Below are 72,089 nucleotides of genomic sequence, written 5' to 3'. Positions count from 1 at the left end.
CGTTTATGCTTTCGACATATGGCATTATTTTCAAATTATAGGTGATTCTTTTTATTTTGTACGTGCGGAATAAACACGCGTGTATGCGGTATACCGAGCAACAGTGGCTGCATGATGGACTGTGCATGTTTATGCTTTCGACATATGGCATTATTTTCAAATTATAGATGATTCTTTTTATTTTGTACGTGCAGACTAAACACGCGTGTGTGCGGTATTCTCGGCAACAGTGGCTGCCTGATGAACTGCGCACGTTTATGCTTTCGACATATGGCATTATTTTCAAATTATAGATGATTCTTTTTATTTTGTACGTGAGGACTAAACACGCGTGTATGCGGCATTCCGGGCAACAGTGGCTGCCTGAAGAACTGCGCACGTTTATGCTTTCGACACATGGCATTATTTTCAAATTATAGGTGATTCTTTTTATTTTGTACGTGCGGACTAAACACGCGTGTATGCGGTATTCCGGGCAACAATGGTTTCCTGATGAACTGTGCACGTTTATGCTTTCGACATATGGCATTATTTCAAATTATAGGTGATTCGTTCAGTTTGTACGTGCAGACTAAACACGCGTGTACTGTATACCGGGCAAGGGTGGCTGCCTGATGAACTGTGCACGTTTATGCTTTCGACATATGGCATTATTTTCAAATTATAGGTGATTCTTTTTATTTTGTACGTGCGGAGTAAATACGCGTGTATGCGGTATTCCGGGCAACAGAGGTTGCCTGATGAACGGCGCACGTTTATGCTTTCGACATATGGCATTATTTTCAAATTATAGGTGATTCGATCAGTTTGTACGTGCAGACTAAACACGCGTGTACTGTATACCGGGCAAGGGTGGCTGCCTGATGAACTGTGCACGTTTATGCTTTCGACATATGGCATTATTTTCAAATTATAGGTGATTCTTTTTATTTTGTACGAGCGGACTAAACACGCGTGCATGCGGTATTCTGGGAAACAGTGGCTGCCTCAAGAACTGCGCACGTTTATGCTTTCGACATATGGCATTATTTTCAAATTATAGGTGATTCTTTTTATTTTGTACGTGCGGACTAAACACGCCTGTATGCGGTATTCCGGGCAACAATGGTTGCCTGATGAACTGCGCATGTTTATGCTTTCGGCATACGGCATTACTTTCAAATTATAGGTGATTCTTTTTATTTTGTACGTGCGGACTAAACATGCGTGTATGCGGTATTCCGGGCAACAATGGTTGCCTGTTGAACTGCGCACGTTTATGCTTTCGGCATTCGGCATTATTTTCAAATTATAGGGGACTCTTTTTATTTTGTACGTGCGGACTAAACACGCGTGTATGCTGTATACCGGGCAAGAGTGGCTGCCTGATGAACTGCGCACGTTTATGCTTTCGACATATGGCATAACTTTCAAATTATACGTGATTCTTTTCATCTTGTACGTGCAGACTAAACACGCGTGTATGCTGTATTCCGGGCAGAGTGGCTGCCTGATGAACTGCGCACGTTTATCCTTTCGGCATAAGGCAGTATTTTCAAATTATAGGTGATTCTTTTTATTTTGTACGTGCGGACTAAACACGCGTGTATGCGAGATTCCGGGCAACAGTGGCTACCTGATGAACTGTGCATGTTTATGCTTTCGACATATGGCATTATTTTCAAATTATAGGTGATTCTTTTTATTTTGTACGTGTGGAGTAAACACGCGTGTATGCGGTATTCCGGGCAACATTGGTTGCCTCATGAACGGCGCACGTTTTTGCTTTCGACATATGGCATTATTTTCAAATTATAGGTGATTCTTTTTATTTTGTACGTGCGGACTAAACACGCGTGTATGCGGTATTCCGGGCAACAGTGGCTGCCTGATGAACTGTGCAAGTTTATGCTTTCGACATATGGCATTATTTTCAAATTATAGGTGATTCTTTTTATTTTGTACGTGGTGGCTAAACACGCGTGTATGCGGTATTCCGGGCAACAGTGGCTGCAAGATGAACTGCGCACGTTTATGCTTTCGACTTATGGCATTATTTTCAAATTATAGGTGATTCTTTGTATTTTCTACGTGTGTACTAAACACGCGTGTATGCGGTATTCCGAGCAACAGTGGCTGCCTGATGAAGTGCGCACGTTTATGCTTTCGACATATGACATTATTTTCAAATTATAGGTGATTCTTTTTATCTTCATACGTGCGGACTAAACACGCATGTATGCGGTATTCCATGCAACAGTGGCCGCCTGATGAATGGTATTGCGCAGCGCCGCCGGCCCGACACGCTCGCTCCCGTAGAGAAACGCGCTAGGGACCCCTGCTTGCTTTCCTATGCCTATAACGTACGTGTTGGAAGTAGAGGTGTGCGCCCAAGCGCCGCCGCCGGATGTCTGGAGCCGCCGCCGCCGTCCCAAAACTGTCGGCGCGCCCGTGCCGCCGATGTTGAAAAATCGGCGCGGTTGTTGAATGTGTCCATTTTGATCCGTTTTCCATAAAAAAAAGCTCTTATACACCTAATCTCTTCCTTTGTTTTTCTTGCATCGTAGGTCCCAGGCTTCATTTGTGGTGTTTTTAGCAGTAAGAATTTCATCACTGATATGCCGTTTATGTTTCACAGTTTCGTTTCGCAGTCCACCCTGGAGGCACAACTCCATGGAAAGTTGTCATTCAATTCCTGCAGGTTGTTTGCCGGTCATCCACCAACACCATAGCACTGGTCATTATCCATATGCAGGGTATTTTTTTAATTCCTTACAGAATTTGGTTGAAAAAAAAGGAAGAAAAGAAAACTAGCTGAACAAGATGGATGCCGTTTTTGAGTTGGTCAGGCGAAGATTATCTCGAAGAAATTATGTAACTACAAGATCATCAATTACCTAAAATTCAGTAATTCTTTAATTAGGGGTTTCGCGCAAAAGCGAGATAGCAGAACGGGAGATATTCCTCGTTGAAAGAAAGTTTAAGAAATCCTTAAACGTGTGTTGAAATATCCAACGCTGAATGTCGCTATGCAAATGCGCCAGTGTTCCTCATATCATACCCCAAGTGGGCCCGTCTAACCCACTCTAATTTTCACTTATCACCAAAATGTAACCATATTGCCTTCATCAATTGAAATTTGTCCTCGGCGTGTTCCATGATATGAGGACTAGACTAGGAAAAACCATAAAAGCGTAATAACCCGTTGCTGCGGACGACATGCAGCGATATCGTGTAAACTATTGTTTATTCGTGTATAAAGAAAGAAAAACAGTCGCAGCAGGTAGAGGAACGACTAATTTATCGATATTAAGCAGTTATTTTCAATAAAAACGCTCAATTATTTCATATGAAGCAAGATAACTTACGGAATGTATTCAAAAAAGGCTGCTTCTATAGGTCCGTCGGACGGACACGATTCTTTACGGAGCGGGGTTCGTCGGATGGTCCGGCCGTGGTATGAGGAACTATACACTATACTACCATACTGTATTATATCTATACTGTACTCTGTTTCCTAACCTAACCAACCTAACCTAGAGCTGCACGAAGCTAACTTGCACTAACCTGACTAGAATAAACTATACCTAACCTAAGCTAACTTCATCTAACACGACATAATGTTGAAAGCGGAGCGTCCGGCGGATTCCGATGTATAACCAATCGGGTCCGTCGGACCGACGGACCCCATTCTTTACGCAGCGCATGAAGGTTTACGCAGCGGGGTCCGCCGTATCGTCTGTGGTATGAGGAACTAGACTGTTTCCTAAACTAACCTAACCTAACCTAGAGCTGCACGAAGCTAATTTGCACTAACTTGACTAGAATAAACTAAACTAACATTAACCTAACCTAAACTAACTTGACCTAACACGACATAATGTTGAGCCGACGGACCCAGTCTTTAACGACCGAGTGTTTAAACAGTCGTGTCAGTGCCTCCTCTATACTCTCAGTGCCTGGCAAAAGGAGAGGAGAACAATGACCGCCCGCCGTCGGCGCAAGTACAGCGCTTCGCCGCCAGGTGCCGCTATCCAAACAGGGTAGTAGCAGACTGCCTTGACTGCCTCCTGTGCTTGTGTACACGCTCGCAGCCAGTGTCTCCTGCATACACTGTATGGTGGCTTGTGCATCGCTGCATTTAACGGTCTTTGGTTGCTTTCTTGTCCCTTCCCTTTATATCCTCGCTGCTCATCGTTGAGATGTTAAGCAAATTACGCTCCGTGGTCCACCTGATCATGGGCGTAGCTGTCCTATTTTCTCGGGGGTGAGGCTAGGGAAACTGAGAACGCGGGGGCGGGGGGGGGGGGGCTTCGCGTGTGACAGTAGCGACAAGCACCTCGGAGACGTCAGAACCGATTTTCAACCGAATAATGTGCTTTTCGCAGTTTGCTACCCGCGTTTACCTTACTCTGCAGCCTCTAGCTTAACTTCCTTTCTCAAAATTGAACTTGAGACAGACTCCCCCCCCCCCCCCCCCATAGAGCGGCCCGGGGTGAGACGAGCCCCACAGCATCCCCGTTTTCTACGCATATGCACCTGATATTGCTACTCAAACAGTTATTCTCGTGCATTTCTTCCCTACTGCCCCAAAGGCGAGCATAAACCGAAGTAAGATGTACATATAAATTTCTCATTTATTACATTTTATACACAAAAATTAACGCTGGTTGCTGTGACACACATTCCTGCGAAACGACGTGAGCAAGCACATGGTTAAAGCCTCATGTATTTTCTAGACATGGGTTTCTTCGCAAAATATTTGAAAGAGTCGTGCCTGTCCGTAACACCAAATGCATGGTTTACAAGTAGTGGCCTCAGGAAACGAACTGATATAAGTTCCATGAGCTGCTTTCTGTGTTCACTGTCCTCGTTGGTCTGGCACTTGAGAAGCTTTGAACGGCAGAGGGCTGGAACTGCATGGCATAGTAAGGTAGCCAGCGGTTTTCGTAGACCTGGAGCTTCCTGCAGCGCACATTCAGCAAATGTCCTTAATGTATCCAGCACAAACAGCAGCTGGTCTGATGGATACAGCAGCCCACCTCTGTCCTGACTACAAGTGAACTGCAAGATTGGCTGGTTTGTCACTGGCTTCATCGTTGCACAGACACAGTACTCACACTCGATCTTTTCACTTATCACCCGTGCGATATAGCCACCAACATACGCAGTGGCAGATATTTGCAATGTTGGCAGCCATTGAGGCAAGACTACTGTGTTCAGTCTCTCCAGTACAACCAAGGCAGTCTTTGCGATTTGAGGTTCAGACTGCACCTCTGGCAGTGGGGTTTCAGTAGGGAGTGAACCTGATGTGGTGACAGGCTGGCTGTGTGCTACATTCGAACATTCGCTAGACGCAGCAATGCCTGTTTTCAGAATTTTCTCAAGTCCTGAGAGGGCTGCACGAACGTCCAAGACGTCGTTGCAACCTGACGACATTCTCAATGTCCCAAAAAGTGACTCTATAGGGTCGCTATTGAACTTGCGTGTAAGTACAAACTTGAACTTCTCCTCTGCTAGCAGATATTTGATGGAGGCTACAGTGGAATACGTAGTGAGCAGAAATGCTTCGTACGTTTCCTTTGTCATGAATTCCCGTGGATGCTGACATCTGCTTTTCAGGTCCTCCAGGTACATGGGCAAAGTGACCTCAAGCCACTCAAGTCTAGGATCTTCCGCGTCATCATAATGCCGAGCATCTGGAAACTTTTGGCGGATGTGCTGGGTAGTGTTGCTCGTATCGTGAAGAACGAACCACCGGTATATATACTTCATGAACTTGATGGTTGGTCCTGCAGTTGCGAATGAGATGCTGCAGGTGTGTCCAGCCTGGTCCTTCAGGTGCTCCAAAGCAGAGGTGACGTCAGGAGATAAAACTTGGACGGCCCTTGCGACATTCATTTTTTCGATATTATTTGGAAACACATGCTTCCGACTCAGATAGCGCACTGCCTTGATTGTCATATTCTTTTGCAATTCGTGCACTTTTTTTATGTGGGAAGATGAAATCTCCCCTTGTGGGCCTATGTCATGTGCTAAGAACTGTGATCGAATATTTTTCAACACATGGCATGGGTCAAAACTGAGGAAGAGCAGTCTGCTGTAGTCAATGGGATGCTCAATCCTGTAGGTTAGTAGGCCGTTTCCCAGGAGCTTCATCGCATTCACATTAACCTTGTGATTGTCAGTCACTAACCTCACAATCCTGAATCCACAAGACTCCACTTTTTCCATTACGAACAGTATGAGCTTATGGAGCTGAGGGCCAGTCAGTCCTTTTGTGAAGAAGTAGGCTGCTGGGATACGGTATGATGTCGACAGTCCACTGATGACAAAGCACAGAAGAGAATTCGCCAAAACAGGGCCGCTGTGCTGGTTCTCCATTTCAATGTCCACTTGCCCAACAAAGCAGTCCCGCTGTTTGTTGTACTGTAGCTTTTCTTTGACCCTCATCTCGTCAATGATGAGGGAGCACAATCTTGACTGTGGTGCTTGCAAACTTTCAGATTCAGTTCGAAGCCGAGTTTCAATGAGCTTGCTGAAGCCTGTCTCGCCGCTTGGAACTCCTATGTAGTTAGTGAGCGTATTACGGCTCGGCAACTTCAAGAGCACCTCTCTCCGCATGTGCTCATAAGCTCGTGTAGACAAATGTCGCACAACCACGGAGCGACGAATTGTCTCCTCAGACCAGGTGGGCCTTTTTCTTCGGAAGTTGGATATTTGGTCCATGAGGAACACTGCTGCAGGCTCTTTTTCTGCAGCTCTTTCTTTTATATAAGAGAGATCTGCCGTCAATGAGTCCTCTTTCAACTTTTGCAGATCGTTTTTGTACTTGTCGACTGTTTCCTTGAGTCGTAGAATTTGATTCTTGAGGTCTCGTTCTTTCCGCCTCCACTTAAGTCGTTCAGCTGCAAGCAAATTCGACCGGCTGTCGACTTGGACGCATTCGTCGCGAGTAGAAATGTGTGACACCTGTTTTGAGTCTTGTGCCTCGGAGTGGGTCGTGTCCGAGTTTTGGGCGAGCTCATCCATCTCCGAATGCGTTGGAGGAATGGTTGGAGAGAAGGCACTGGGTGGGTCCGGTGTGGTACAGTCCGCCGGGATGGCTGTTAAAACTTCATGGCGCGCCCGTTTAGCAATGCTGGCTATGCTTCTTTCTTTTCTTTTCTGCGGCTGCAAGTGGGCAGGGTAATCCACAAAGACGGTAGGCACGACACCTTTCTTCAATCGTCGCCTTTTTCCTTGGATGAAGTCATCTTCCGTGAAATGACGGCTACATAACTTTGTGTAGCACGACGTCGAATTTGGCGTCCAGCTGTCACGCCGGATAGCAGCAAGCCACTTCTCCCTCAAGTTGGCATCCGAAGGAATCTCGTGGAAGGATAGTCCTGCAACTTTCTTTTTCTCGTCAGACTTGCATCGAGGCGCACAACAGTATGCCATGTGACGCGTGGGCAAAAAGCACACAAAATGTTAGGCAACACTCCGATCAAACAAAGCTGGATGCATGCCTGGCGATCTGCGGAGAGAGGACGACGGACCCTGTTTACGCGGCGCCCCCACGCGATCGCCACGAGCGGTGGGTGAGGAGGATTGCGACGGCCTTGGGAGGAGTTTTTGCCAGGCACTGAGAGTATAGAGGAGGCACTGGTCGTGTCCGTCCGACGGACCTCCAGACACTTTCTTCAAAAAACGACTCGCCTTGCCATAGCGCCTTGCCTCACGTTAAGGTATGACGTCACTTTCTGTAATCTCGTTCCCAGTTGCTTTTCCTATGTTGAGCTTGTGTACGTAATTTCACGCGTATAAGCCGCACCGCAGATAAGCCGCAGGACGCGTTTTTTGGGACGGTTTGAAAATTTTCTGGCAGATAAGCCGCACCCGCAGATAAGCCGCGGGCAATACGAGACGACTGATTTGTGCGACAAAGGAGACCATAGAGAAGGCCATAAACCCTGTGGTCCATACTCCGGGATCGGCACAGTGTACAACAGATGAGGTCAGTTCTGGAGTTCTACCAAGATCGGATTGTGCCCTTGTCGGATGTTTTTCGTGGATTGATGGGTCAGTGATCTTCCAGAAGACGTGAATCACTGTCACCACTTTCCTTAAAGGTGCTTGGGGGAATGCACCAGGAAGATTAATCTACTCGAATGTGGACCCGTCCTGTTACGCACTGTTCGTGCATCGGCAGGGCAGTGCTGTTCCAGAGACACTGTCGGCCCTTTCGTTAAAATCGGCGTATGGGGAAAATACCAGGAAAAAATAGTCATCAGATAAGCCGCACCGGTGGATAAGCCGCAGGGCGCCCGTGAAAACAAAATCGCGCATAAGCCGCGGCTAATACGCGTGAAAATACGGTAATTTCGGAAGGCGTACGCAGCGGCTAAGCCTTTTAGTACACACACCTACGAACGCAATGCTAGGTGAAAGGCGTTTGTGTGAGAGATATATTGTGGATTTGGAGCTCATAAGTGAACTTTGAGATGAGTGTGGTGGTGGTCTGAGCCTTGTATTACCTGATTGACTCTTCGTTGATGTGTAGTCAGTTTCGTGACATTCAACGTAGGTTCGTCCTACTGCTGTGCAGAACAGTCCTTGCTGTGTTGTGTGGAGATTCTTCTACGGGATTTTGTATAAATATTGCCTCGTTACTATAGTATTCGATATTTTGATTTACGGTGACTGTCAAATGCGTACGTTGCTCTTAGTGAAATAAAATTGTCTAACGAAAACTACAGTCACTATATAAGCTTAGTGACTGTAACGAAAACAAAAGCCCCTTCCGCTAGTATTCACTGCTTTCTTTCTGTTCTCACAAGGAATGGGTTCATTATCTATCTCTATCGAACCTTTTTTTGTTGTCTGAACGTTGTCTATCTCCATCTAGCCCTATTGGGTCTTGGAATACCGACCACAAGAAATGTGGTCGGTATGGTTTTCACACGGCATGGACGTGAAAGTAATTTGCTTGTACGTTATCAGGTCACGGGTTTTGAAGTACTTTCCAGAAAACAAGCGAACATGTAGCTACAACTGGTACACAGCATATGTATCACGTAGGTTCGGTCGAACACTTTATTGAACTTTATGAACTGAATTATGTCCTGACAGCGCACTTCACGCAGTCCCGATGATTCAACACTCGCTCCAAGCTACTGGCAATCACAAGCGTATCCAGGTCTTCAGAAACAAATCACAGAACAACTAGACACAACCCTTCTGCCTTCACTCACCGCCCCGCTAACCCTAACCACCGTCGAACGAAAACAATAGCAACCAGCCTCCGATTGGCTTTCGAGACCTGCTGCTCAGGCTGCAGAGCTGCGCACAGCAACCAAAAATTCGGATACGAGAGAAGCAGGGTGGTGGTGGTGGTGGTGGTGGTGATATGGCTTGCCCTGCCGAGAAGCAGGGTATTTCTGCAGCTCGGCAGCGCTGCTGCTCTCGCCCAGTGCCATGGGACCACTCGTGTCGCTGCAGCTCTGCTGCTCGCACTGATCTCTATGTATATCGCGCATAGGAGAGGGGCTCGTGGGAGAGAGGTGCGGCAACCGGCCGCCATGTTGGAGGGCCCACTGGCGCCGGCTGCTCCCATAGGAAACAATGGGAAGCGATTTGATTTGGAGTATTTATTGCGCTTTAAACGCTCCTCATTGCTGATTAGCACACATCTTTCTTAGGAATCAGTGTGCTGATGTATTCCAAACGTGCAGTTTTTAATGGTAATTGCCTTCTTTTTCTTCTCCGCTGCCTGCATTCCGAATAGGGGGTCGTAACTGTCGTGCACAGGGCGCATATGCATGATGGTGAATTTGGTGAATGTCAACCTATAAAATTAATTATTTTTACTCAGAAAGGTTTCACGCTGTTTGTTATTGTAAGGTACTTCCGATTTTATATTTTTTATTTGTTTTCGTTTGTTGTTCGGTTTTCGTGTGGTGTGGCTCATTATTTTATTCACCGCATCACCACTAGCAATGAGGTGGAGTATAGATCCTGGCAATGAAACTCCCCATTCCTCATCTTAAAATAATGTTATTGCGAGTGCTTTGCAGAAGCTGTCAGCGTATTTCATTACAGAAATTCAAAGCGCTGTGCACGAAGAGCATGCACATGCTTGACTTATCACACGCGCTGTAGGAGCAACTGCACATACGAGGTTAACACAGCAGTTTATTGACTTCCACCGTACCTCACAGATTAAAAGAGCAGTGGAACAAATTGGCATATTGGCGTAGGTTCCGCATCCAGTTCTTCGGCACAGCTGAGCGACTGTGAGGGGAACCTGCAAGCACAGGCGCATTGTATAGAAAATACGTTTTCTATACAATGTTTCTGTGTACTTTCTCAGTACACACTTTCTTTCTCAGTACACATACTTCCTCAGTACGCAATGGTACCAGCGAAGTAGCAATGCAAACAAGTCCGAGTTGTCCGATGCACGCGATACGAATAAACAGATTTTTCTTCAAAATAAAGAGCTTACCTATGAAAAATTATCCCTCTTTCTCTGTCCGCGTGAAGTGTACTCAAAGCTGCAACAAACTGACATGACATGCCCTTTAATGTAAAAGAAATTTTTAAAAAATACGGGCAGCACCGCTTGAACTAAATTCAGACGACAGGATGTGATGGGCCCACCAATATGGCGGCCGGTGACCACACTGTGGAGCACCCTATGCGCGATCCAGCCTATACTATAGAGATCAGTGGCTGCTCCGCTGCTGTTGCCAGTGTTGCCAAATCTCATTCGCAGGAAGTCGCTAGTGGCACCCCGAAAAGTCGCTAAAATTGAAACTGAAAGTCGCTAAAAAAAAGTCGCTGCCGCTATTGTGCCCTTTTTGTTCGTTGCATGTTATGAAACAATATGGTGACAGCCCTACCAAGATGATCCAGCGAATGAGCGCAGTGGATTGCCAAGGGAGAAAAAATGGGCATGAGTAAACAAGAATGAGAGAAAGAAAACGAAATTCGTCATCTTGAACATCTTCTGCAGAACTTTTTCTCGTTTTGTCACCGGAGGCACTGAACATGGTTTGTTTATTGCTTACAAAAATTTCCGATGCCTTCTCGTGTTTTGGCGACCTACTTGTCTGACAACATCGCATAAATCTCACGTTTGCAATATAGGTGCACAGCACCCTTGTGTGAGTATTTGATTGGACGAAGCTATCCCTTGAATACTGGCAGCATCATCCAGCTCTTGCGGTATTTCTGATGTTACTTTAGAGGTATTTCGGAAAGCGCTTGCGTCTAGGCCATGTGGCGTGTCAGAAATGGGGCAAACTGGAAACAGCTCAAAGAAACTAGCGCTGCGAAGAACAACAACGAAACTGCGCGCTGCAGGGAGCCCGCTGAGAGATCTCCATTACAGGTGATTGGCCCTGAGGAGTTAGGGCCAGCGAAAAGTGGCGCGATTTCATATTATTCTTCGCTAGAGCTCGTCGGCCACTGAAATGTGACAGGAAAATCACGATTCTTCCTGACTTCATGAAGGAATATTTGTGTCGCTAAAAAGTCGCTGAACATGTCAGAAAGTCACCAAAACATCCGCTGATCCCAAATACAAAATTTTGTCGCTAAACAGACACCGAAATCCGCTAAATTTAGCGACTTTTCCCCAGATTTGGCAACACTGGACTGTTGCTCTGCTGCTGCTGCTCAAATCGAGGCTATGGGACCGCGCCTTTTTCAAAACCATGACATGCAATTAAGCGCGACACATTATACGCTATTATCTACGTTTAGCAGCTTTGCGTTGCTGAAACAATGCTCTGAGTAACATTACAAAGCTAGTGAGAAATTAAAAATGATAGATTAGCGCCATCTGGTTGCTAACGGACGCAATAATTCGTCCTCGGAGTTTGCGAGTGTTTGCGAGAGAGTAGAAGAAGGAAAGTGGGAGAGCGGGAGGGAAGTCCCCACTACGACCGCCGAAGTACGCATGATGGACTTCATGGTGGTTGCGCTCCGCGGCTATTCCTAGGACGTCTTAGGGATTGCCCACGCGGGACGTGGGGATGTTTTTCGGACGTCCCAGTGAGGTTTTGTGTTGTCTGGGAAGGAGGACAAACCGATAGAGTTGTTTCTTCCCGGGTTTCGGGACCAAAATATAAGCAATCGGACAACTCGTCACAGACGGTGTGCTTCTTTAATGGTCATGAATCGAATGGAAGATGCGTGGGATCCTCGATACAGCTGCGTCGTCGTTCGGACAACTGGTCACAGACCTCTCCTTTGAGCTGATTACGTTTACCGAAACCTGGTGCACTGAAAATGCTTGTGCAATTCACATGGATGGTTATAAAACATTCTGTATTATAGTAGAACCGAGAAACGAGGTGGTGGTATAGCCATTTACACAAAGCGAAATATGTCATGTGAAGCCTTAAGTCTTACCGGAATTTACAACCTGTATGTCGGACATCGAAATTTTGTGTTTAAAAAGTGATAATAATATATTTGACACAATGTACAGACCACCTAGTGGTTGCTTTACTAGTTTCCTTGTCTACATGGATCAATTCTTGTGTTGCGTCAATTGAAATAGATATGTCTCGTGCCTTGGCGGTGTCTTGAACGTGAATATTTTAGAACAATCACGACATCAAAAAGAATTTTCTATGTTGCTACAATGCCATGCTGTCAGAAATGTTATATCTGATCCGACACGTGTATCATTACAAACTTCTACACTTATTGACTTAATAAAGGGACGGTCTCGTACAGATCGAGCGATTCCGAAACTTAGCTGAAATTATATTCAAGAGTGCTACAGAAACACAGTCGCGAAGTTTCAACCAGAACAACGAAGTGGTTTTCGAGAAATTTGAAGAAATATGCCGTGACAGCAGACGACGGAAGTTGCAGCTGGATTCAACTCCCTCTCATGCAACGTCACATGTGACGTCGTTATGGTATTTATGGTGGCAGGTCGCCCATTGGGCGACCGAAGCACAATGCTCAATCACAGTCGGAGGTGTATGCGCTTTGCGCTTGGAAGTTGTCACGCGCGACGTCGTAATGTCTGACAGCAAATTTAGCGATAGTGACGGGTCCCTGTCACTAAGAGGTGAAGATGAGCTCATCTGCGCCGACCGATTGACTAACGGGGACGTTGATGAACCTTTAGCTGCTGACCCTTTGCCACAACAACGTGGTTAGCCAGTGGAGTAGTGGATGATCCGGAATCGATTGACGGGTAAGACTCATCCATAAAAGCGCACTTTTTTGCGTATATATGCTCCGCCTGATCGTGACACCATTCTAAATTGTACAAACATTGCAGGTGTGTGTGTAGCCACTGCTCGCCAATACCAGGATGTGTTGTGCGCACAATCCGGAACCTGTTTCGGTCCGTCACGTACACATGGTGTTGTATTCTCCTGAAAGGTGTTGTAAGGTTTGTTTTTGTTGCGCAGTTTTTTATTTGCATATAAAAATGTGTGTTTCATTCTACGTTACGCAAAATTTCAGACTTGGGCATTTCGTCATATGTATCACAACTTGGATAGTCTTCTGAAGGAAGCTGCTCTCTCTATCCATTCCTGCAAGCGGCAGGAGGTTGTCAACGTGATAAGTGAAGGCTTTCCATTCATGTCATTACACCTGGAGCAAATGACAAAATCAAGGATAAGCTGATCTACTTCAACGTCTTCAATTACCCCTGGCCTATGAAAAAAAAGCCCTTTTCAGGACCATCCAACATATTTGCATCAAAGACCATGCTTCTGCATCGAATAGGCTCTTATCATCGTGGATGATTATAGTATTTCATATCAAAAATACCTAGACGTGCATTACGAATGTGCAAGATGAAACAGCCTTATTTTTCCTTATGTTATGGCAGTGTGTGCATGAGCCCATACTGGCTCAGATTTTGATTGTGTCAGGGGTTGCACACTAAGATGTCCAGCACGTTGAATATAAAAGATTTGGAAATGTTTAAAAACTTTCAAAAATATCAAAAATACCTAGACGTGCACGACAAATTTGTAAGATAGAACAGCGGTTTGCAACTTGTCGACATGTCGTCAGTCTTATTTTTGCTCATGTTACACCGGCGTGTTCATGAGCCCATACTGGCTCAGATTTCGATTCAATATTGGGTTGCACACTAACATGTCCAGCACGTTGAATATAAAAGATGTGGAAATGTTTAAAAACTTTCAAAAATATCAAAAATACCTAGACGTCCATGACAAATTTGTAAGATGGAACAGCGGTTTGCAACTTGTCGACATGTCGCCAGTCTTATTTTTGTTCATGTTACACCGGTGTGTTCATGAGCCCATATACTGGCTCCAATTTTGATTCGATATCAGGGGTTGCAAACTAACATGTCCAGCCCGTTGAATATGAAAGATGTGTAAATGTTTAAAAAATATGAAAAATACCTAGATGTGCATGACAAATTTGTAAGATGGAACAGCGGTTTGCAACATGTTTACATGTCGTCTGGCTTAGTGTTGCTCATGTTACACCGGTGTGTTAATGAGCCCTTACTGGCTCACATTTTGATTCAATATTGGGTTGCACACTAACTTGTCCAGCACGTTGAATATGAAAGATGTGGAAATGTTTAAAAAATATCAAAAATACCTAGACGTGCACGACAAATTTGTAAGATAGAACAGCGGTTTGCAACTTGTCGACATGTCGTCAGTCTTATTTTTGCTCATGTTACACCGGTGTGTTCATGAGCCCATACTGGCTCAGATTTTGATTCAATATTGGGTTGCACACTAACATGGCCAGCACGTTTAATATGAAAGATGTGGAAATGTTTAAATGATATCAAAAGCACCTAGATGTTGTATGACAAATGTGCAAGATGGAACAGCGGTTTGCAACATGTTGACATGTCGTCTGGCTTATTGTTGCTCATGTTACACCGGTGTGTTCATGAGCCCATACTGGCTCACATTTTGATTCGATATCAGGGGTTGCAAACTAACATGTCCAGCCCGTTGAATATGAAAGATGTGTAAATGTTTAAAAAATATGAAAAATACCTAGGTGTGCATGACAAATTTGTAAGATGGAACAACGGTTTGCAACTTGTCGACATGTCGTCAGTCTTATTTTTGCTCATATTACACCGGTGTGTTCATGAGCCCATACTGGCTCCAATTTTGATTCGATATCAGGAGTTGCAGACTACCATGTCCAGCACGTTGAATATAAAGGTTGCGGAAGTTGAGTGTTTATGTAGTCATCTTTTATTGTCCCTTATTGTAATGTGCGTCCACAGCACTGACCAATTGTGTTAAAATTGGGTTGTTGGTATCGGGTAGTAATAATGATGTTCAAGCAGCAAGCTCTGAGCAACCTGTCGTCCTGTCCTGTCAACAGGGTTGTCTTGTCTTTTGCTGCTTGAACATCATATAATCACAACACTGATTTGTGGATATAACTTACATATTTATATTATGCAATACTTTTCTCACATCAGCAATGTGCAGGGAAAAATTAAATAGAGCTGTGAAGCCTGCGAATTTGAGTTGTTATATTTGTGACCCATTAATAGGTGTTGATTCTGGCACAGGAAGGAGTGCCACTCTCATCAGTTAGTGTCGGCTACTGAAGGGGTACAAGACAACATTACTGAGCATAGTTTGGCGATATACTACTCCGGTAGGGATAATACCTTAGAGAGGCTATATGCAAAACAAACTGATGTAGCTTGCTGGATCAAGCACTTCCTTCTCGCAATTACCGAGGTACGCGGGACTGCTGTTTCGTGCGGTGCCGACAATTTCTGTACACATCACTTTTGGCTACTATCAACAAAGTAATACCTACATTTCAATACTGCGCGTATCCAGTTCTTTGGACACCGTTGCCGCTAACAGTTGACTGCGTGACGGTCGACATCTTTTAGTTTGAGCTGCGTCCGGCGCCGTCCCATACATATCGTGCTCGCAGAACGTCTCTTACCTCATATGCATCGTGAACGAAACGTGCGGAGTACACGCACGCGTGTGACAATCAGACCTTTTGTTGAAGGTGCTTCGAGTATGTGACTCGACCCAACAGGTACTTTTCTATATCCACTTTCGTCACATTTTCGTCGACAAAAGTGTTGTTATACACCCGGGTTACGTTTCCACCACTTCCATACGGAATATTCTTTTCGCAGGTAAGACGAACTAGAAGTGCTCAAAATACCGAACGATACGAGACAAGTTAGTAAATAAGCGTCAACTGCCTTTATTAGGTGGAGTCATCCACGTAAACTCCCGCTCGAAATGAAGATGCGAGACGTATTGACATTGTTGTTCGGCCACATTTTACAATACGCGTCTTTCGTTTGACCAGACCACATGCAGCAAATTTGTTGCCGTCGCCGTGATCCTCGAGCACCTTTTGGAAGTCGTCTGCTCTCACCGCTGCAAAAAGGCGCGAGAGCAGACGAATTGTTCATCCAATAAGCGGTCTGCCATCGTAGCGGATATCGCTGTTGCCAACAGAAATCGCAATGCGCTGGCGCTGTTCTTATCAACTTAATTCGTTTATTTAATAACCGTGACGATTCTGGACGAGCGAATTCACAGTATTACGTTTTCAGCAATGAGGAATCGAATGGTACGGTTTGTGGATGGGCCAGGGTGTACGAGAGCTGCAGTTGGAGTCCGGCACTATCGTAGCAGATGTTAGCGACCACTTGCCTAAAACACAGCAATGAGAGCGAAAGCTATTATTATCAAGATATAAATGCCAGTTCGCTGCACAAATTCCAAAGTGAAGTAATACAAACGGATTGGTCATCCGTGTATGAAGAAAATGTCGCAAATACAGCGTATGAAACGTTTATAGATAAGTACGCTGCTGTTTATCACAGGCATTTTCGCTCGTGCAGCGTACACGAGTTCATAAGGCCCGCAAGCCATGGATGACAAAGAAAATGCTTAACATGATTCGTCGGAAACGGCGGTTATACGAAGCATTTCATATGTCGGCACAGTTCCCCTAGAAGTCGGCCCAGGACGCACAATTCCCCAGGGCGTCAGTCGTGACGTTGCCCACATACGTGAGGCCGACAACGGCAAGCCCTTTCAGCATCACCACCACCACCTGAAGACAAGGGATCTTGACACCTATAGATACGTTTAGAAACCACGTGAATTCACTTTTGCATAAAGCAAAACTAGAGCATTACAATAGGCTTTTCGATTGGCTCTATGTTAAAAAATCCCGAGACCATATGGAAAAACATTAAACGGATATCCGGTACAGGTAAAGAGAGGGAACTGATGGGCTCCTTCTACATAGAAAATTAACATATGTCAGTTAAACGGCTAGCTCATACATTTAACGATCTCATTACGCATTTACCAAACATACCTTTCACACAAAGTGAAACAACATTACAATCCCGCGTAAATACTGTTTTTTGTGCCTACACGGAAACACAAGAAGTTTTCTCTGTGTTTAGCTCTCTCAACAATACCAAAAGTGTCGATTATGATGGCATTCAAGTTAGACCAGTGAAACTTACTATAGGCATCTTATCTCCTTATCTCGCATATATATTTAACTTAGCATAATCAACAGGCGTGTTTCCTGAACGAATGCAAATTGCAACGGTATCGGTAATATATAAGGGTGGCGACAAAAGTATTATGGCAAATTACAGAGCAGTGTCGGTGTTGCCGGTTTTCTCGAAAGGGCTAGAAAAGGTAATTCACAAAAGATTACGTGGGTTCATAGAAAAACACAACCTTAAATCGGATTCACAATTTGGCTTTATGAAGGGCAGGTCTACCGAGCTGGCCATATTCTTTTCTTTTAAACATACTGCAACCCTTTCTCTTTGAAATGTGAAGGAGGTGATTTTAAGAAAGTCAAGTTGAGGAAGAAAATATTGTATTAGGGGTGTTTATAGACTTCACTAAAGACACGCTACTTTTGCGGAAGTTATTTAGGAATGGCATTCGGGGTAATGTACTTCAACTTTTCCGTACATATCTTGTCGGAAGCAATGCGTGCAAATTAATTCCGCTATATCAGACTTGCAAAATATAACAATTGGGGTACCTCAAGGAAGTATTCTCGGTTTACCTTTATTTAATTTATATATTAACGACGTCATATAGACATAGCACGCACAGTCTCGTATGTAATATACGCCGATGATGTCAGTATACAGGGCGTTCAAAATTAAGCTTTCACGAGCGCTACGTAAACACTGCGATGACAGGAAACCGGATGATAACTTTACGCTACTTGCGTAAGAAACAGGTGCTGCTGATTATGTATCACCTGTTTCTTACTCAAGGAACAGAAAAATACACCAGTTTTGCTTTTGTTCGCCTATTTATAAAGTGGTAGTGAACGCTTAATTTGGATACCCTGTATTCTTGGCAGGGTCTTGTGCGAATGACTTGATTAAAGAACTAATACAGTACTTGATACCATGCACTCTTGGGCGCAGAAAAACAAACTAATCATAAATACGAAGAAAACTACGAGCACAACACATTTGTGTACAAATTTATCCTTCATAAGGGTGACAGAATTGTACAAATATCATTTAATAAGGCATGCATCACCAAAATAATTATAGCTTTCATAACATTGTTAAACTAGACAAAAAAAAAAGAACACTTACACTGCTTACGTTCCGTTCCGACCAGGGTTGTTCATAGGCCCCGGACAGAATACGGAACACAACTAATATCATACCAGTTGCCAACATTACTTAAAAGGACCGTGAAATTATTTTCGAGAATTCCGAGGACTCTGCAGGAAACCGCGCTCATGATCCATCACTGTCGTACACACATCGACTTTTAACCGTATTCAGTACAACGTGGCGCAGTTATCAGACAAAAATAGCAGGGCGTGACCGCTGGATATATGCCTTCGAAGTGGGCTTACGTCATCGCCATCCAATCCTCTCAGCCAACTGTGAACGACGAGGAGGACACACCCCACCGGACCACGTGGATGCATTGTTTCGGTTTGGACAATAACGACGTCGTATGTCCCCCGTCGAAATCACTTGAAATATGGCGAAAGGCAAATTACCAGCAATTGAGGAAGAGGTTATGCGACACATACAGCGTCTATGGATCGTTCGGTACGCAGCAGCTCGTAAAATGTCTCCGACCAAGGTATGTCCTGACGAACAAGAAGTTCAAAGAGGAAAACGTGCTCCGGTAACCATGCTGACAGTCAACGGCTATATGTATTACATTTCTCGTAGGATTCTGTATCAACGCTTAGTTACAATCTTGTCTCCAAGTCAAAGTAAAACATATTTCATGACAAAGTATGCAAGCTTGTTTGAAAATTTTGCACTTTGGCCGCACCCGTCCGCGAATCGGCAAAATGTTCTGTGCATGATGTCACGGCCAGTTCGTCTCGGAAGAGGGCCGGAGCAGCTGCCCTTCACGCCTGTGGTAATTATAGAATATTTTCGCATATTTCGAATATATTCGAATATTTCAAATATTTGTACGATTTTCAACTTCATATTTCACAGAGTGAATGCTTTAGTACAGGGGAACTAATTAAAAATGATCGTGGGCCTGTCAAATATATCCTTTCATGGTCCCTTTAATGTCCATACGCAGGTTAACTTTTTAAATATAAGCAAACATGACGTTAGGCGCCTTCACTTTGCCGCTGACGAATAACGAATAACATGTCTTCCGTTCTGTACAGTTCTTGCGAAGTGTTTCAATTAACGTAGCCTCCATGTGTTATTTCTCTTTTCTTTTTTTTTAATTTTGTATCGGTTATGTTACTTGTATTGCTGCGTTCCTTGCTTGTGTTACTTGTAATGCTGCTTGTACTGCTGAAGAAGGGGCTGGGACTTGTCAAGCCACACATGTGGCTTTTTTTCCCCATTACCCTCGGCTTACTGTAAAAAGTAAGAACAAATAAATGAAATGAAATAAACCTAAACCGCAGTAATCACAACGAAATCATAACAAAGAACGGCACTTTGCTGTACGCGGATACCGTCGCTGCAGTCATTCGCCTTTCGTTTTGGCTGGTTTTCACACGGTGGGCAGCGTCTGTCTCCAGTGCATGGTTTGTCAGACGTCAGACGCGATTGGTGCACTGCACCGCCCCGCTTTGCAAGCCGAAGAAAGCTGTGTCGAACCCAAGTATTTCCTTCCACGAGTTCCGCTCAAATGCTACCTTATGAGAGAAGTGGCTGAAGATATATCGCGGGGTCCTGACACAAGTAACTTCATTGCGATTATTTCATTCCATATACGGTGTACTTTACGAATGGCACGATACGTGCGTACCATAAATAGTTTTATCCAATAGCTGAGTACCTCTCTCTGAAAGAACGAATAATGAACCGTGGCCTCCGACTAGAGATGAACATAAATACATTTTTTGAGTATTGAAATATAAATACAAAGTACTTTATTGAAAGGGGTGGTTAAATACTCTTCATAAATACTTTTCGATGTGGGTATTTAAATACAAAATATAAATACAGTATTTAAACACCGTAACTATAGTACCATAAATACTGTGAGGAAGATCTGAGAAGATGTGAGGAAGATCATCTTGAATTACAGAAATAACGATGATCATAAGAAGTCAGCGGGGAAAAATAGCAATTATTTGTTAGATGATTATGGTAATTTTATTATAGAAGTTTTTGACTGCATCACTTAGGCGTCTTGTGTTCGGCCGAACAATCAAATTCGCAAAGGAGAACAGCATCTTCACAGGTGCCGATGAGCAAAGGCTTGCATTAAATTTGATGATGATGCTTCGTACAACAAAGTAATCAGCCGCGACCATTGTTTGCAACAACAGCGAAAAGCTCGCCATCTAAAATCGTTTTTCGCCTGCATTGTAGCTCGAACTCTTCGTGTTCTCGGCATTTCAAGGCCGAAGACTTTAGCATCGGCGCATCTCCCAGGAATGCAAAACGAACACAAAAAAGGCACCACAAGGTAGCGTCGCAGAAAAGCCACCATCAAGAAAAATTCTCAGAGTGGCTTCTATCCGAACAGCATAATAAAGGTTAGCAGAGCATTGTAATGGCAGACCGCAAACGAAAAAAAGAAAAAAAGAAGTGTAAAAGTAAAATAAGAAGGGACCAATGAGTAGGAAAACAAAACAAGCAACTGCTGATTTAAAATTGAAGTGCTTGCTTATACAACAAATTCTTTTGGACGTCATAACTGGTGTCAGTCATCTCTTTGCCAGGAACAGTTTCTTCTTACGGTCGCATTCTCTGTAACTGCCCTGTATGTTAACACGGAGCGCCTCTCACGCGAAACGTAAACTCTGAACGCGCTTGCGTCTGATAATCATAAACGCATGATAACTGGCCCAACACACAAGGTGCTGCTGCCATGTTTATGTGTACGATGCACGGCACATAGTGCGCGAGTTTGACATGTCACCTTACGCTTCAGGACACAGCCTATTTCTGAGTATTTAGTTTCATAACTCTTAGCTCTACATGCACAGAGGATCTGCGACAATACACAAACATGTACGAACGAAGCATTAACCACAAGGACCACTCATATTGCACACAGCTGAGCTACAACGGGCGCTGTTCTGGGAACGGCAAGTAACGCCCCTGACGAACACTCCGCGCGTAAATATGGCACTTCCGATTCTCGAGGCGCGGATGGAAGCCCCGTAGGCGAACGGGCGAGTGTTATGGTCGTGTATTATAGAGATATATTCCCAATCTCTCCCCAGCAAGAAGAATCCCCAGCGGCCAGCACGCGGGCAGAAGCGACCTTCTCACGTGACATATGATCTCCGCCGAGAGGCGAAGCCCGTGTGACCGTGTATTCACACGAGCGTGTTTTCTGACGGTGCAGCGACTGAAGGAGCGAGAGGGGTAAATGATAAGGCGCTGAGGCTACGCCCTTTTGGAATGCCTACACAGATAGTGTTCCAATGTGCTGTCGGCTCAGATGCTGGGGAAGCCGGGGGATAACGTTCGCGCTGCGTTTGAACGTTGCAGCAATAATTTTATGTGTACGGCGCTTGGTACAGGTTGGGACAAAAGTTTACGGAACACGCGAGCGACGTACTTTTCCTTCGGTGCGACACCCTACCGGCAGCCAGAAGCGGGTGAGTTCACTGTTTCGGAGGGATGGAAGGGTGCGCTGTGAGCGAGACACAGCGGTAACTCGTACTTCCCAGGCACACCCAAGCGACACTGGAACGACCACTGCGTGTCGCTAACAGCGCATCCGTCCACCCCTCCAAAACAGTGAACTCACCCGCTTCTGGCAGCCGCTAGGGTGTCGCACCGAAAAAAAAAGTACGTCGCTCGCGTGTTCCGCAAACTTTTGTCCCAACCTGTACACAATGTACGAAAGAAAGCGAAAATTTGTGGCTCTTGCTTTTCTCATTGACGATAGTGAATGCTGCCACGAAAAGAAACGGTTAAAGAAGCTATGGACGAATGAATGGGTGCTGAGGAAAGAGTACGGTCTGGAAAATAGCCTTCTACGGGAGCTACGACACGAGGACCCATTTGTCTACCGCAAGGTTTTGAGAATCGATGCGGCCACTTTCAAATACATTCTGCTCCGCATAGCAAAGCGCAGAAGGAGAGTATAGAGGCCAATATGCGGGACAGTATACTAGCCAGTGATCGTCTTTCCGTAACCCGTCTGGTTCAGGTTCGTTCGAATTATGTGCGCTTAAACATGCCTCTAAATGCATAAAACTTCGTAAATAAGAGAGCGTAGGAGAGAGTACTGTGAAAGCTGTGCGTCGTCGTTTTTTACCGTGACTCCGCAGCAGTCTGACGGTGTTGAGTGTGATGTAAAGCAGAGACGGCTGTGGCGTAAAGGTCGCACCTTTCGAACACAGTAAAAACAGCTTCACCGCATAGCAGGTTCTGCGCCAATCATTGCCGTGAATGATAGGGCTCTCACTTCTGATTGGAGGACAGAGTGGAGCGTACACCTTTTTGTGTCAATTGTGTGTGTGTCTGTGGTCGTCCCTCTGCCGCACGTTCCGCTAAAGCAAGAAACCTTGTCCTCTTTCTACAGAAGGGAGGTCTTGCTCAACGGCCCATCTAATACTTTGTTCTCCCCGACGAACTCATGCACCCTCAACGCATCTCCACTCTTCATCCTCTATCCTCCATCCGTCTTGCTTTTTTTCTTTCGGCGAGCTTGGCTAGCTTTGGTAGCTTCCAATTCCTGCGTTTCATTGGCCCCATTGCTTTAGGCGTTGGACAGGCCATGTTTTTGTGTCTACTACTCATTCCCAGTAAAACGCTTATCGCGTATACCAGTGGCATAGCGAGGCAGAGTTCACACCCACTCAAACAACCCTTATGATCTTTCCTGTTTCTTTTCTTTTTCTCTTTTTTTTTTGGTGGGGGTACGTTACCGCCCCATACATACATATAAAATTATGGAACAAAACGAAATTCACGAATTGGCACTTTTTCATATCGCGTTATATAGGAAGCTCCCCTAGTAACCAATTATGAAATAATGTCATGACAAAGCGAGACGCCATCACCGTAAGTGTTGCATCTTCAGCACTATAGCTTTATCCAGGGGTAAAACACATTACTCTAAAGCGCTGTGGCAGTTCCCAAACTGTGTGGCCGCGATGAATCGGAAACACGTAAGAATAGTGAAACCGCGGAAAACTGACTCCCTTTATTACAACTGATCGTTCTCGTTGGTGCTTGTCAGAACACGATGTATGCACACAGTGGCCTCCCGCGAATGCACTGCATGACGTGATGATGACCCCGGGGTGCCACCATGTAGGCTTGTGTAATGACAGCCCTAAAATATTATACCATTACATGGTTAATTTATAATGCCAGACAACTATGAATATGCGTGACCCCACAGTGGCCGGCATAGGGATAAAATTTTGCCCCCTTTTGTCTTACCCGGCGTGCGATACTGCTCACACATTTCTCGTTTTTAAACCAAACTGCTAGCGTCCTGAGCCGATACCTTTTGGTTTGGAACGCGAATGCTGCCAACTCGTTATTATTAATTAACAGCAACTGATACAACGACTGCGCCGTGAATATGGGGACCCAAAAAGTGTTTTGATGTACACATCTACCGTTGCTTCGACATCCGGGTGTCTCTTTTCCATTTCAAGAGCGATCTTCCCCACATGGCATGTTTCCTTGGTACATTTCGCAAGCTTCCACAAGATCAGGTGTTGCTCTACCTGGTGTATTAGATCAAAAATAATAGAGCTTGTAACATTGGCAACAGAGGGTGGCTTTCTTTTTCGCTCCGTCCTCCTTCTGCGCGTCAGTCGTCAGATTCTGTGCCCCGCGAACAAACTATCCGTGTGGTTCTTTCTGACGGACGGAGCTGCTGAGCGCAGTGATGTTGCACAAGGCAGTTTGATATCTCGCCAAAAATACAATAAAAACGTGGGCGCTTCATAGATTCTGCTGTGCGATAAGTTCCGCCCGCGACCGAACGGTTGGATGATTACGTAATTATGCTGATACCTCCTTCTCCTCCTTCAGTCGCTGCGCAGTCAGAAAAGGCGCTCGTGTGAATACACGGTACTCGAACTACAGCCGAAAAGAGTCTCCCCTTTTGTCTTGACGAAGACAGTGCAAGGTATATCTAAACTGGTAGCGAAAACAAGCGAAAATACCAAATCAGACCCGTCGGCAAAGATACCAGCAAGAGGCGCGAGCGATCTTGGGTCTTCACGGTAGATGTGCGGTCGTAAACAGAAAAACTTCAAAACATGGGTGTGGCTTGTGTGTGTACTCTATGTATTTCGAATTGATATGTTTAATTAAGCCTGATATGATTTATTTTTCTGTGTTCTCGTCTGGTGTTGTTGCCTGGGTGAGGAAAAGGGAATTCAACGCAAACAAAGTGGGCGAATGTAAACGTGCCATGGCTAATTATGCACTACTTATTATTCATACCGCTGACGTCATCTGACATCATTTATTTACAATCGTAGTAGTCTGCATAACGAATGGAGGGCGCTGAGCGTCTCCAACATGGCGTCATTCTGAAGGCACAGAGGCCTAACGGAGTTGCGCTACCTGTTTAGATATACCCTGGACAGTGCCACTGTCGAAACGTCGACCGTTCTTTTAAACGTTTCATAGCATAATCTATGTGTTAAATTACCCAGTATATAAATCTGTTTTTGTTGACTTTACTGTAATCTGTCGTCCACGTCTTATTATTTTACTTCAAGTGCTTCCTTCCTCCATGGTTGTACCGCTGCCGGCAGAACCACCTGCGACACATTCTGTTGTCGGTATGATTTTTAAACAAATCTACATGATTAGTTGGAATATAACAGGCAAGAATGTTTACATCCACGAAATCCAGCAATTAAATATAAGATTGTACAGCACAGCGCCGTCTTTGTTATGGTTTCGTTGTGATCGCCGTGTTTACTAGGCCTAACACCGGTGACAAAACGTATCCTTTTCAGTTAGATATCGGTGTATGAGCACAAGTTGAAACTAGACATGGACCATCTCCGCTTCACTTTTTGTTTTCGTCGCCATTTTGGGTGGCAGTATGGTGTCATGGCGACCCCCTTGGTAAAAAGCAAACCAATCAGAGGAGCGGAACTGTGATTAACAGGTCCAGCCTCTTTTTGTGACTCATCCGAATGGCCAGACTCTCTTTTAGTATACGGCTCTGGCTGCCCTAGGCATCCGCCGGAAGCTCCCAATTACGCAATGGTCCAGGGGAAATGGCGGGCGCCCAAACCACGTGGTCTCCAGGAGCCACGCACAGCGTTCCCGGGCTGCAGCGCGGGAAAAAAACTGGGGCCCAGTGCGCATGCGCAAACCGACCTCCTTTCCCAACCTCCTCCCCTTTCTCTCCTCTGGTTTTTCGTTTCTCCTCTCATCCCCCCTACCCCCAGCCTCGTCCGTTTATCTTCGGCGATTGCTGCAGAGCAACGATCATGCTGTCCCAAAGCAGACAATCAAAAAGTGATGGTGTATGACAAATCAAGTTTATTTGTCCTCGGGAACTGCCTCGAAAAAGCTACAGTACATATCTTTTTACGTCTTGTAACAGGCTTCACTGGAGCTTTAGGTGCTTCGACATCGAAGGGCAGTTCAGAAGCCAATGCTGAGCTATGTGCGTCGTCGTTGCCGATGGCTGCGGGAGAACTAAAAAAAAAAATCTATTGATGATCCGTAACCTTGTACAACTTGCACGAAAATCACTGCTATGATGCAATCGATTGTGATTTCGTATTTGAACACCAAAGCGCATTTGTCACGAATGTTCGTAGATCACAGTGAATGAACGGCTGCGACGTGCATGAGGAGCAACTAGCATAACCACACATAATTTGATTAGCGGCATATCAGAAACGTACAAGTTACGGCAATGCACTGCACAATGAAACGCCGCTAACGTAATACACTTAACGTGATAAACCTGCATTACTTCCTTCGGTCACAAAAAAGTAATCTAACCTGTCTTAATGTTCACCTGCAGTACGTCGGAAAGAGTGCAGACTTCCTCTCTGACGATTTCTGCGTCCTTTGGAGGTGCAGGAATTCCATGTCATGTTCGTCTTCCCGCTGTTGTGATGATCAGGTGGATGTGCCATTCCGTTCTCACATTAGCAGTTCGCCACAATCTAAATCTAAAGCATTCAAAACCCTCAAACTACCCCTAGCGTCTGCGTGCACAACGGTTGCAGTCCGAAGTCCGAGAGAACACGCGTGGCCGGACAGACGCGATGTCTCCTCTGTCGTTTTTCTTTCTCCTTGGATACGCGCGCCTCAATCAAATGACTCTCGCCCAATCAGCGCGAAGGAAATTGACGCCAGTTCTTGGAGACCAATGAGCATCCAAATATTTATACATATAATGCGCAGCCAATCAGAGATCTTCCGAGCTGGCACGCCGGTGGCGACAATATTTTGGAGGCGGTGCGTTTCGCTTTAGAGCAGGTCCCCCAAGGTCGCCATTTTCCCATGTATTTGTTTCTATCCCGATGCGTGCATTGCCGGAGGCCGCCCTTAGATACCCCATTGTTACCAGACGTTGGCTTGCGTTGGATTGTAGCGCGCTAAAGATCCAGTTGAAGCACAATCCAAGCCAGGCCAAGTCACCGAAGGAGAAATGGACGACTGCGGCTGCGGCGCCTGGTACGACAGGTACGCTATTTGATGCACGCAGCCGTGCACTAGATCCTTCCGATCACTCAACACGTTTAAAAACGGGACGAAAAAGTGAAACACGACACAAAAAGTTGTTATACGCGTTTTATTTGGACATATAAAGACTTGATTCGTTCGCAGAAACAACAAAAACATGTTGCCGCTAAACTTAGCGCGCTGAAGTGATCCGGAACGGCAACAGTGTGGTATCTAGTGGCGGCCTTCTTCGTTGCACGTTTTTCCGATGTGAGTTTGGGGGACCTGCTTTAGAGCCGGCGGCTGCCCTAGGGATCCTTCATGCCCGTGAGAACGTGAGAACATGGAGGAAGGAAACACAAGGAGCGGCTCTTCCCTCCAGACCAGAGCCGTATATTAAAAGGGAGTCTGGCCATTAATGGGTCATGCCTATACCGGAAGCTCCACCCACTTTTTCAGCTTTCTGACCAATGGAGTCTTGAAATATGGGGCGCTATCAATCAACCTATCCTCACTATTTGTCCCCCTATCCAACATGGGCAGCGCCATTTTGGGTGGCAAGTGGATTGGATGGGATTGAAATGGATACTTCTCGCAACCCGCAGAACTAGTGGATTTTTGGTGCAAATTTGATGAGCGCCACCTAGGGAGCGTAAGGCACGTTGGAAGTTGTCGTCTGCTTCCGTCGTTGCACCGCTGCCGGCAGAACCACCTGCTGGGACATATTCTGTCGTCGGAATGATTTTTAAACAAATCTACATGAACAGTTGGAATATAAAAGGCAAGAATGTTTATATCCATGAAATCCAGCAATTAAATATAAGATTGTACAGCACAGTGCCGTTTTTGTTATGATTTCGTTGTGATCACCGCGATCGCCGTGTTCACTAGGCCTAACGTCGGCGACAAAACGTATTATTTTCGATTAGATATCGACGGATGAGCGTAAGTTGAAACTGATTTCCGAGAAACGTATATGACAATGTGCATTTGCAGTGTAAAATCAGAGTAGTCTGTGAAAATTTTTTGTCACGAAATCCCCGCTTCACTGTGTTTGTTTTCGACGCCATTTTGGGTGGCAGTATGGTGTCATGGCGATCCCCTTGGTAAAAAGCAAACCAATCCGAGGAGCAAGACTGTGATTGACAGGTCGAGCCTCTTTTTGTGACTCCTCCCAATGGCCAGACTCCCTTTTAATATACGGCTCTGCTCCAGACTAGCGTAGCCACCCTCTAGCGGTCGCTCGAGTCAGAATCGCCATTGCTTCGTGTCCACCACGTGATCCCCTCTAAAGTTTCGGTTTTGCAAGGCTTTATTTCTCGCGCTGCTCTCCGTATGATTTTGGTTTTTGAAAGAAATTTACTGTGAAAATGTGAGCACCGTCGTAGATACGACGTATGGTAGTGTGTTCCTGTCCCGGCTGCGGCTCTCGTTGAACTGAAATCAGCTCTGTCACGGGAACGCGTTTCGTTCGTAAGTACAGGGTAAGTTGCTTTAGTCGCCCGTGTGTCTTCGAGTCATCTTGAATTGCTCATTTGGGACCTCAAACTCTGCCGCAGATTCATTTCATATCTTCTGTTGCTGTACAAATCTGATTAATGGAACGGCATTCTTTACCACTTAGTCAAGAAAAGTACATACGTTGGAAGTAACCGTTACCACACGTGATGTTTCCGGTCCCGCGTACTCCTTTTGCGTTCTGCACACTGTGACTGGTCTTGTAATAGAACAGTAAACATTCGAACGCACAGAAATGAAGTGCAAGCACGCGTTCAACGTAATATTGCCATCTGAACTGCAACACAACTACAGCTCGCGTCGTCTGCTTTGCTGGAGCCATGCTGTCTGGAGGGTCACGTGAGCGGTCACGTGATAGACAGGAGCATCCCAGAATGCAATGCGAGGTCGGCTACGCTCGTCCCGATAGAAAACTGTCGGAGGGGCCGCTCCAGGTCCCCCAAACTCACCTCGGAAAAGCGTGCAACGAAGAAGGCCGCCACTAGATACCCCACTGTTGCCGTTCCGGATCACTTCAGCGCGCTAAGTTTAGCGGCAAAATGTTTTTGTTGTTTCTGCGAATGAATCTAGTCTTTATATGTCCAAATAAAACTCGTATAACAACTTTCTCTGTCGTGTTTCACTTTTTGGTCCCGTTTTTAAACGTGTTGAGCGATCGGAAGGATCTAGTGCACGGCTGCGTGCATCACATAGCGTACCTGTCGTACCAGGCGCCGCAGGCGCTGCAGTCGTCCATTTCTCCTTTAATGACTTGGCCTGGCTTGGATTGTGCTTCAACTGGATCTTTAGCGCGCTACAATCCACGCAAGCCAACGTCTGGTAACAATGGGGTATCTAAGGGCGGCCTCCGGCATTGCACGCATCGGGATACGAACAAATACATGGGAAAATGGCGACCTTGGGGGACCTGGGCCGCTCCTTGTGTTTCCTTCCTCCATGCGTGAGAAGCTGCAGCAACCCGTCAATACTCCCTATAGCCGACACCAGGCACGAGCGCCACTCCTCCTCGCCCTTGCATGTCACGTGCCGAGTGCTCTCGCACTAGCACGTGACATTCCTTGTTCCTGGACATTCTCTTGGCGGCCTTGGCGGTAGTGAAGAAAATGGCCGAGTTTGAAGGCGTGGACGCCACCTCGGGCGTGGACGCCACCTCGGGCGCGGACCCAGTCTGGCGAGCAGCCCGAGCAAAGATGCCTCCGTTCTATCACAGGTACCGTGGTCACAATATCGAAAGCACTTTAAATTCATCGGAACGAAGGAGAACGGGAATCTTGAGCTGAAATGTCTCCGCTATGAGTCGAAGACCAAGTTCCTCAGCGTCTCACCTGTCCCTGTATCGGTTACCCCCAGTTTACGCGTTCCTTATGTTTAGCCTGCAATTACGTATCATTACCCAAGAAGGGATGTCCCTGTTGCTCTAGAGTGGGACCTATTATGAGCCGAAGGCAAATGCGGATACTTTTCCAAGGTACATATTTGTAACTGTATCTCAGTATTTTTCCTCTCAGTAACTTTAACTGTAACTTAATTACTTTTGAAGCTGAGTATCTGTAACTGTAACTTAGTTACTTTTGAAAAGTAACTTTAACAACCCTGCATGTCATTTTGGTCGTACCGGTAAAGGCGGTGAGTGGAACATGGTCGAAAAATAAAATGAAAAGAGCCACACTTGGATGACACACTTGAGCGATATAATAAATGTTTCGATAACATGACCACTGGGCTCTTTTAAAGTGTGCCCTTGAGCATTCCTTGTGATGGCTCAAATGAGGCTCCTGGCAAATCTCCATAAATATCCTATTTCTCATGAATTTCTTACCTCGGAATGACTGTTTCTGACCATAAAGTACCAAGTCGGAAACAGCAAGCAGCACGAGTAAAATATGTGCAACGCAGAGATGAATGCTGAGGAAAGGGCATGTGTCCCCTTGTCTTCTTAGGATCCTCAGCTTCCTGGTCGACACGTGCGCTTGGCGTCCCGTGTTAGAAAATCTACACTTACACTTCTTCCTACATTCAAGCTCAGCTTCAACCTTCACCAGGAACAACAAAAACATATTCATTTTACGTGTGCGAACTTGGAACGATAAACACAATGACAATGCGACAACATTGAATGTTCATCTCTGGACAGTAATATCCGAACAAAATACTGAGGTATTCTTTCAGGCAATCATATTTCTGCGCCTCTTTTCACTTTTGTGCCGAACGTAGGTGAGAATACTGTCTCGGTTTGCCTTAGGGGTAGACCCGAAAGGAAAAAAAGAAGAAAAAAAAAGAGAGACATATAGGCACTGCACGACACTGGAGTTCGTCACCACTTTTGAATGCCGCTGCAAAGCCACGTCGCCAAGCGAAAGTCGATGATGGTATGCCACGGAGAGGTGATGACGGCGGCCTATCTCCATGGCCGCGGCTCCAGGCGCGTGGCCATCCTCGTCGTTGTCCACCGGCCGCTACACACACGTGTGCGGTTGCGGTGCCTGTTATGATTCGAAGCAAGCACACGTTAAATGGATACGTTTTTGTTCTTCAAGATCAAGGTTCAAACTGAGGTGGAGTGTATCTATTTTCCAACAAGGGTCACCAACTGTACATGGCGACAAGGAAGTTGGGGACCTCACAAAACGAATTGGTGGGGACTAACGGAAGGGGACGCATCCCCTCCTCGCCAACCGCATGGAGCGTATTTGCCAGCCGAATAGACCTCTACCTGTTTGTAAACAAATGACGTCATAGCGTTCGACAGCGCCACGAATTTGGTAGAGTTGAACTACGTTCAAAGCTTATGGCGAACAAGGCCGCGCCCGAAAGCCACGGTCTTGAGGGGATTACGATGGTCTCTGGAAGGGACGCGACCTTCGGTCATACTTTTCATTCAATAGGAGGCAGCGAACAAGTGCTCATTCGTGGAACCCAGCTCTCCCCTTCCGATCTGTTTCGGTCTGTCTACCAACGTCATGATGACGTTAACCTGTTGTGATTGGAGACTGACAGACTAGCGACTGTTCAGGATGAACTAAGCAGGTTTAATGAGAAAGGAACGAATGTGTGCGTGAGCGCATGCACTAGTGCGCATGCTCCTTAAAAGGTGCGTCGGTTGTCGGCTTTTTCCAACACCCCCTCTCGACAATCAGCCCTTAACGACGCTCATACGGTCCCTGAGCCCCTCGAACCGTGGTTTCGGAAGAGGTTTGGTAAAGATGTCCGCGACCATGTCGCTAGTTTGACAGTACTGGAGTTTGACAACCTTTTTCTCAACTAAGTCTCTCAGGTGGTGGTGCCGTACGTCGATGTGCTTGGTCCGCGCGCTGACGCCCTCACTGATCGAGAGCTTGACGCAGCCTTGGTTGTCTTCATACATACAGGTCGGCTCTACGTCGCTATAACCGAAGTCAGTTAGCAGCTGTCGAAGCCACAGCACCTCATGTGAAGCGTGTGCGGCCGACACGTATTCTGCTTCCGTGGAGGAAAGAGCTACCGAAGTCTGTTTCTTGCTGGACCAAGACACAGGACTAGTCCCCAGCCTTACAAAGTACCCACTGGTTGACTTCCTGTCGGTGACGTCTCCTGCCCAGTCGGCATCTGCGTAACAGACAAGCCTTGCTTTCAACTCCCCTGAGAGCCGCAACTTGTAGTCGACGGTTTGCTTAAGGTATCGAAATACCTTCTTGACTGCAGTCCAGTCACAGTGACGTGGGTGGCTAACACGCCGGCAAAGGTAACCCACGGCGCAGGCTATGTCCGGGCGTGTTGTCGTGCTCAGGTATAGCAGCTCTCCGACCGCTTGACGATAGTGGTCGTTATCTGGTAGCAGCTGATCACCCAAGAGCTTCGGGTAGTCTGTATTTATGGGAATGGCGCTCCCCTTGGCGTCATCAAGCCGGTGCTTTGCCAATAGTGTGGTGATTTTATTGCGCTGATGAAGGAGAAAGCAATCATCACGTGGTCTCTCGATTTCAATCCCTAGGTAATGACTGACGGAGCCAAGATCCTTCAATTCGAAATGCTTGTTTAATCCTTTCCAGGTGTCGGTAATGACCGAATTAGCTGGATGACAAATCAGCATGTCGTCCACATATAGAACATACAAGAGCTTCTCGTCAATCCTTTGAGAATACAGGCAGGGGTCGGCGTCACTGCGTTTGAATCCCTCCTCCAGAAGCACCTGGTTGGCCTTTATGTTCCCGGCTCTAGCTGCCTGCTTCAGTCCGTACAGCGATTTTTTTAATCTGCAAACTAGATACTCCTCGCCTGCTGTAACAAACCCTTCAGGTTGCTTCATATAAATATGCTCCTCTATGTCACCGTTCAGGAATGCAGTCTTGACATCGAAATGTCGAACGATTAGCCTTTCCGCTGCCGCTATGGTCAAGAGGACACGCAGTGTCGTCAGTTTCGCTACTGGGGCAAATGTAGCATCATAGTCTTCCCCGTATTTCTGAGAAGCCTTGAGCGACCAACCTCGCTTTGTACCGTTCCACGTTCCCCTGTTTATCCCGTTTAGTCTTAAAGACCCACTTGCAGCCGAATGGATGCTTCCCTGATGGTAACGGCACGAGATCCCAGGTGTTGAGCTGATGCAGCGAGTCAATTTCCTCCTTCGCTGCTGCTAACCATTTCGCCTTTTCGCACTCCGGCAATTTCTGCATCTCCCTCCAGTTAGCTGGATCACTATCGAGTTCAGTCTGCTTAGTACTGTAGGCAAGGCGTACAGGAGGCACCCCTTTATTGGATCTCGTCGACCTCCTGGGTATATCCACGGCGTGACCTTGGCCGACAGGCACTTGGACATCGGGCTTCTCCCGTGCCTGATCACCACTGATAACAACTTCGGCCGTCTTAACTCCATTAAGCGGTGTGCCAACACTTGGCGGTGCATACGTTGTCGGACACGCGTCCACCATAATGTCATTGTAAGGCCGGCCAAACTCGCAGTTTGACAGATCTGCGGTGGGTTCGTCTGAGGTGCGTCGGTGTTTAGGTGCTAGCAGTGATCCCGATTCGCGACAGAACCTTTCCATGACAGGGCCTTCATCAAAGACGACGCTCCGGGCTGTCTTAACCATATTTGTGCCGGCTATCGGTATCCTGTACCCCTTCTGTGTATCACTGTAGCCGACCAGTGTTCCTTCTGTAGCATGGGCATCCCACTTGTCGCGGTGCTCCTTTGGGACGTGCACGAAAGCCCTACTCCCAAAGATCCTCAGATGACCCAGGCTTGGCTTTCTACCATTCCATAACTCATATGGCTTCCTGTCTACTGCTCGACCTGGGACCCTGTTCTGAAGGTAGCATGCCGTGAGAACAGCTTCACCCCAGTACGTCTTCGGCAAAGCCGCTCCGAACAGCATACTTCTAGCACTTTTGCAGAGCGTGCGATTCTTTCTCTCTGCGACGCCATTCTGTTGCGGACTGTATGGCACTGATGACTGAAGTACGATACCCGTCTGCCGGAGAATTTCCCGTGTCCGGCCCCCAGTGTACTCCGTACCGTTGTCAGCACGCACGATCTTTGGATATCCACCAAATTTGTTGGAAACGTACGCCAGGTACTCCTCCACCTTCCCAGGAACTTCATCCTTAGACCTGAGCAAGTATACCAAGGTGTACCTAGTGAAGTCGTCTGTGAAGGTGATGAAATACTTGCTCTTGCTTGGTGTCATCACAGACATTGGTCCGCAGACGTCCGTATGAACTAAGTCTAGGGGATGTTCTGACCTCGACGAAGTCTGTTGAGGAAATGATGCACGCTTCATCTTTCCTTTTATGCAGCTGGCACACTGTAGCAGTTCCTTGCACTGCTTCACTACAATTCCATCCGCTAGGCGTTCCTTTTGTAGCCTCTGTACTGCCGCCTGGTTGCGGTGTCCGAGGCGGTGATGCCACACGTGAATGCAGTCATGGTGGCTGTGATGACTCGAACCTCTCGTAGCGCGAGCTGCTCCCGGACCGGCTATCACAAGCTTATAAAGGTCTTTGTGAGCCTCACCTCTAGCGAGTACGCGGTCATCTCTTGTAACGACGCAGTGGTCCTCTCGAAAGGTCACAACGTTCCCCTGCTGAGTTATCTTGTTGACCGAAAGTAGGTTGCTCTCCAATGACGGAACGTAGAGAACCCTCTGTACTCGTACTTTCTGAATCAGTGAATCATTAATTCTGCAGTACAGTATGCCGTCTCCCACACCTTGAGCCAGGACTTGTTGTCCGTTCGCCACAGTGATAACTTCTGACTTCTCTTCGTAGCTCTTCTCAAAAAAATCCCTGTCGTTGCACATATGGCTCGTCGCTCCAGAGTCAATGTACCAGGCTCCTGAGAGACTCCCAGCAAGAAAGGCGGCTTCTGAAGAGGACGAGTGACTCGACGCAGCTTTCCTGGCACGCTGTTTGGCGCCAACTCTGCGTGAGCTTTTCCTTTCTGCATTCCTGGCTGGGCAATCCCGTCTGAAGTGGCCCGGCTTTTTACAGTAGAAGCACTGCCCCGAATCAGCCGCACGCGAACGGATCCCTCTTTCCTTGGCTTGTGAACGAAGTGCTGATTCAGACTCGCTTGTGGCAGCTACAGTCAGACCTCGTTTTATGAACCCTCGATATACGAATTCCCTCAACTTACGAACGGCTCCACAGGGAACCAAACTTTTTCCGTGTATTTTCACCTCGTTTTACGAACCCTCGATATCTGAACTATGAACGGATTATAAGGGAACGGACCCAAAGTAGCCAAGCCATTCTGACCTCGATATACGAACGGGCGTTATGAACGTACAGAGGACAGGCCAATGGACCGGAGGATAATGAAAGTTCCTCAGTACATGCTGCCAAGGTCAAACATACAATGTCCCAACGCCACTACGTTCCACAAACATGATTCACCATTTCCTGAAAGAATAATTCCGGCGTTTACAGCCGAACGGTTGTGAGTTTGGACCAGGTCTTCGAGATGGAAACGTCTTGCCATTCCAAGAGAAGGCGTTCAGTCCTGACAGCCGGTGACAAGCGTGATATTTGCCGTTGGAAACAGTCTCATCCGCGCGCGATACGGTACTTTGGGGACCGGGTGGATGAGTCAAGTGTCAGACTTCTGTCATCTCTTCTAAGCAGGATAGACCCTGCCGAAAGTATGGTGCAAAGCACAATTACGCAGTATTTTCAAAAATAAAACTTATTCAAATCAATTTCCCGTGGTTTTGTGAGGTATTTGTGCACTGCACACCTCGGACCTCGATTTACGAATACCTCGATTTACGAACGATTTTCTGAGAAACGAAGGGTGTTCGTAAAGCGAGGTTTGACTGTATTAGCTCTCTCTTCCTCTTGTATTCGTCCATCAGCTTGCCCTTGACATATTTCAGCGTGAGGTCTTTTTCTGAGCGAGCATCCAGGGCCGTGACCAGGGTTTCATAGCTGTCTGGAAGTCCACTGAGAAGTAGTGCGGCAACTTGAAAGTTCGTCGGTTCTTGATCAATGCTCCTCAACCGTTGAACCAATTCCAAAACGCGCCTAATATACGCTTGCATGTCTTCGTCTCTCTCCATCTTCGACTGGTACAACTTTCGCAAAAGGTAGAGCTTGTTGCTCAAGTTGGCCCGTTCGTGCACCTTACGGAGCTCTTCCCACATAGACTTTGATGACGAACAATTGCAAATATGCACAATCTGGGTGTCGTCCACGCAGAGAGATATGGTGCTCTGGGCCTTCCGGTCCCCCGCGCTCCAAGCTTCCGGCGGGTTGTCTGGCGTGTCGTCAGAAACATAGGTCCAAGTTTCCTCACGTATCAGTAACATCCTCATCTTGAATTTCCACGACTGATAGTTCCCATCAGTCAGCCGAGCTATGGCAAACTTGTTCGCTCCATCCATCTTCAGGCTGTCCCGAAAGTCCTCCTCGCTGGCTCTTCTTAGTGACACAGTGAAATCCACAGCTGTCCTGGGCCCAAGAGCTTCGGGTAGTCTGTATTTATGGGAATGGCGCTCCCCTTGGCGTCATCAAGCCGGTGCTTTGCCAATAATGTGGTGATTTTATTGCGCTGATGAAGGAGAAAGCAATCATCACGTGGTCTCTCGATTTCAATCCCTAGGTAGTGACTGACGGAGCCAAGATCCTTCAATTCGAAGTGCTTGTTTAATCCTTTCCAGGTGTCGGTAATGACCGAATTAGCTGGATGACAAATCAGCATGTCGTCCACATATAGGAGAACATACAAGAGCTTCTCGTCAATCCTTTGAGAATACAGGCAGGGGTCGGCGTCACTGCGTTTGAATCCCTCCTCCAGAAGCACCTGGTTGGCCTTTATGTTCCAGGCTCTAGCTGCCTGCTTCAGTCTGTACAGCGATTTTTTAAATCTGCAAACTAGCGTGCAACCGAACGGCAGAACGAATAGGCACAGAGCCGAAACGCGCATATCTGGCGGGATAGAAATTTCGGCAGTGACGAGCGGAGCGGAATCGAGCTGAATCGCGGAATCAGCCAGTACAGCAGCGAGAGGAAAGTGCACGTGACCGCTGTCCCTACAGCACGGTATTATAAACAGAAAACATGGCTGACGGATTCGAGGTGCACGATGTTGAACGCTTGGAACGTGAAGATGGACGTGTACAATGACGTGATGAATCATTAATTCTGGACAAAACTCGCGGACCAATTCGTAACTGTATTTACGTGCTTAAGCAAATGTATTTATACTTAGCGAAGAGCGGTGAGGATTGGCGCCCTTTCCGTCGATGGCGTAATCGACAAAGAAAATTTTAGCGAGTTTTTAAACAATATATATGTGAGTCAATGAGTCAATAAACTTTTTTGACAGTACGCTTCGTGTGTGTGTCGCCTTTCTTCGTGGTGTCATGCGCTTACGATGACTGATTACTTGAGTCCAGGTTTGACGTCTCGGGTATTTGTATGTGACTCAAATTGGAATGTGATAGAAGCTGGCTGTCATATTTTATCGTTGCTGCTATCAGCACATGATCGCCACTCAGTGGCGAGTTTGCTGTCATGTATACTGACAGCGCCTCCTCTATAAGTGGACTATGCCTGTCAGCTCTTCTTCTCCTCGCCGTCTTTCGTCACGTGATCTGCTCTGGTCTTCCACAACGCGAGGGCGCTGCGTACGGAGGGTACCTCGATTGCCGCAGAAGCCGGAAAGTAGCTCACGTGAACATCGTTTTTACAACTTTTCGAGGTGAGTATGAGTACTAGGTACATGATGCGTTTAGATATCCTTGTGGTAGTGCTGTCGAGAGTGTAAATAACAAATTTAGTAGCGTTAAACTGAGAAGAAAGGCTCAAATCGAGCCGTCGGCATCGTCGTCTGGTAGTCGCATTGTTCCCGATTCTGTTTTCCACAATCCACACGAGCCTAGCCGTTTCTTGTCGCTCTTTTACCTCCTTGCAGAGCATTAAGCTGTTGAACGAATATTACAGGCGCTAAACATTTTTGCAATTTCATTTTCAGGTAGAGTGGTTATGGCATATTGCTGTGTGCCGCTGTGCAAATCGGACGGGAAAAGACCGATTCCTGGAGAGAAAACCACGTTTCACGAAATACCTGTGCTACAGGACATTCGGGAGAAATGGTTGGCTGCTACCAAACGGGACGATTGGTCACCAAACTCAACGTCGAACTACTCCAAAGTGTGCAGCAAACATTTTCATGCATCAGACTTCCTTGAAGGCAAGAGGAGACGGCTTAAGAAGGATGCGGTCCCATCTATATTCAGTGACTTCCCATCTTACCTCCAACCGAAAGTCACGAAGGAAAGAAGTGTTGCCAGCATTAGGAAGAGGACATGTGCACCTGTTTCTGCCATACCACGGAAAAGGGTGCGTCGTGAAGCTGAGCCACCACAGGAAGCAGGAGGGACCTCAACCGAACTGCACGGTGAGGGTACCACAGACGACCTCCAAGCAAGTCCACGCAAAGAGTGCCCAAACCGCAATGAAGGCACAGAAAGTACTGACACTGAAGGAAGAGCAGAAGTGTTCTGTAAAGGGAACCCACCACCGTTGGCAGCGGCAGTGTCAACCAGTGACCAATCAACCCAGGCAGATATACGCAATGTACGGTACACCACCTCGCTGGAGCACCGCAGGTTAGCTCGCAAGACTAGGGATATGAGAAAGCAGATCGAACGACTACGGAGCACAGTGGACAGCTATAAAGTGGAACTGAAGAAACTACATGAAGATCAAGATGTAGAAACCTTCCGCTACATCAGAAGCAAAGCTGCAGACAATGACACTCAGGCAATGTTCCTCATGGACCAAGTGAGAAACTTCAAGAAAAAAAGCCCCAGGTGGTCGGAGGACACACTCAGACATTGCATTATACTCAGGCACCTTTCAACGAAGTCCTATGAACACATTAGGAGTGATGGGCTGCTCAAGTTACCATCCAGGAACACTCTACAAAACTACATCGGCAGAGCGAGTGGTGAAACTGGATTCAGCGCTTTAGTAAAAACTCGCCTGGAAGCAGAGCTTCAGAACTTGGGAAATAATCAGTCTAGGACATGTTCACTTGTCATAGACGAAATGCAAATTAAGCAGAAACTGCAGTACAATAAGCAACAGGATGCCTTTGTAGGGCAGGTGGATTATGTCCCTCTGAATTCAGACACAAAAGAGCCAGTACTCGCTAACTCCCTGCTCTGCTTTCTACTGTGTGGCCTCAGTGTCTCATTTCGGATACCTGTTGCATATTTCGTTACAAAAGGCCTGAAAGGTGACGAACTCTCTCAACTCGTGCTTTTTGTCCTGGAGAAAGTTGAAAGCATTGGGTTTCGGGTGCTCAGGATTGTGACTGATAACCACCGCGTAAACGTGAACGCAATGAAAATATTGTGCCGTGGGGACCTCACGCATCGCATTGCACACCCAGCTGACTCACAGAGAGCTCTTTTTCTCAGCTTTGATTACTGTCATATTCTCAAGAACCTTCGGTCCCAGTTCCTAGATCGTGATATAGGCAAGGACAACGAAGTGTCATCTTCCTATTTGAAGAGACTGTATGAATTGCAGAAGGAAGCATCAATCAAAGCAGTCAAGTTCCTGAGCCGGAAGCATGTGTACCCGAATAATATAGAAAAAATGAATGTAAAGCGAGCTGTACAGTTGTTCTCTCCGGACGTCACAGCTGCACTCAAATTTCTGAAAGGCCAGGCTGGCCACACATGCAATCCAATGTATGCAAGTTCAGGACCCACGATACTTTTCATGGAGACATTGTACCGTTGGTTTATCCTGCATGATACGAGCAATTGTACACAGTACATTCACCAAAGGTTTCCAGATGTGCGCCACTATGACAACTCTGAGGATAGCAGACTTGAATGGTTGGAATCCACATTCACCGCGTACCTGTCCAAGTTAAAGGAAGCAACAAAGCCGACTCAGTTCTTCACCAAGGAAACATATGAGGCATTGCTCATGACGACGCATTCAACGGTTGCCTGTGTGAGGCATTTGCTGCAGGAAGAAAAGTTTGGATTTGTGTTGACAAGGAAGTTCAGCAGTGATGCAGTTGAATCACTGTTTGGTGCACTGAGGCGATCCCAAGGGTGCAACGACCAAATGAACGTGAAGTCCACGTTACATGCACTAGAGCGAATCCTGAAGACTGGAATTGTCAGTGCATCACAGCATAGCAACGTGTCGCACACGGTTTCATCAAACTCCAACATAGTTGTCACAAATGTTGCGCATCAAGCACCAACAACGTCACCCTTCAACATTCCTTCTGAAGCAGAGTACATCCTGCAAAGACTGAGTGAGCCAAGGCAAGAGTGTCTGCCCAGCCTACAACTGTCTGCCACAACCCATGTCGGAGGTTTTATTGCCCGTGTCGTCGTCGAGAAAGTTCATTGCGAGAACTGTTGCCAGCTGGTGCTAAAAGCCAAGTCCAATCAGGCTTCTCAGGGTCTCACAATGCATCAGGACCGAGGAGGACTCCTGTACCCTTCTGATGACCTTGTTTACCTCCTCTGCATCTTGAGGCAATTTGCTGAGGCTGTGCTCTCCAGCAAGCCCAAACCCACGCGGCCACTAAGCACCCTGCTGCACTTCGCAGTGCCTGCAGTCTCTGAATGTCCCCTGCTAAAGTGCTCAGCGAACACCAAGGAACACAGGCACGAGCTTGTACAGTTGATCTGCACAAAGTTTTTCAGGCCGCTCCTTACAAATCATGCATTCCATGTAACAGACAGGAATTATGCAGCAAAAGCTTTTTTCAGGAAGCCTCTATCAAGAAAATACCTGAGGCTGAACTAAATGCTGACCTTATTGAAACACTGAGGCATACACTTGGTACAGCCTTCAAAGTTTCAATTATATGTTCAGACTACCTTTCAGTGTGCTTTGTGTTGCGGGTCTCTTACCGTTTCATTTGTATACTTATTGCTTACTTCCATACTTATTGCTTATTTTCACACATCCTGTGTCATGTACCTGTTCTTTTATACGTGTAATTACATCGTACGTGTAATAAAATTTTAATTACAGCAAATTACGTGTAACAAAATTTTGTTAAAATGTATTGCGCCCATTAATCCGGGATCCATGGAGTTTAGCATCTTGCACGCAGTGAGCACCTCGGGCGCCGGTTCGCTTTCCCCACATTCATTGGGGCAACATTGCATCAGAGAGCCTCCTGTTACTTTCGCAGTCAGCTGACATCCTCATACTGCAAAGAACCTCCATCGAACATTCAGGAACAACCATCATTGCTGCGAACTCAGAAGTCCGGCGATAAGCGGACGTGCTTTCCTTCCGCGCCGCGTCCCTCCGTTCATGGCGCCCTCTTGTGGCCACGTGCGACATCGCGTGCGACGCTCTCCTCCTATGCTGCGCGGCGCAAGCTGACAGGCATAGTCCACTTATAGAGGAGGCGCTGATACTGAGGATATGCGACAGTGGCGGCCACTGTCATGTATACTCAGTCTGATTATGTTACCGTGATTACTTAATATCGCGAAGCAAAGCAAGCGACTAGCAGCATGACCAGCAACAAGAAACATGACCATCTGGAACCAGGCGAAGCCACAAGCGCCTCGGGGACGCGCGGGTGCACAAAAGAGGACGCACATCTTGACAGAAGTTTTACGAAAGTGGAAACAGATGACATTGCATGTTATCATCAGCATAGCTACAATGCAACTAGTATGTACGCACATATGTCGCTACCGCGTTCACAATCAGGCAGCCGACGCGTCACCATGCCAACCACGCGCGCCGGGAATCCGTCGCATGCGGTTGGAAGAGCTCTGCTCGCGTTCCGCGCGGTTCGGCAGAGGCAACGCTGGCCCATTTCGGTTGTAAAATACGCTCCATGCGGTTAGCGCCTAAGCCTTCTGGGATGTACCCGGGCTCGAATCCCGGTGCTGGCTGTGCTGTGTGGCGTTTTCATCAGACGCTTTCAGACACATGTCGGCACAGCTCCCCTAGAAGTCGGCCCAGGACGCAAATTCAGTTCCCCCAGGGCGTCGGTCGTGACGTTGCCCACGTATGTGAGGCCGATAACGGCGAGCTCTTTCACCAGCATCACCACTATCTTAGCGTAGCACATATTTTACTCATGCAGCCTCTGTAGTGTGCTTACTGCCCCTGACAGCGGTTTATCCAGAAGCCCAAGCATGAGGGGGTGTTGGAAAAAAATTTGCGGAGGTAGGGAGTGCACAGGTAAAAAGTTAGGGGTGTGTCACCAAACATTTGTGTTGAGGGTGCAGGGGTCACGGTCAATCACGCGTCACAGGGGTCAATCACTGGTCCTCGACTTGTCATACTTTATGGCCCGAAAGAGGTAACAGAAATCCATGAGAAAGAGCGTACCTGTTGGGATTAGCGTCCTCAGGAGCTTCATTATTATAGCCAGTATAGGGAATGCACACTGTAAATGAGATCCCCTTACAATACATTTATTTCTTGCTCAAGAGTCTCATCAGTGTCACTCCTTCTCACCTTTCCTGAATTGAAATACCGTACTTTCAATCCTTTCCACATTTCTATCTTTCCAGACGGGGACAAGACTCTGCTCTATCATTCTGCGATAGATTAGAAGACGATGATAAGCGCGGACGCAAGACCGAAGGCAGGGTGGAACAGCAGGCTAATTTTCTTGTTATATCTTGGTTTCGTCACTGATCGTCCTCTCCCATTTCGAAGCCAATCAAATCTTCCTTGTCACATGAAGAGAAAAATCTGAACTGTACTTTAAGTAAATTTTATCTAGACACTACTTTCATCCGACCTCATTTCACCACATGCACAGCTGACGCTGAGTTTGGCATTACACGAGTCGTAACTGTCCTTTTTTTTTTTTTTTTTTCAATAAAACGATGTGCTGTTCTCATGAGGCAAGCTGGAAACCTAAAAAGCAGATTCCATTTGACGAGTCTCTCGTGAACATTGAACCCCCGTGCTGTTGGCACTGCATGCGACGGTGAAACAGACAGAACGCATGTAATAAAGGTTAATAAAGGACACGTTCTGGACATGGGATGGTTTAGTGACGCACATATCACTGAAGGAAAATGGAGGTGGCAAGTGCTCGGTCTTCTTACACTCATAATGCCTTCCGCATTTGTCGTCGCTGTTCTCTCACGTGTGACGTCATGCGTGCCTGACAGTAATGCATAGTTTGGAGCAGGCTCATTCGTAAACACAGCAAAACCGCGATCCTCAACGATGTTGTAAGGGCCAGTTCTCACTTGGCGACGCCCGACGCAGCGTCGTGCTCTCGAGCGGGCGGCGGAAACAGACGCACAGCCGGAGTCAGCGAGGAGAGACGTTGAGCCAAAAAAACTGCCCTGCCGAAATTCTTTCACGACGTCAGCGAGAGCTGCCGAGAACGACAGCTGGCGACCAATTAGGTGACAGAAAGGCCACGCCTCCTGATTTGTCGTCTGGTGTGGACGACAGAATGCCACTGTGCTGGGAACATGAAAATCGTGCGTGCTGACGGGGCAGCAGCAATGCGCCTCTACTTCCGCCGCCCGCTCACGACGTCGCGCCGGGCGTTGCCAAGTGAGAACTGGCCCTAAGGCTGTGATCATCGCGCGTGACTGCTTCCACGACGTTCGCGCTTCTTTCATTTGATACCAAAAATCTGCGCGTGTGTTCGAGATGCTCGTGTTGGCTGTGCATGAAGTGGCACTGTGAACAGGAGTGTTCAGCTCTGCACCAACAAAATTTCGATACTTAACCGGTACTTTACCACACTGTAGGCCTCATACGAATGCTCAGAGTTCATTGGCAACCCACAAATCCGCAACCGTGCTGAAGACACATAAAGCATAACGTGATTTCACTAGGGCAGACTTTAAAATGGCGGCTGCACACAACGACACAACATGTGCACTAGCTTCAGTTTGAGTTAACGAACGTGCAGTGACACATTTGCAGGTGAGGATACCTCGGACCCGTTACTCGCGCGTCGCTTTGCAGCTGTTTTACTATACGTGTTTGTTGCCCTTACCACACCGTACAAATTCGAGAGCGCAGATCGCAACATCTTTATAATGCGATATGATATTTGAAGAAAATCGAATGGTCAAGCTTTTATAGATATCCGAAAATTTTGAATAGAAAATTTTCTAATATAAAGTTTTCCAATGGAATTCGAATGAAATATAGAGCACATATTCGATTTGTAGCTGAAATGTCCAATATGCGCACACCTCGAATTTGTATGGCTTTATGCCCCATGAACGCGCGCTTGTAAAGTTGCAGGTTGTGTGCTCTGCCTCAAATTTGCAGAACAGACAATGTTTCCGTATAGCTGCTCGGTCCATGCTGTGTCTGAATTCTGCTAGATGGAGGTGGCACTGGTGTGACACCTCAAGTTCGTGCTGTGTGTGAACACTGCACGACAGAGGCCACACGTTTCTGACTGCTTGCCCATGTGTGTCTGCTTGCGATGCTGCAGGTTCAGCAAGAGCTCAACTCTGCAGGGCAGACATCGTGCTCGTACAGCTTCTCATCCATGTTGGCTCGCTTATCACACTGTAGGTGCCCACCATGGTTGAGCTCAGCAGCGCAGGCATTTCTACTTGGATGGCTTCTCCCCCAGGTGTGTCCGCTTGTGACACTGTAAGGACCTCCGCTGGCTGAACTCCGCAGGGCAGACGTCGCACTTGAATGGCTTCTCGCCCATGTGCGTCAACTTGTGACGCTGCAGCTGATCACTACGCCTGAACTCTGCAGGACAATGATCGCACTTGTATGGCTTCTCACCCGTATGTGTCCGCCTGTGATTCTGCAGCAGATCACTCCGCCTGAACTCTGCAGGACAATGATCGCACTTGTATGGCTTCTCACCTGTATGTGTCTGTTTGTGATATTGCAGCCGATCATTCCGAATGAACTCTGCAGGACAAAGATCGCACTTGTATGGCTTCTCTCCCGTGTGTGTCCGCTTGTGAACCTGTAGATGCTGGACATGCCTGAACTTCGCAGGGCAGACATCACACTTGTATGGTTTCTCCCCAGAGTGTGTCCGCTTGTGAACCAGTAGACGCATATTCCGATTGAATGCTGCAGGACACATATCGCACTTGAATGACTTTGCACCTGCGTGTACCCACTTGTGATCCCATAGAGCTCTGCTCCGGCTGAACTCTGCAGGACAGATATCGCATTTGAAAGGCTTCTCGCCCGTGTGTGCCCATTTGTGGTCCCGCAGAAGTCCGCTGCGGCTGAACGCCGCAGGGCAGACATCACACTTGTACGGCTTCTCCCCAGTGTGTGTCCGCTTGTGCTCCTGTAGACCTCCGCGCCGGTTGAACTTTGCGGGGCAGACATCGCATTTGAATGGCTTCGCGCCAGTGTGTGACAGTTTGTGGCTCCACAGAAGCCCACTCCGTCTGAACTCTGCAGAACAGATATCACACTTGTATGGCTTCTCCCCAGTGTGTGTCCGCTTGTGATCCTGTAGAAGCATGCTCCAGTTGAACTCCGCGGGGCAGACATCGCATTTGAATGGCTTCTCGTCCGTGTGCGTCCGCTTGTGATCCCGCAGATTTTTGCTCCACCTGTACTCTGCAGGGCAGACATCACACTTGTATGGCTTCTCACCCGTGTGTCTCCGCTGGTGCTGCTTTAGGTGCCCATTGCGGGTGAACTCTGCGTGGCAGACATCGCACTTGTATGGCTTCTCCCCAGTGTGTGTCCGCTTGTGAACCAGTAGACTGTTACTACGACTAAACTCTGCAGGACATATATCACACTTATGTGACTTCTTGCCCACGTGTGTCTCCTTGTGACGCCTCAGGGAGTTGCTACGGCTGTACTCTGCAGGACAGAGATGGCACTTGTATGGCTTCTCACTGGTGTCTGTGTTATGCTGCTGCAGATGCGTGCTCTCTCTTGAACCTGAAAATTCAGAAATCAGACAATAAGAAGCCGACCAGTCCGGGAACACTTCTGCTTCACAATGTTTGATAAAAGAGATGGCACCACACCTTAGCACGCTGTTCGCATCCGACCCCTCATATAGTCCCCATTGTACTTGCTGCACGAACGGCTGCAAGGTACACTATAGCACTTTTCAAATGCGTGTTTCAAATGCGTGTTAACACCCATTCTCTAATTCGATCTTCATATAGTTCGATATCAACTTATGAGTTACTGTCAAGGTCCATAATGGAAGTTCACTGCACTATCAAAGCCACTCCTTGAACGATTACCATTTTTCCGTTAAAATTCTCGTCCACATTTCCAGTGAAAGAATGACGCATGTGCAGCCATAAGCTATTTGTATAGTATTTACTTTGTGCCATAGGAGAAGGGCGACACAAACCAATAATAAATGGTTTTTCAAGCGTTGTAACATCACACTGTTCCCAGATATTGCTGTAACATCGTCCCAAGATACTGTGAGCCAATATCTGCAACTAGCTGGTGCAGGAATGACGGAAGAAAACCAGCGCATCGAAACTAATTCAAAGGACAATTTTGGTATCTCACAGTGCATGATCTTACATGCTGGAGAGTTTCTGCTGTGTCAGGAATATGCTTCCGCAAATGTTTTTATATGCTACAGGTACAGGAGGGGATTTGTGCTACAAATGTGCATGCATTTTTTCTTTCTTTTTTGCTTCAAAGACTGCCTCTGGTTCGTGAAAACTATCAAACGACTGCGGAGCTGTAACGAGGCAGCAACTGATAGTGCAGAGGGCAGCCATAGGATTGATAGTGTTACTGATGGCGGTACCAATAGTACTGAATGGAGGTATGAGAGCTGCCGATATTTCAAACTCTTCCCAGAGATATACGTATTTACGCCGAGGTATATTTGTATTATATATATATACAGTGGTGCCTCGTTAATATGGACACTTTCGTTCCTCGCTAAAATTGTCCATAAAGTGAATCGTCCATAATAACAAATCGTCCAATATTTAATTAATTTATAACGAAAAAAACTCAGTAATCAGTGCTTGCTTGTACGCATACCTCCTGGTGTTCAAAGTCGACAGCATTTCAGCAATTTTGGTTGCTTGAGACCTGTCCCCGTTATCTTCGAAGAACTGGAGCGCTGTTTTGAGACCTGCTCGAGCTATGTGATCTGTCCTCGACTATGACCTTGGGAGAAACTGAAGTCACATAAAGTCCCCGTGCTTTTTATAACAGCTATGACGTCATGATGCCCATTCCAGAAACATCCCCTACTGCTAGCCTCCCTTTGATATTTTAGGTGTCTTCAGTGACAAAGGGCGAAATTTCGAAGAAGGCTGCATCACCCTTTTGTGTTCTCGTAAGGGTTGTTACCCTGGAAGGGTGGCACAATATCCCCCAGAATTCAGCAGAGACAAAGGAAAGAAGAAATTTTGAACAAGGGCTCGTCATCCGATTCTCCTAGGGGTTGTCGTTCTGAGAACATGTCCATAATAATGAGGCAAAAATACATAGGGTCCTATGGAATTAGTACCAGTTTGTGCTGTCCATTGTCCGAAAAGCGGAGTTCCATATTACCGAGACACAAATACATGGCAGAAGTTTCGTTCCGGGGAAAAACTGTCCATAATTCGCATCATCCATATTAACGGGGGTCATATTAACAAGGCACGCCTGTATATATATATATATATATATATTAGGGCTGTGCGAGTTTCAAAATTTCCAAGTTCGAGTCGAGTTCGAGTAGTTGGCGTTCCATTAAATGATGGGTAATGTGTAGAAGCAGGAAGGTAGAAAATTTCAAGATGCTTTAGCGCCGCTTTTTGGCCAACTTCCCCTTAAAAATGTTCTTTTGTGCTACAGTTGACAACAAAAAATGAAATGAATGAATGATTATAAGAGCTTTATAAAAAAATGTGCCACCTAAGGACAACATTGCTAAATGAATATTACAACCATAAAACATTTACAAGTTATGGGTAGGAAAACTGGTCTTTCTACAATGGGCGGTTTAACACTTTCCTTACCGCCACAAAAAATAGCCATTTTTGGGTGGTTTTACAAATATATTTTTCGTGGCTGACAGTATCATTTCAAAGTATGTTGCTATATGGGAAAATGTACCAAATCAAAGACCTATCTAATGATGTAAGTTTCATAAACAAAGCTATCCATGTATTTCCAAAATTGATTTTGGGACACCAGAGGATTGCAGACAGCAGAAACCCTTATGAATAGACACCTGTAGCTTGAACAAAAATATCAACGTACAAGTTCTAAAATATACAAAATGTGGCAACCTTTGTCAGAAATAATATCTGAAAATAGCAACCCTCTGGATCACGAAGTTCATGAGTTGTGGAAAATAACGTGAACACTGCATGTCGTCCATGTAACTGAGTGACAGAGTTCATTGAAGGAGTAAAACGGAAATTAACATCGTAATTTCTGCTGAAAACATTAGTTTCAGGCTTAACTTTCCTGTTGTACCACATATTATGCATTACCTGCTACCGCAGTAATGATGTATGTCTTGTGCTGCTGCCCTTCCCACATCGTGTATATATTTTTAAAGTGCTTAGAATGTATAGCCTACCTAGCACGTTTACTCATGCAGTGTGGTGACGTGGAACTAAACCCAGGCCCTATGACCAAATCGCAGGAAGAACAACTGTCACGTACACTTGACATGTTAACAAATCTTAGCAAAAACATAGATACACTTATGACCGACATGAAGTCCTTGCAGTCCAATCAAAAAAACACTGATAATGCTTTCTCAGTACTTTCCAGTAAACTGACAACCGTTGAAAGCGAGATCGCAGCCATGAAAACCACCCAGTCAACTCTTGTTGACACCATCCAAGCCGATCTTTCTGACATTCGTTCCTCCTGTTCGAATACTGTTGCCCGTGTTGAGTCACTTACTGCCCACATTAACGACCTAGAAGATAGATCTCGCCGATCGAATGCTGTATTTTATGGCATACCCGACACCCCCAACGAGTCACGGGCAGAAAGTGAGTCAAAGGTGATCGAAACCTGTCATGATAAACTCGGCATCACGTCCAACCCTGCAGACTTCGAGCGTGTTCATCGCCTAGGAAAATTCAACAACACTAGCCCCCGCCCTATTATTGTAAAGTTCTGCTCTTTTAAACTAAAAGATCAAGTCGTCACTTCTGCCTCCAAGCTCAAAGGCTCATCAATAAAAATCGCAAATGACTTTTCGGCAGCCACTCGCTTAGCTCGCCGCCGCCTTGTTGAATATGGAAAGTTACAATCATGCCCACTTAAACTGCGTCATGATAGGTTACTGATTGGGAGCAGGACATTTGTGTTCGAGCCTCTGTCTAACAATGTAAAAGAACTCCTATAACTAGCCTCGCAAAGTTCACCTGCAACCGCTCTCTCACCGCCCCATCCAATTTTACCGTCCCCCACAGGTCCACCTCGTCCTTCTATATCAGTGCTCTACACTAACATAAGAAGTATTGTGCCAAAGCTTGACCACCTACAAGCCCTTGTTCACACCATGTCTTGTGACGTATTATCATTAACCGAAACCTGGTTGTCCTCTGCTATCTCCGACAATGAGCTATCCAGACCACTCCAGGGGTACCGCTTATTTCGCAGAGACAGGGCGTATCAGCGAGGGGGAGGTGTCATGGTATGTGCCAAAGAGAACCTTTTCCCATCACTCGTTGACATTTCTTCGTCGTTGGAAGCCATATGGATCACGCTAGATAACGTTTTCCCGCCAGTTCTTATCGGTACTTGCTACAGGCCTCCAGATTCTGAACCGAAAAGCTTTCCTGTCGCCTTACAGTCAATGTTGACTGTCAGGGCTAGGTTTCGGTCACACCGCATTTTCTTAAATGGAGACTTCAACTACCCTTCCATTGACTGGACCCGCCTTACTTGTAACGGTCATTAACTCATCAGCGACTCACGAGACTTCGTTGAAGTATGCCAAACCTTTAATCTGTCACAAATGGTCGAGGACCCCACCAGAGTTGCATCAAACACTGAATCCCTCTTGGACCTTGTGCTCACAACACACCCTGATGATACATCTCAGTTATCAGTATTCGATGGCCTTAGCGACCACCAAAACAATTTTATTTAATATATCTTCTTATCGCCCTTTGTCACATAAACACAGCATTAAAACTAATTAGTGCCTATAATAGAGCCAACTTTTCTGCTATAAACAGCGGCCTGACTTCTCTGTACAACACATATTTTCTTAATCAGTACACATCTCGCTCAGTTGAGGAAAACTGGGCTTTGTTCAGGGATACACTTCGTCACCTCGAGGAGTTATATGTGCCTAAAGTCCGCATTAAGTGTTTCTCTCATGCACCTTGGTTCACAAAACGTCTCGGCAAGCTGCTAAACAAGAAAAAACGCCTGTTTAGAACGGCTAGACAAAGTAAAACTACTCAAGCTTGGTCTAAGTACTCAGAAGCCAACCGTGAATATACATCAGAATTAAAGTTTGCAAAGCATAGATACTTTAACATTGATTTGCCTTCTTTACTAGTAAACAACCCCAGGAAATTTTGGAATTGTTTGAAACGTCCCAAAGAAAGTTCAATTAGCCTTAAAAACGAATCAGGTGCTTTCATTCCACCCGAGCATTGTGCCTCCGCTTTTGCTAACTTCTTCTCGTCAGTTTTCTCCACACGTTGCTCAGGTATCCATCCCAGCATGTCGTCAAAGAACTATGCTCCTATGACCAGCATAACCATCACGCCCAACGGAATTGCTAAGGTCATTGACTCTTTAAAACTCTCCACGAGCGGTGGGGCAGACTCCATTATTGCTAAAATCCTCTCTGGTACAAAGAACATCTCGAGCATCATTTTGTCCTGCACATTTACTCAATCATTAAACGTAAGGGACCCTGCCTGCGGACTGGAAGCTAGCAAGGGTCATTCCTATCCACAAGTCCGATGACTGGTCATCCCCAAGTAACTATCGTCCTATATCCTTAACTAGCATTCCATGTAAGGTCCTCGAGCACATACTTTACTCACACATAGTTAACTTCCTTGAGAGCAACAACTTCTTCCCCTATCAGCACGGCTTTCGCAAGCATCTGTCTTAGAAGCGTATACGAAGAGGGGAGTCAAGTCCTGTAGATCACATAAACAAAATATAGAAACCGACACTGAAGATTTTTGTTTAAGTTTAATTTGTACAAGCTTTCGCGTGGAGGTCCACGCTTCCTCAGGTACAAAGTGAAGTGGTGACACACATAAGTATATATAGTATAGCCATATACACGACTAAACATACTGCTGTACAAAGAAAGGGAAGGGGAAGGAGATATGGTGCCACATGTCTGTGTACAATGAATAGCTGGGCAGACGGATGCCCAGCTATTCATTGTACACAGACATAATAAATGAATTAAATGAAGTCATCTGAAAATATTCCTTTGGTGGTGCTCTGTGCGAACTTATTTCTTCTGTGTATTAATACGGCGCCGTCTGAATCTTCAAGACCTTCAAGAATATATATATATATACACATACATATATTCGGGTTCGGGACTCACATAACGTGTCAAAAAATTATTAAAAATCTACACGTCTGAAAATTACGGGGTCAACGGTATAAACCTGTACCAGAGAAACGTCATCATGACATTGGTAGACAGACGGAAACCGAAACAGATTGGAAGGGGAAAGCTGGGTTCCACGAATTGGCACTTGTTTGCTGACTCCTATTGAAAGAAAAGTAGGACCGAAGGTCGCGTCCCTTTCAGGGATCATCGTAATCCCCTCAAGACCGTGGTTTTTGAGCGTGACCTTGTTCGCCTCAAGCTTCGAGCATAGTTAAACTCTACCAAACCGGTGGTGCTGTCGAACACTATGACGTCATTTGTTTACAAACAAGGAGAGGTCTATTCACCTTCAGAGAGTTTATGCCATCGTGTGAGAGCACTTTTATGAACTTTTTCGCTATGGGAAATTTAATTTCCCGAATTAAAGTCCGGATATTGCCCAGTCAACCCAACGTTTTTTCGACAGATTCGGGAAGCACGTGTCAGGTTTAGCCCACCATGGAAAAATTCACTGCGTGGTACAAAAGTAAGGAGCAAAAAAAAATTGCGAAAATGGGCTTTTTCTGACGTGCGTATTTCAACGGCGCACGAAATCGGTCGAACAGATGCGATGAGAGGAGGACATGCCCCTGTCCAGATGATAGACAGAACACTGCAAAAAAACAAGAGGAAAAGGAAAAGAAGAGGCGTCGCGATAATAATCTGAGGCTACATAGATCCCCATTGGTACAGGGCAGGTCATAAAGAGGGGCATGTCATCCTCTCAACACATCCGTGCGACCGATTTCGTGCGCTGTTGAAATATGCGCGTCACAAAAGCTGGTTTTCGCAATTTTTTTTCCGCTCATACATTTGTAGCACAAAATTAATTTTTCCATGGTGGGCTAAACAAAACCCGTGCTTCCCGAATCGGTCGAAAAAATGTGCCGTTGACTATGCAATTTCTGCACTTTAGTTCAAAAAATTAAATTTCCCACAGCGAAAAATTCATAAGTGTTCGATAACGACGCCAAAAACTCTTTGAAGGTGAATACCGTTGACCCCTTAATTTTCCGACGAGTAGATTTTCAATTGCAATTTCTTGACGTGTTACGTGAGACACCCTGTATAATATAATAATACACAAAAATAATATAATATATAATATTTCCCTTTTGCCTGTATATAAGCCCTTGTCACCTATTTCCAAGTTTAGTCCTGCTGAAGGCAGCGCTGACTGCCGTCGACCCCTAACTGTAAATCTATTTTTAGTACCCCCGTAGTTATTAATTTAATAAAAGTTGCAACTGTTTCTAACCCTTATACGGTCTCTCAAGTCTCTTCATTACTGGTAGTCTAATATTATACAGGGTGTCTTTTTTTAGGCGATACAGATTTTTCATAAAAAAACTAAGAAGAATAGAAAAGGACACAAGCTGTTTTCACTTCTATCATCTCCGGGCCGGCAGGCGTTCTTGGCCATATCTTGCTCAACCGTCAAATCACTAATTACCTAAAAACCATTAATTAACCTTTTAATTATAAAAGCTACGAAGTTGTCCCAATGAGAACATCTGTTCCTTTTGGTGACCTGATAGCGTAGCCATTTTAAGAACAAAAATCCGTTTGGTAGATCGTCTGCAAAAAAATCGTGAAGGAACGAAATTTTTATCTTTTTTTTCTTCATTGCGCATCGTCCGAGACGTGCCTTTCCTTCACCCCCAATGTTAAATGGTGAAGTAGCCTCATGTGTCAAAGATGCCGCCACAGTGCCGCCTCATGCGTCGAAGAAGAGCTTTAACTTTTACGTTAAGTCGGAGTCCTCTCTTTCTTTCGTTGTGTCATCTCCCAGCTTTTGGAGTATTTTCGAGCTTTAACTTGCGGAACAAAACAAAAACACATGTATCGGGCGACGCTATCGGAACTGCCCTTATCTTGGGCTGCATTTTCTGTTAATCTTTTTCCAGGACGCAAGAGGCGACAGTGTGCTCTTTCCCCTAAACTAAACACCGTCCTGCCTGTGTTGATCTTGCAGCAAGAGCAATTTTGTAAAGCAGGCTTCACCTCATGCACGGAAGCATCAGGTGAAGACCACTTTCGGGTTGTGTCGTTCATATTCGAGGAACAGTCAAATTTGAAAAATCGAATATTGGATATTCGATTCGCGAATTGAATAGTTCGAGTGTTTGATATTCGATTCGAATTCAAGAATTCGAATAACCGCACACCCCTAAAATAAAGAAAAAAAATGGTGTTCCTTCACAAATTTTTTGCGGACGATCTACCGAACGGATTTTTGTTCTGAAAACGGCTATCAGGTCACCGAAAGAAACATATGTTCTCATTCATGTTCATTGGGACAACTTCGTATCTTTTATAATTAAAAAGTTAATTAACGATTTTTAGGATATTAGTCATTTGACGGTCGAGCAACATTTGGCCAAGAACATCCGCCGGCCCAGAGATGACAGAAGTGAAAACAGCATGTCTATAGCCCTTATAGTTTTTTAATGAAAAATCTGTATCACCTAAAAAAAAGACACCCTGTATATAATTTATACATTATGCAGAAGACCACAAAGTAAATAGAGTTTTGAAGCAATGAAAGGCTAACAAGGAAAGTAGGGGAAGTAAAAAAAGGGGGTGATTTATTACAATTCAAACTAATAGACAGGTATCTAGGGGTATGGTCGACGTTGCGGCGGATGCTCCGCCTTCGTCAGGGATGGGTAGTGGATCGTGTGGGTGGGGTCCTCATTGGGTTTCCCGATTATGACATGATCTGGCAGGTCGCGAAGCTCAGTGATTTCCACAGAAATTCGCTGTTGGGGGGGGTGCCGCGCTTTCAATGGGGAAGGGGGGGGGTATGCTTGGTGAAGGTTCCACTTACGGAATTTTTCTTAGACACGGAAAGAATCGTGGCACAATGGTGACATATCTGCACATCTTTCCCATCTTATCTGTATATGTTATTACGTTAGAACACAGTACATTAGAATACAGATTCGTTATGAACAGCATTTCAACATTAAGATGCATAATCACACGACTGACAAACAGAAAAGACAGGCACCTTGTCTCACAAAGCTCAATAAGTATCTAGCAACCATAGGTGAAAACCTTAGACGAAAAAGGCAGAATACCTCGCTTAATTGAGTTGGGCGCAAACGGTTCTTGATGATCCACATTGTGTTTGCGTGCCTGCACGCATTTTAGCTCGTATATGCGCGCAATATATGCATTGAACAGTCACTTTCAAATGATTTTGGACAAATGCATGGTACGATCATCTGCATGACTGTGGTCCTACAGCCCAAGTTTGACACCACAGGATGTAATTCGCTGTCCAGGACTCACTACCAGAACGTGTTGGTGGCCGAGCTGGTGGTTGGTGGTGGGGTCACCTGAGAAATTTCAGGGGGGGTGTTGCAAAAATGCAGGGAGGGTGTACCCCTTTGGAAATCCCTAGCTGAAGCTACGCAGATGTTAAATTGCCCTTCGTTTCAATGGTCATTGTAGAGCACTCGTAGGACAGCCTTGGTATAAATACCGTTGGACACTTTGTATACTTGCCCTCTGATGTTGAGTCAGAGCTGTGTCCCATCTGGTCCTTCTCTGCCGAGAGTGCAACATTGTAAGGCTCTGTTTTAACTTGTACGATTGGATGTTCATTTGAAGAATCCTCTTGAGGTTCCTTTTTAATGTAACACATCCCAACTACTGCTCCTGAAGTAAAAAAAGAAAACAGGAGAGAAGTAAGTCACATTACTAGGCTTCAAGTCATGTGACGGCCACCGCTCCCACAGCCTTTCTGAACCCAGTTTAAGCTCTACATATTTGCAACTTATATCAGGGTGTCTATCACATTGGAGGTCTCAGATTCCCTGACCCTTCCAGGTTTTTGACTCACTTTTTCAAGCAAACTTCCTGGCCAAAACAAAACGAGAACTTGGTACCTGGTGCTCAGTTGTGGCACAAAACTTTCTTGCTGAATGCAGTGCCCTTTGCAATGATTATGACTCCATTTGATGTCGAGTACTTCAATTCTTTGTTAGCCGGCCTCAAAAACTCCACCATAAATCCTAGTGGTCCTCCCGACCTTTAAGTGCAGATATTTTTATAACTATCGTAGATTCGGCATTCAAATTCTTGTCCCTTCAATTCTTTAATTTCTACCATATCCCCGAACACGACCATGTCTATGACGTATCAAAATGCAGTGATAATGGATTCATTTCAAGGGTCTTCTTTTTTGAAGCAGTTTTTTTATCCCATGCGTCCACGACTTGTGTTATTGAGTGTAGAGCCCGTCAATCTCTTCGATGATGACTCATTGTTTGTTCTGTTTTCTAGTGTGCTTCTATACTTCATTAAAGCATATCTGTGCTCATTTTATCGTTTAAAAACCTGTTATGCTGTCAGGTTTAGAATGCTATTAATATCCCGCCCGTGTAGGGTTGCCACCAGGCCGGTATTAAAATCGCCGCGATAAGATACAGTAGAATCTCGATGATACGAATCTCACAGGGTAGCGGAAAAAATTCGTATAATCCGAAATTCACATCAAAGGAATTAGATCAAGATAAAAATTGAGGCAAGAAAATAGACGGCAACTGTTCATTTTCCAATACCATCAGTGAAAGAGGTCGGTGGTAAAGCTTTTTTTGCCTCCGTATTTGGACAATGCTGCTCAAATTCGCGAGATGATTCAAAAGGCCTAGCACATGCTTTCCACCCGCGAGTCGCGCGACAGTGTTCTAAAGCGAGCTTTTCCTAAAGCACACAGGCATTAGGTGAAGCCGACTTGCGGAATGGTGTAGTGTTGCCAGAAGTTGTCCTGCTATGTTCCCTGATTCCCTCCACGAGTTCTGATCACTGCTTTCACAAGCCAGTGCAATGTCACACAGCTTCGCGTTTTTTTTTTTTTTTTTGCATCTGTTTCTTTTTCTTTTGCTACACGCGGGGTGACGCGCTATTTACGTCGTCCCTCGTTTAACGATGTGTCCCATATAACGATGGATTTCGCGATTACCGTCAATATCGTTACACACGGGTTTGACTGTATACCGGCACAGCCGGTTATTTGCTTCCTCTGCCGGTTGGAAGGTGATACCGGCAGCCTTTTGACGGTATTTGTGGCTCAAGACCTTTCATAAGGGCTTTTACGGGGTTTTTCCTTCAACATTCCACTACAGCTTGAATAAATCTGGAGCACAGACCAAGCTCCGCAGTCACCAGTCGTTTTCTTAGTTATTCATTGTTATTATTATCATCATTGTTATTCATCACGTCTTGTGTTCGGAGGGTACAAGCGCAGTGGTTGTGCAAAGCTGTTGGTGGTTGTGTCGAGCCAGCTAGAATGTCCCTCACCCATGAGCCTTTCCCTCTATTCCACCTCCTCTCCCTCAGCCAGTATTTTTCACTCCGAAAGGTGGAAACCCTACGCCCATGTCGCCATGCGAATTATCAAGATTGACTTACAAAAATATTTTACCTGTCGTCGAAAAATCGTGCGCTTTCAATTGTTCTATGTACAAGACTGCGCAAGAATCCCCCCTATGTCCCTGTGGGTGCAAAACCTTGATGGGAATGTGTGGAAAGTTCATGGTCGGCGGCTTCCCTCTCTCACTTTACTGTTCCAATCCACTAGTTGGTCCTGTTTGTTAACTGAAAAAGAGAAGTTTCTGTACTGTCTGATTTCGTGGTGTATACACACTGCTTGTTTAGAAAAGATTGCACGAATTAATTATTGTTTCGACCATGTTTCAGGTGCTCACTCGATTGGTATTACAGTGAAGACCACTTATAACATAACCGCTTATAATTAGACCCTGAAGTTTTCGGGAAATATTTTTTTCTAAATTCGGGGGGTAAAAATCGGGTAAATAAACATGTACACTAAATTCGTGTGAATTCAAGTGAAAAAACTTCCAGTATTCGGGGTGGAATTGGGCTCAGTTACTCAACTAACTGTAGTGGTTTGGTACAAATGGTGATAACTGAATAGTGATAACTGAATGGTGATAACTGAATTTTTCTGCCAAACAAGTTAATTAATGCATTCCTACAGATATCCCAGTGAGGGCAATTTGCCAGGTAAAAATCTGGTTTCACCCTAAAGAGGCAACCTTCAATTCGGGGTGCAAATTCGGGGTAGAATCGGGTAAAACCCTAAAACTTCAGGCTCTACTTATAATGTGGCATTTCCCGACCCCCAATGTTCTTCCCATAGAACACAACTTATAGGAACACCGCTTAGAATGGGCCATTGGGACATGGCATACCGGTTATAGTGCGGTCACCGAATGACAAAGCGCATTTGTCAGCGAATTCCGAAGTGAGAACGCGTTATCTCCTTGTCTCCTCGTGACGAGGATGTCTTCTTCCGCCAGGAAAGCTTCTTCTGATTTTTCTTTGCATTATGTCACCTGTGCTATCTGAGACGCGATCAATGTGCAAAAATTATGGAACGATCTTGTAGAGAACGACTTTGTTTCTTCAGCGGACACTTTTGACACACTTTGCATTATGTCACCTGTGCTATCTGAGACGCGATCAATGTGCAAAAATTATGGAATGATCTTGTAGAGAACGACTTTGTTTCTTCAGCGGACACTTTTGACGCGCACCGACGTCTGCATCCGCGAGCGAACAGACACCAATGAAGCGAAAGTGCAAGCCGTACGAGACTATGAGACGTGCGTGCTGGAAAACGACTGTGATGATGATTCATTCGAATAAAATCCGCGCACTTTGGGAACGCGATATTTCGTATGTATGTTCGTGACACCCCATGGACCACTGCTATGTCACAATCGTTGCGCTGATTTTGTTGCGGAGTCCCACTTTAATGGCGAACGCGCTGAGCCATGTTTATGCGTGTTTCTTTCTCTCTTTTTTCTTTTCTGGGAAGCAAACTGCACACATCAAGACCTTTCCTGCTATTCGGTAAATTGTCAAACACACACACACGTGCATCAGACGCCCTGACGTGAAAATTTTCGGACGACCTCGTTTACTCCTCGAAGTAGCGACTCTACCCAATGCGTGCTCGGTGCACCCTGTTCCTCGTACTCTGGTGCTTCTACTACAGTGAACCCTCATTATTATGACCCCTGTTAATCTGACATTCAGGCTTTATGACCGAATTTCTGGGGAACGGTTTCTTCGCCATTTAAAATCTCCCCGTTAATATGACATTCTGCTTATCGGACTATGACCGAGGTTTTTTGGGCACAGCTGGGGTCAAACACATGTATTATCCTCCCGTTATTATGACAGCGTCAGGCACCCCTTAGAGTGGCTGCTTAAGTTGCTCATGAACAAAGTGACACAGTTAAAGTGGGGCGCGAAGGATTAGGGTGACTCCAGGCGTTGTTGACCTCGAGACTACTCATACCTCTTCTCGGATTGCTAAAGTAAGAAAAATAATAAAAGACAGTGACCCCCCGTCACTACGAAAGAGGCCAGTGAAGCACTGAAGGTTGCTTTATTGTTTTTTGAGCAACACAATGACATTCATAATGTTCGCGTGATTGATAGTACTCTTGTCCAGTTATAAAAGTTGACCACTGCAAGCTACACCAAGCAGTCATTGTTGAGAGACTTTTTTGTTAAATAAAATGTTGTGCAGCATCATGCATGCGTTTTGTTCGGCCGTGCATACTCTCTGGTCCCGACCAGACCGCTTTCTTGTTAAGTTTCCAGGGCATCTCAATGTTTTTTTTTTTCTGCGTCTCCTTCCCCCATACATCAAAAAGGGCCAGAGCAGCACTTACGAGCTCTGACAATGATGCATGGAGCATCAGATCGAGCTAGGAACCAGGCAGAACTCTTTGGTGGAGGCACCGCCTGACTCAAACAGTGGGCGGCACCGTGCCAACCTTGCACTTGTGGCGGCGACCACTGTCACGTCGAGTGGCAGCGTTTCGTGGTGCCTGGATAACACCGTGGGAGGGAGGGAGAAGTAACGTTGGCGTAACATTGACGTCATTATCGGCTAGCGGTGTTGTCACACGAAAACCATGTAATTGCTGGATTGTGCATGTGTAAAACAGTCTGTCCAGTGCACGCCACATCAGAATGCATGGTTCGCACAAAATTTTACCCTTTTTTTTCGTGCAAGTGCGCAATGCAGTGCAATGCAATGCGATGGCAAGTATGGCAATGATGTTTGTACTCGATGAAAATTTCCTGACATTCAAGAGTAAGCACGATGCAAAATATGACAAAGAATCTCCACGTCTACTTTGCCTATTTTGAGAACCTTCCGTAGAACGGAGCAAGTTCTAGAAATCTGACAGTGCATGTGTGTCTGTCAGAAAACTAAAGTGCATTTCTGTTGTATCCCTTTTTTTTAGAGATGAGACAAATCCACAATTTTGCGAATCCGAATCCAAACCGAAATCCAAGGAAGGTTCTGTGGATCCACGAATCTTTAATCTTTCGAATCCTTTCTCTCAAAACACTTCAAAAAGCTAAGAAGAAAAGCTTCTACCGAAAAGTGTTTTGAAGCAGAACATGATACCCCATCTGATTAATGAGAAAATAAAATAGTTCAGTTTCGGGAGAAAATATACCCGTGTAGTTCATTTATTTAACATAATGTTCGTTCACTACAATACCGTATTTGTTCGATTCTAAGGCGGTCACGATTCTAAGGCGGGGGTGCACTTTAGCTATTAAAATTAGGGAAAAATTTAGACTCACCCGTAAGGAAGACTAGAACAACATTTATTGCATACAGAACACTGACAAGTCATCGGCGTGCGAGTAGTCCGTGTTTTCTTTGTTCACACGAGTTTTTCTGTTATCCAGCCCTTCTCTTGACATTGCACGATGACACCCTTCGGAAACGGTTCATTCGCTGGAATTGTCTTGCGTTTAAACGCGATGTATGGGGGCAACTTTCGGACGTCGGCGGTACCCGCGAGCACATTGTTCTCCGGAACGTTATGCTTTCTTCCCGCTGCACAGTTGCCTAAGGCTTCAGCGTCAAGGATAACGCATCGTAGTGCACACAACGGGTTGCCATCGGTAATCGTTTTGCGAATCACGGTGGAAATCAGTCACAACTAGAACCACTGAACTGCCGATGGCCGCAATATCGCAACGTCGAAACGAAACTTTACAGGAAGACGCCAGACGCTGCGCGCCCACGGTCACGTGGGCGAAAGGGGAGAGGACAGGCGAGGCGAGGGGGCGAGGGTGCCTGCGGTTGCATGATGGCGCGTAACGGAAGGCTCCGGTCACGAATGTAAGGCGGGGGGCGGCTTTTGGACTCCAATTTTGCGAAAAAAACCTCGCCTTAGAATCGAATAAATACGGTACATACCAGAAATTCTCGAACCTGAATAATTTTCATAAAGCTAAAGCAACAATCAAAAGCAAAACCATATTACTTTTAAACGTGTAATGTAATAGTTCCTGCCCGAACTCTTTCAGTCCAGAGCAATGTATAAAAAAGAAACAAGAAAACGCTGTCGGCCAATGAGACTTTCGGGAGCCAACTTGAAAAAGAAAGAAAAAAAAAAACGTGGTTGGTGGATTAGAAAGATTCGATTCGCCATTTTGGGCACTAGGATTCGTGGATTCAAGGATTCGCGGATTCGGTTGGCGCATCTCTACTTTTTTTGTCCATATCGTGCTATTGAGCTTGGTGTTGACTAAATCTCCTCGACCGGTCTGTATTTACCTTCTGATGGGGAATCACAGTTGTGTCCTATTTGGCCGTGTCCAGCTGAGATTGAAATATTGTACGGCTCTGTCTTGACTTCGATGACTGTATCTTCGTTTGAAGATTCCTCTCGTGGTTCTTCCTTAATCTGACACATCTCAGCTGTCATGTCTGATGAAAAACACAAAAAAGGAAAGGAGTAAGGAACACTGCAGGGCTTCAAGTCACGTGACAGCCACCTTCGTACATTGCGGAGGATTTTATGAAAGAAATTGGATGTAAATCAAATCCGTGGTTTGTAGAAGGCGTCAAATTGAATCAAGTCCGGATTTAAATTTATTAGAGTAAATCAGACCACTATAAGTCCAGACTTATTTTCAGCGAGCCAAATGAAATCCCTTTCTAAATGCAGATTTTTCAAATTCACCACAAAATCCGGAAGGGGAACTAACACAGCTGAACAGCTCTGGAATGGCTTCAGAATCTACAGCAGTTTTCCAGGCTCATATTTTTATGCAGATTACCTAGGCAGAAAAATAGGCAATGCCAAGTTGCCGGTGATGAGTAGATCAAAGAGCGATATTAAACGGTGGGAGCAACTTATTTATTTACACATAGTAACGAGACTTTTGTGCACGAGACTGAAGAAGTAACCCGAAGAAGCGCAGTCTCATGGACGAAAGTCTTGTTACCATGTGCAGAATTCCTAATTAACAACAGGAATTCCTAACAGCTGCGTAACTAAGAAAGGGAGGCGAAACATATGGAAGGCGTCTATTACAGTGGAGCCCCATGAGCATAAAAATTGGAACGTGTTTCTTTTCTATTTCCTTATACAGTCAAAATCCTTTACAACGAAGTCCAAGGGGCCGCGGAAAATATTCGTTGTAAAGGAGACTTCGTTAAAAAAGATCATGGAGCGATACTGCAGTTCAAACTGACCGTAATAGTCTCGATGCAATAGTACGAGCTCAAGGAGAAACCTATCACGCACGTGTGGAACCAAAGTCCGAACGCAGAGTCGTAGGCCCCCCCTATTTTTGCATCAGTTTCCTTTCTGACAACATATTTCTGGGAACGAGTTTGAATACGAACCGCACGGAGGTTACGCTTCGCGGAGCCGATGACCGGTGTCGTATTAGCGTAGACCCAGGAAGAAACCTATCACGCATCTTGTGAAAACGACCAAAGTCAAGTCCGTCCACAGAGTCATAGGCCTCTTTAAAGGGGCACAAAACAGGTCAACGAACATTCTCCAATTACTATGCCCAATGAAAGAACGTAGCTCACGATATCCAAATATGACATACTTTTGCTTCCAGCGAGCGTCTTTAACACGAAACGACGCCATTCAAAGAGCATAATCCGCGCGAGCCTCTCCTTATCCTTGGAACCGGGTCACGTCACTATATTCCAGCGTATAGCAACACAATTTCTGGTAACGAGTTTGAATACGAACCGCGCGGAGGTTTGTTTACGACACGGTTCGTGGAGCCGATGAGAGGTGTCGCCACCGTCGCGGGCAATGCGGTTCTTGTTTCTGAATGCACAGCACCGTAGAGCCCGGTTTATGAACTCATACGGCTCGTGACATATGCAAGCTTATTTACTCATTTATTTCTTCAGACTAAAAAAAAAAAACTCTGTTACCTTTTTTTGAACAAGTGTGTTCAAAGCACTACACTTTCGGTCAGTACACTGTCAGTCACAATACCGAAAAAAGACAGCAGTCCCTTTCTTTTGTTCGTTCGGCCCCTAGTGAGTCGTGAGTCAGTGGCCACGGGGTCTCAAGGGGGGGACATGACCTCCGTGTTCTCTGATGTGATCACAAAACCCGCGGAAACTGCAAACTACGGGCGCGTGACTCAGGTGGAGAGGGGGTAAATGACGCTGCGCAGCCCATTGCCATGTGTCAGGAGCATTTTGTTTGGAAACTTCGTTGTATGGGTCGTGCGCTTCGGCAATCGGACCGCAGAATTACTTTGTTATTTCGGTAGTTTCGTTGTAAAGGATTTTGATATAAAGGTTCGAATTATACATTGCGCACTATGGGGCGCTGACCGGACCGTAAAACACATGAGTTAAAACGGTCTTTTCGTTAAAAAGGCATTCGTTGTAAAGGACTTTGACTGTATTGCGATTCAAAAGTGATGTGAAATTCGATGAAGAATCTTCACGTCTACTTTGCCTACTTTGAGAATCTTTCATAGAACAGGGAGTGCGCTAGAGAGTCGATACATGTCTGTCAGAAAACTAAAATGCGTCTTTGATGTATCCCCGTTTTTGTCACACTATTAATTCGCTACTGGTTAAATGTCCCTGACCATTTTGTATTTACCTTCGGATGTTAAATCACAGTTCTTTCCCTTATGGTCCTGTTCTGTCAAAATTGCAACGTTGTAAGGCTCAGTTTTCACTTCCGTAATCCGATGTTCCTTCGGAGATTCCTCTAGAGGTTCTTCTTTAATGCGACACATCCCAGCTGTAACTCCTGAAGTAAAACGAAAAAGGAGAGAAGTAAGCCAGATTGCAAGACTTGAGGTCACATGATGGTTACCTCTGTACCTTTTCTGAACGCAGTTTAACTATATTGCAGCTAGAGGTGTGCCCTGCCGCCAGTAACGAAAAGTCGGGGCGCCACCACAGTCAATGCTGCATTAGTTGAAGTATGGGAAAAGGTTGTTTGGTGAAAGGATTTGGGTTTTGGAAAGGGTGAAGGAGCACACGCCCCGTGCAGCGCCTATAGGGGGTGCCACAAGCGAATCCCCTAGTGGGGGGAGTGGGCACTTTTCCCGAGGCTCGTAGCACACTCTGCGGTGTTGCCTGCATGCAGCCTGCTGCATCACGTTTACGGTAAGCACCTCGATATTCAGAACACAAAAGCAGTAAGGTATGGGAGATACGTGGAGCAGTGTGCCATCATCCACTTTGAGAACGACTACGACAATGGAGTGCAGAGATGTGGTACGTGTATAATATTAGTGCACCAGTCATGGCTGCTTTGCACGCCCGATGGTGTTCTCATGAAAGACAATGATGTATGACGTCTACATGTACAGCTGGAGTGTCCATACTCACTTGCAAAAATGTACATAGTGGAGCTGAATATAGAAGGATATTGTATACATCTTAGTTCACTTTCGACGAGGACAAAATGCAAGGCTACTGTACTTCACGTAGGTGCACTTTTCACTATACAGGGTGTCCGAGAAAACGCGTCATTGAATCATAATAAAAAAAACTACGCCACCTAGAATCATGCGTTCAATGGCATTTGTCCTTCCTAGGTTTTTGACAGCTCCTGATGCGAATGTCACGTACCGTAAGTTTTCTTAGGTATTTTTTTGCAAACCGAACTCAGAAATTTGCCAAGTAAAGGTCACTTTTTGATCCCTCCAGTGTGAATAGCGTGCCAATTTACTCAGATTCATGATAATTAGAGCCTGAAGTTTTAGGGTTTTACCCGATTCTTCCCCGAATTTGCACCCCGAATTTAAGGTTGCCTCTTTAGGGTGAAACCCGATTTTTACCCGGCAAATTGCCCTCACTGGGATGTCTGTTGGAATGCACTAACTTACTTGTTTGGCAGAAATATGCAGTTACATCACCGTTTGTACCAAACCGCTACAGTTAGTTTGAATAACTGAGCCCGATTTCTCCCCGAATTTAGCGTACTGGAAGTTTTTTCACCCGAATTTGCATGAATTTAGTGCCGAAAAAAAACAAAAAAAAAAAAACAGCCGAACGTAATGCTTTTCGTGGCATCAAGAGAGGAAGGATGAAGGATGAAAAGAGGTCGCAAACCCAGCATACAGAGTGATAGTAAAGAAAGTGACAGTTCTTGAAATTGGGAGAGGGAAGACACGATCCCAGCAGAAGCCAGATGCGATAAGCCATGCCCAAGTTGTCTCTTTCTGCTATCCCTCTGTGGGCTGAGTTTGCAACCTCCTTCTGTCGGACTGACGGTGATTGCGCTCAAAAAATTGCTGAGCGATATGCTCTTGGTGCCCGGCACTGACAAAAGAATCTGTCACGAAAGGAAAATGAAAAAAAAACCTGCCAGGAGATGACCATGTAAATTCACCATAAGCAGAAGAACTTTCTTTCTCAAGATTGATTTTGTGGAAAGCGCGCTGCACTGCTTGTCCACAGGTTCAGACCTACGGGCTCCAAGTTAGCTGCAATCACTGAATTCTCAGAACGGCGATTCGCAGTAGCGGACCAATTCTGACTTTACACGTCCACGTAGCAAAGGAGGGAGAGGAGGCAACGAGCAGGCCTTTTCAATTCTAGGTGGCGCTGCTCCAAATCCTCATCTGCATGGAAAGGCTTCCACTTAGACATTTCCGCTTCGGGATTTTGACAGACACTGCAGGCGCATGTTTTCTTTAAAAGCGGAGCATCGAACAAATTGTTTCTTTTAAAGAGCGAGTCATTACGTTCTGCAATGTCACTAACACCAGCGCTCACGTTGGCAACCAGCAATGGTAAGTTTCACTAAGTGGTTCTATCACTCATACTTGAACGCAACCCAAAAGACAAAGACACTACCAGCCCAACCTTGATGAGAATTTGTAAACTATCCCGCCTTTATCCTTTAGTGAATCGATTACCTGATTCTCGATTGATTCTTCTGAGCATCGTTCGTCATTGTAAATACGTGCAGGTCAAACGAGCATCCATACCGCAAAACTCTCCTTGTCTGCTATCGGGTGGAACGTCACTTAGCTTCTGTCCCCGTCTCTTTGGGTCTGTGACACCACTTTTTAAATGTTGTCACAAATTTTTACTCTAGTTACGAGCACCGGAAGTGTGCTTGCCCATTTAGACGATGGAGTCACGACTCTTTTGACTCTGGAGTTGCCACCTGATGCAACAGAATCGCCTTCATTGCACAGCTCTAATTGCCACTTATCTTACATAATGCATACAAAAACGTCAGTCGAGGAAACTAGGAATCCCTTGTGTCTATCCTCAACATCCTCAGCGAATCAGTTTCTGACTGGTTCCTGTTGAACCAGATTTTTCCCTGACCCGATTTCCAATCACGTGTCTAGGGTTGCCACCAGGCCGGTATTATACCAGCACGGCCGGTTGTTTGCTCGCTCTGCCGGTTGCCGGTAGGAAGGTGATACCGGCAACCCTTTACCGGTATTTCTGGCTCAACGCCTTTCATAGGGGCTTTTACGGGGTTTTCCTTTCAACATCCCACCACAGCTGGAATAAATCTGGAGCACAGACCCAACTCCGTAGTCACCAGTCGTTTTCTTAGTTATTCATTATTATTATCATTGCTGTCTTGAGCGAGTATGCTCATTCTTTCTTTCTCTCTCTTCGTGTACTCTCCCCCCTCTCACTTTCCCTTCCCCACGAACATTTCCCCCTTTCCCTCTATTCCGCCTCCTCTCCCTCAGCCGGTATTTTTCACTACGAAAGGCGGCAACCCTACGCCCATGTTGCCGTGCGAATTATCAAAATCGACTTACAAAAATATCAGATTGGTGAAAAACAATGCGTGTTGCGAAGTGGACTGGAGTCGTCGTTCCAAGGACAGGACGACAATGGCTGTCACTATAAAAATTGTGGGAACTGTTGTGGGCTACATTTGGGTGAATCGCTATTGAAAAATGCAGCAGTGCGTATCATGTCGCGCTCACACGGAACACTACGATCGGACCCGTTCTGAACGCGCACAGTCAGGACAGGGATGCTCATGTCCTGCTGTCTCATTGCATGCCACCTTTGCATCCTTCCTGGGATCCCGCTCGTTACTGCCAGACGGCTCTGTTATGAGTGTGTTTTTCTCCTAAGTGGTAGCGTTGTGCGAATTAATTTGGTTCGAATTGCTAGGTTAGATTCCTATTGCGAGGAGTGCTAACCCCCGTGGTTTTGATACTATAGTTCAAAACCACAGATAGTTCAGGATAAGTGGAATTTGTACTACCAGCCCCATGAGAGTAAGAAAAAAAAAAGATGCAAAATCGAGGGTTCTCAAGGACTGTGGAAAATTCCAGGGTTTTCCAAACCTCAAATGTTGCATTTTCAAATTCTAGAGTATTCAAACGTTTCAAGCACCAGTAGGAACCATGACAGCGGGTGATTTTTTTCCCCCCTCGAATTCGCTCCCAGCATCTAACGTGAAAAAGTCACACACTATCAACAAAACATTCCCCACTTGAGTGCATAGTTTACGAGGACATTACCATAAGTATCACCTCCTGAAGGATGCTCACCACGCTGCTGTTGATGTACCGGGCCCTGTTGTGGCAGGCTTGCAACATCAGGTGGCTCCGATTTCACTCTCACGGGCTGATCGCGGAATTCCAGAGAGAACTGCATGTCTTGGAGTTGTGATTCCAAAGGGCCTCGGACGTGATGACTCGAAGTCACAAGAATCTCTTCTTTAATGCAGAGTGCTGTCCTCATCCCATGTAAATTAAAAAGAGAAAATTGGGTCCCGAAGTGAAGCAAATGCAGCAACGGTTTTCGTACGCTCACAGAACGTGAAATCCCTGAACAGTGTATTCATGAAAACGCCGACTCACCGTTTGTTAGAGGGTCAGCTACGTTCAGACAGAAGAGGTGCCGGAGAGAAGTTCCTGACGAAATCTTGCGTAGACTTCTTTTTCCTTCCGAAGAAACATGATACATGTATTTAAAGGGGCCGTAAACAGGCCACTAAACATTTCTGAAACAATGATACCCCATGAAAGAACCCAGCTCATAATACCCAAATATACATTTCGTTCGGCTCGTGCCAGCTCATTGAGCCGTACAACTGCTTTCAAAGATGAGTAACCAGCGAGCCTCTCTCCACAACGCATACGTCACATGGTTACGTAGCGTTTTTGCCGTCCAATCAGGGGGCCGAGCTGCACACGTGACGTTTCAAATTACCAGCCAATAAACATACTTCGTTATCAGCTGTGAGCCGGAGCACTCAGTTTGCTTGTGTGAAACGATGTTTTGCGATCCGTGGTTCCGAAATTCAACGTCATGACATCTTCAACATCTCCGGCTGGCGCAAACGTCAACAGCTGGGCTGCTATCACATGACGCGATTCGAACCCGGGTTCATCCAAGTCACGACGTGACATGGCCAGCACGCTTTCCACTGTACCACGCGAGCTGGTGACGCGATGCCGAGTGGCTCAAACCAAAGTACGGCAGCCCAGTTGTCGGAACCATTCGAAGATGACGACGATGTTCCATAGTGCACCTACCTAAGATTCCGGAACTGTAGTCCTGTAGATATTCTGTAGATCTGTAGATCTGTAGATTCTGTAGAACTGTAGATATTCATTCGCGCTCGTGGTGTGCTGCGTGCTACTGCCCAGAAAACGTAGTGCGCGTATGATACCTAAATTAAACGCATTTCTTTCTCAGTTTGAGGCTATAACTGTTTAGATTTTGAACAGAAGAGGATTCACGTTCATCTAGTCCAATTCCGCATTTGAAATGAAATCGTACGTGGAACACTCAATCGTAATTGGTGGGGAAAGCGCTACGTCAAAATGACGTAAAGTTAGAGCGCGGGACGGAGCTAAAATGCGAAAGAGTGCAGTGAATATTTCATCCGTATGCAAGCGCCTTTTGTTTTTGAGCGTTAGTAATTGCGAGGAGTTTTCACTGCCTAAGTTCCAATAATATAACACAAAGAAATGTGCACCTTTTGTAGGTGTTTACGGCCCCTTTAACTACTTTCCAGATTCAAGATCTAACATTTGGAAGGCGGAAAGTGTGATGAACAAGGAAAATATTTTCCCCCTTTCCAACACCAGGAAGCCATGGGCAGCGGTATACAACATCTGCATAGCTGGCAGGCAATTTTATAACAATGATAATGTAAATAGAATTCTCAATGTGTGTGTGTGTGCGTGAAGACTCGCCTTAATTAATTTATATATTTACAGTATGTGACAAAGAACCACTTGACCATCCAAGTAGGAAGAGCACATACAGGTGTCCCAGAAAATGTCTCATTGAATTATAATTTAAAAAAACTACGCCACCTAGAAACCACACGGTCAACGGAATTTGTTCTTACCAGCATTTTGCCGCCTGCTGATGTGATTGTCGCCTAAATCAAATTTTATTATGCAAATTATTACGAATGGAAATAAAACATTTTGTCACGTAAAGACCTGTCTTTTACCCCACCAATGTGAAGCACTTGCCAAATTTACTCAAGTTCATGATAAATGACGGGGACGTATAGCTTCTGCCGGATGAACCCAATTGTTTACGCAGTGAAGTCTGTCGCACTGTCCATGACATGAGGAACGCGGTAGGGCACCTGAAGGCGGCACCATTTAGAAGGTGCACAGGAAGGTAGAGGACGAGCTGCATGAAGGTAACTCAGACTTATTCAACTACAGACCCAGTCACCTAAACTATCGGAGCCTAACCTGGAGCTGTACCAATTTGCAAAGTAAGGACCAAAGATGGAAGTCACTGAAAAGGTTATCCAGCTGTAGGGCTTGAACCCACATCTTCTGGATTACCGTGGTTTTGAGTCCTACAGCTGGCTAAGCTTTTCAGTGACTTCCATGTTTAATCATTAATTTCTTACGCACTTGAGGTTTTTGTATGTATTTGTCCTTTCTATGTTGTTCCAGCCTCAGAACATCAATTGTCTCATGTTGCAAACAAAGCTAACTTGCACTACCGTGACTAGAATAACCTAACACTAACGGAACCTAAACAAACTTAATCTAACAATCACGACATTGCATGAAGGAAGCCGACTTGCGGAATGGTGACGCCAAGAAAAGAATGCCCAGCCGATGCATTATGCTTCATCATTATGCATCAAGTTAGGCGCCCATTTGGCAAAAGCGAGCATATAGTTGTCAGGACCCGCACGGGAGATACCGTGATGTTGAAAGATCCTAGCTCTAGACCCTTCCTACAACATTTCATTATTCATCCAAGATGAATTATGCAGGATAATGTGGTTATACGTCGAGATATAACTTACTATTTTCCGTAGATGAAGCCCTGCTTTTCTCACTCGAGCATGCGGCCTGTGTTTTGCTCCTTCAGGTCCTGTTCCGGGTTCTTCTCCAGCTGTTTTGTTGTCCTGTACAATGCTGGTGCACTAAGGGAGCACGGAACAAAGGATATTTTCAAAATAATCAAGATCACAATAGCTCTTCCATTGACGGAGCACCTCATTTCAAATACCTCGGAATGAAAAGTAAACACTCAAAGCTATTCTGCCACTACTAGAACCGCGCTGAAGCTTTAAACTTTGTGCCGAGCATGTTCTTGTTCCCCTCAGGGTCTAGCGTCTTGTTGTTTACTTACCGCCATGGAAGAAAGAAGAAAGGAGGAAAGAATGGTGCCGATGTCGCTGCAGGACGCTAAGTGTAAAAAGAGATAAAATATGATGATACGTCTAAGAACAATAGAATCGCGTTTTCTGGCACGTGTCTTGAAGAATTTTATTCCCGATATCACGGAACTCGTGTTAATTTTGCCGTTAATTTACTTCGAGTGCGTGTGTCCCGCGTCAAAATTCACTAGATGTATCGATGGCGAAATAGTACACACAACGTAAATAGACAACTCAAACTACTTCTAATTCGTTCTTGTGTGCACCACTCATATGTAATTCGTTGCGGCTGTGTCTTTGGCGAATACAGTTTGAGGTATATAGCCGTAGCAGACGACGTCAACCATCGTCATATATCACGCTTTTTCTGTTGTGCATATGAAAATTCGCACGACTTCACTTATTCGGGGAACTAAATTCTTCAGAAATACCTGCCATACAGAGCAATTTTATTATTCTTCGGATATCGAATATTCTTCCTTACAGTTAGCGCCGCGCAACGATATCGGTACCATTCTTTCCTCCTTCCTCCTTTCCATGGGTGTTGTTTCGGGTGTTATTTCCAATGCAGCCCCCAATAGACGGATTATCCAAGGATCCAAGGTATATTTAAACAGGTAGCGCAACTCCCATAGGCCCCTGTGTCTTCAGAATGACGCCATTATAGAGACGGTCAGCGCCATCCGTCCGTTGCGCGGACTACTACGATTGTAAATAAATGACGTCAGAGACGACGTCACTAGTATGAATAATAAGTAGTGCATAATTAGCCATGCACGTTTATATTGGCCCACTTCGCTTGCCTTGTATTCCCTTTTCCGAGCCCAGTCAACAATACCAGACGAGAACACAAAAAAATAAAGCATATCAGATTTAATGAATCATATCCATTCCAAATACATACAGTTATCACAGATTTTGACAACTCCAAACAGAAAGCCGTCGTGATGACCACAAAGAAATTAGAAAGACTCACATAAGGCCCATTTCTCACCTAGAGCTATACGTACATCTAGTGATTAGACGTTTGCATTTATTCAATGAGTGCCGTTATAGGTCCATTCCAACAAAACACAATATCGTTGGTGCACAGTTGGTTCCTGCTAACACTCACACCATCATGGCCGCTCGTCTCATCACGAAATGTTTTTTTTTTTTTTTCGCGGGCCAAGCAACGGGGGATGCATTGTACTCAGCTGTTCACGCCTGTTAATCTTGGTCTACAACACGGAGATGTGAAGGTCGCTTCCTGTTTAACCCAAAGAGTGTACGAACTCCGTATTACATCTTTACTAGTTTGAACCGCACCGGCTTTCAACAAACATAACAAAATACAGTTAACGTTTCGGGTCCCATTCGGGTCCCATCATCAGAATGACGCTGTCCTGGTCGTCACCGGGTATTTACGTAGAAGAGGAGCGTAGCATTCTGGGAGGGGGCCTGGTTGTCGATTGATAGCTTCTTTTGTTTTCTTTATGTGCCATGACTCCAGCTGTCTCCTCACCCCCCATTTGTTCTTTTTCGCCAGAATGCATGGGTT

The 72,089-nt window shown here is 45.7% G+C and overlaps 2 protein-coding genes across 5 annotated transcripts; one reads left to right on the top strand and one right to left on the bottom strand.

Moving 5' to 3' along the window:
* Window positions 1-38,056: 38,056 nt before the first annotated feature.
* Window positions 38,057-40,858, top strand: LOC135393663 (uncharacterized). The gene has a single exon (XM_064623986.1). It carries the CDS (start codon window positions 38,057-38,059, stop codon window positions 40,856-40,858), a length of 2,802 nt encoding a protein of 933 aa, XP_064480056.1.
* A 1,497-nt stretch (window positions 40,859-42,355) lies between these two features.
* LOC135378970 (zinc finger protein 883-like) lies at window positions 42,356-70,509 on the bottom strand. 4 transcript variants are annotated; one of them, XM_064612172.1, is made up of 9 exons: window positions 70,399-70,509; window positions 70,193-70,312; window positions 67,758-67,841; window positions 67,416-67,628; window positions 63,551-63,703; window positions 61,231-61,383; window positions 55,110-55,262; window positions 44,903-45,955; window positions 42,356-44,782 (listed from the first exon to the last, which is right to left on the bottom strand). In XM_064612172.1, exons 4-9 carry the CDS (start codon window positions 67,549-67,551, stop codon window positions 44,631-44,633), a joined length of 1,800 nt encoding a protein of 599 aa, XP_064468242.1. In that variant the 5' UTR covers window positions 67,552-67,628; window positions 67,758-67,841; window positions 70,193-70,312; window positions 70,399-70,509; the 3' UTR covers window positions 42,356-44,630. The 4 variants fall into 4 exon arrangements, with proteins under 4 accessions (XP_064468242.1, XP_064468240.1, XP_064468241.1 ...); XM_064612170.1 differs by having other exon boundaries at window positions 42,356-45,955; XM_064612171.1 differs by having other exon boundaries at window positions 42,356-45,955; window positions 67,446-67,628.
* Window positions 70,510-72,089: the final 1,580 nt, after the last annotated feature.

Source organism: Ornithodoros turicata, chromosome 1 (assembly GCF_037126465.1).
Source record: "Ornithodoros turicata isolate Travis chromosome 1, ASM3712646v1, whole genome shotgun sequence".
NCBI classification, from domain to species: Eukaryota; Metazoa; Arthropoda; class Arachnida; order Ixodida; family Argasidae; genus Ornithodoros; species Ornithodoros turicata.
This window is presented reverse-complemented; position numbering and strand designations above follow the sequence as displayed.

What these genes read in the sequence shown, in the direction of transcription:
- LOC135393663 (XM_064623986.1), top strand. Translation starts at nt 38,057, where the DNA reads ATGGCATATTGCTGTGTGCCGCTGTGCAAATCGGACGGGAAAAGACCG.
- LOC135378970 (XM_064612170.1), bottom strand. Translation starts at nt 67,551, where the DNA reads ATGCAGTTCTCTCTGGAATTCCGCGATCAGCCCGTGAGAGTGAAATCG. An exon ending in CTGTGATTTAACATCCGAAG is followed by an intron (nt 61,384 to 63,550) that starts GTAAATACAAAA and finishes GTTTTTCATCAG; the next exon opens with ACATGACAGCTGAGATGTGT. An exon ending in CTGTGATTCCCCATCAGAAG is followed by an intron (nt 55,263 to 61,230) that starts GTAAATACAGAC and finishes TTTTTACTTCAG; the next exon opens with GAGCAGTAGTTGGGATGTGT.